The 71458-nt window shown below is 41.1% G+C and overlaps 4 protein-coding genes across 4 annotated transcripts in view; all 4 read right to left on the bottom strand.

Annotated features, from left to right (window-relative positions):
* Positions 1-13338, bottom strand: part of thoc1 (THO complex 1) — a 24628-nt gene extending 11290 nt beyond the window's left edge. Inside the window, exons 1-14 of the mRNA XM_036596330.1 lie at positions 13166-13338; positions 12383-12456; positions 11710-11770; positions 11552-11618; positions 11214-11332; positions 10792-10840; positions 9032-9127; positions 7179-7261; positions 6609-6682; positions 5621-5729; positions 2789-2923; positions 2017-2117; positions 1286-1352; positions 656-706 (exon numbers count right to left, since the gene is read on the bottom strand). Of these exons, the coding sequence (XP_036452223.1) occupies positions 656-706; positions 1286-1352; positions 2017-2117; positions 2789-2923; positions 5621-5729; positions 6609-6682; positions 7179-7261; positions 9032-9127; positions 10792-10840; positions 11214-11332; positions 11552-11618; positions 11710-11770; positions 12383-12456; positions 13166-13213 (1134 nt within the window). The 5' untranslated portion in view covers positions 13214-13338. The remainder of the gene's footprint in view (positions 1-655; positions 707-1285; positions 1353-2016; positions 2118-2788; positions 2924-5620; positions 5730-6608; positions 6683-7178; positions 7262-9031; positions 9128-10791; positions 10841-11213; positions 11333-11551; positions 11619-11709; positions 11771-12382; positions 12457-13165) is intronic.
* An 18036-nt stretch (positions 13339-31374) lies between these two features.
* LOC118825571 (aquaporin-1-like) lies at positions 31375-37609 on the bottom strand. Its single transcript, XM_036596240.1, has 4 exons — positions 36944-37609; positions 35037-35201; positions 34849-34929; positions 31375-32079 (listed from the first exon to the last, which is right to left on the bottom strand). The coding sequence occupies exons 1-4, from the start codon at positions 37304-37306 to the stop codon at positions 31909-31911; spliced, it is 780 nt and encodes a 259-aa protein (XP_036452133.1). The 5' UTR covers positions 37307-37609; the 3' UTR covers positions 31375-31908.
* A 3456-nt stretch (positions 37610-41065) lies between these two features.
* Positions 41066-44610, bottom strand: LOC118825570 (aquaporin-1-like). The gene is made up of 5 exons (XM_036596239.1): positions 44596-44610; positions 43449-43817; positions 42586-42747; positions 42131-42211; positions 41066-41320 (listed from the first exon to the last, which is right to left on the bottom strand). Exons 2-5 carry the CDS (start codon positions 43812-43814, stop codon positions 41135-41137), a joined length of 795 nt encoding a protein of 264 aa, XP_036452132.1. The 5' UTR covers positions 43815-43817; positions 44596-44610; the 3' UTR covers positions 41066-41134.
* A 7802-nt stretch (positions 44611-52412) lies between these two features.
* On the bottom strand, positions 52413-57574 carry LOC118825569 (aquaporin-1-like). The gene is made up of 4 exons (XM_036596238.1): positions 57140-57574; positions 54807-54968; positions 54537-54617; positions 52413-53058 (listed from the first exon to the last, which is right to left on the bottom strand). The coding sequence occupies exons 1-4, from the start codon at positions 57506-57508 to the stop codon at positions 52879-52881; spliced, it is 792 nt and encodes a 263-aa protein (XP_036452131.1). The 5' UTR covers positions 57509-57574; the 3' UTR covers positions 52413-52878.
* Between the last annotated feature and the right edge of the window lie 13884 nt (positions 57575-71458).

Below are 71458 nucleotides of genomic sequence, written 5' to 3'. Positions count from 1 at the left end.
AGCCCCGCCTCCAGATTGGTTGCCTCAGAGTCCAGTGTACTCTGACTGGTCAGCTCGCCCACTCTGTTCTGATAGGTCGACTTCCAGAGCGGTTCCGCCCCTCCGTGTTCCGCCCCTGTCCTGCAGACAGACCCTTCTCTCCTGAGCAGCTGTAAACTCCACTGTGGCTGTTTCTCCAGCGGCACCGGTTCTGCGTATCAGTTTGATCCAGAGTGGATCCTGAAAGTCCGGTCAGCGTCTCTCCACACGGCTACAGCACTGAACACACTCCTCCTCCTCCGGTAGCCGCTGTGTACTGTGTGAGGGTGTGCCGAGCTCTCCGGTAGGCGGGCAGTAAGGACTGTTTTACGAGATGATGTCATCTTGTTACAAATGAAAAGGGCTGGAATTCCAACGAGGCGTTTCAGGCAGCTGAGAAAAGTGGGTTCTGTTCTCTGGAGGGAACGCTGAGCTTTGCAGACTGTTAACATGTACAAAAAGCTACATAACACACTGAAATAAAGAGGAAAAGCATAACAGGCCCCCTTAATAATACCCAAACTTCACATGCTTGACTGTGAAGTAGGGGATGTTTTTCTGAAGCGACAGACTCTTAAAAAACAACGTGTGGCAGAAAAAAGATTTAGAGCAAAATCTCTCTCGGATGAAGACCCACCTCAACCATGGCGGCAAACTTATCACCATCTGGAGGAGTTTCTCTGAGCAACTTAGGAGAAAAACACGACAGAATTAAGTACAAAACACAGGAAACTGAGTCTGTAAACTCAGTAATACAGCACAGGTTTACATGTTAGGATGTATTTGCTAAACCAGAACGAAGTAGCATTATTGAGTGAAAACAGGCTAAAATACGGTGAGCATTTAAAAGTCAAGTTGGGCGTTTTTACATCACGTCTTACGGCTTTACGTATTCAAGTTCTTTAGTGAAGGAAGCGGTTCTCTAAAGAACCACGAACGATTGAAGATCATAACTGTGCATGATTCTGTATCGTGAAAGGGTTTTTCAGATTGATGGAGAAAGTGCTGTAACAACGTCAAGCTTGTAACAGTAGAAGAACCCTTTTGGGTGCTATATAGAACCCTGTTCAAAATACAGCACTCCATCAGTCTGAAGAACCCTTTCATGATGCAAAGAACCATTTAATCATGCAAAGGGTTCTTTGAGTGTTCGTGGTTCTATATAGAAGCCTTGAAGAACCTTCTTTCTGAAGAGTGGTGTAGCTTTAATTTGAGCCCGTCAGGTCAGTGATGTATTTATTTGGGAACCGTATGTAAAGGTACCAACCTGATAGACGAGTTTGGTGGTTTCCTCCATCCAGGCCGTCTGATCGTCATTGAGGACGCAGTTGGAGCTGCGAGACATGAGGAAGAGGAAAAGATCAGCTCAAGAAATCTGGATAAAACAGCCATTTTCTGTACCTAACTATACTTTTTTTAATATCATTATCCTGGTCAGTTCCGCCTCTGCAGCGACCCCCCTCTGGTTCAACTCTGCTATAGGCACGGATGACGCGTCTTTGTACCAAAGTACCACGACAGATCACACTATGCAAATCAGTCAAAGAACGTTAGCGCCCCCTGATGGCGCCCTACTCGTACCGCACTCATAAATATGAAACGCACAGGATTTAACATCAGGTTTTACATCAAGTGGATACATTCTTTGTTTAAATGTTGTGAAATCCGACAATAGAAACTTATTTCTTCAACAAAGTAATGTGACACATGACCACCGGATGGTCGGAAAAATGCAGCAATTCTAAAAAATGTATAATTAGGACAAAAATACTGATAAATGTCAACATTTTGATTATTTAAAACCACAGGTTATGCATTCAGTATAGCCAGGACAGCTGATATAGGACGAAACCTGAGATGCCTTTTTACACAACCCAACACCAATAAACAAACAAACAAACAAACAAACCCAACTCAACGTCATGTTTTGACGCACATATTAGCACAGGACTTTTACTGCAGTCTGCGTTTCTGAACCTGCATTTAATCCAGCCTCACCTTTTGAACTTGACCTGCCCCCTCAGGTACTGGAACAGGATGAGGTACTGCAGCAGGATGTGGCGTCTGAAGTTACTGTCACTCAGCTGAAGATCCATCAGCTAAACAAACAGAGCACGGTTCAGGTGGCAGAGGTCGAAATACCGAAGAATCAAACAAAACAGCCGTTCGTTCACTGGGATAAGACGTAAACAGAGTCGCTCAGAGTGGTTTGGTGTGAAACGCTCTGTTCTAGAGAAACTTACTGAGTCAGAACTGTTCACAGTGGTGGTGATAGGAACCAGACGTCCACCTCTAAAAGCTCCCTCACAGAAAGCGATTTTGGCCTTAACTCCATTCATGGTGGAGGGATACATAACATGCAGGGTGCCGTAAGGCTAAACAGCCCCCAAAGAAAACTGATTATTCCAGATTTTCCACTATTTTCCATCATCAACATTCCATATAGACTCAGAAGACTCGTGTAGGTTCACTGGTGGTTCTGGATAGTAAATAAAATGTCTATATTTGTGCTGTAGTCATGGCGACCCCTGGTTCCTATCACCACCACTGTAAAGACATCTGAACCATTTCACACCAAACCACTCTGAATCTCTCTGTTTACATTTTAAACACTGAGTTATGGAGGAATTTTGAAAATATTATTTAAAAATACAAGGCAAGAAAAACGCAGAACATTGCTGTATTGTATTACTAATATAAGTAAATGTGACGGAGGCTCAAAGCTCGCTCTCTCTCTCTCTGTCCTGAGTGAAGGGTGATCGGCGCGAACCTTCTCGCTGGTGAGGAACTTGGCGAAGTAGACGTGTTCTCCTCCGGCCGTCCTCATCTCCTCCAGCTTCCTCTTAGAGGCCTGAGTGTCATCCAGTTTATAGCTCTTAAACACAGCTAGAGTCTCATCAGAGTACTGCAGAGAGAGAGAGAGAGAGAGAGAGAGAGAGAGAGAGAGAGAGAGAGAGACAGAGAGACAGAGAGACAGAGAGAGAGAGAGAGAGGAATTAGACATTAAGCTCTGATTCAACACCACTTATATTTACAATAAATTACCTTTTTTATGTGTTCATTAATAAATGTTATGTAAGAGTTTTGTATGTGTATAAACTATCAAAACCACATGTGTGTCTGGGTCATTCGACAGAAACGTCCATTTCTGTCCCCTAGCATTGACAGATATATTACACTTCAAAAACATGTTAGGGTTACAATTTATTTATATTTTATAATAAAACAATAAGTTATTTTAACAATTACACCTTCTTGAGCCTCAATTTAGCAACATTGATTTATAAATCAATTATCTAGAACTCCAAGCACCACAGAAGAGCTCGTCCCCACAGTCATGTGTGAAGGCTGAGGCCATATTCTGAAGAAATATGAAGAAAGAACCCCCACATTTTTCTGCAATTTTAACTACAATAATCTGTACATGACTATGAAAATATAAAATTAAATGACAAAGAAAACAAATGTCAAATAAATATAATAAAATATATAATGAAAGTTCCCCAGGAGTCGTGTCACTGGTGTTACTGCGTAACTAAAAATCTCTTATTTTGAAATAAAAGTCACACTGATGACATCACTTGACTTCCTTTTGCTATTTTCTGAGGATCTATGAAGAAAAGCTCATGGTGAGTCCACTGTGTCTTTCAGTTATCAGAGATTTTCTCATTTAGCTCATGATTTCATATGAAGCTTTTAGCTGAAGTCACTGGTGTGACCCACTTTATTCTGAGGTAACTGTGAAAAACAGAATACAAATGGATTAAATTCCACATTACAACATGTGGTTTGATGCTCTGTAGCAGTCATTTTGTAAAATGCATTGTTCATTAAAATGTCTCTGGTGTTTCCTTTACTATGTGTAACACCAATGAGGATCAGTAACACCAGTGACTCATATGGAGAGACAGAAAAGTGGACGTTTCTGTAGAATGACTGTACTGAAAGTTATTTATGGGTTTTAATGATGAGTTTACAGAGCTAAACAGCCTTTTACAGGCTTTGAATACTTGTTGGTATTTCCTGAATATTCTTCCTCAGAATCTCCCTTAAAAACAACTGCTTACTTTTCATAATGAGCCATAATGTTCTGCAGGTCAGAATATCACCAGCAGGCGGCGCGTTGCAGACAGAACCCTCTTGTTTAACAATTTAACGATATACATAAATATACACACACATTAAACCACTTATCTAGTCACCAACAGTAAGAGAATTAGAATTCTTGCTTTATTTATCAGTTTTAGCTTGTTTTATTTGTCTCGTTCACCGTTTGATGGAAAGCGGCAGCGCGAGGCTGAGCTCAGCTCAGTCTTAGTGGAGCTACAGACAGTGGAGCTCAGAGCTGAGGAGCTTTTGGAGCTGCAGTCCCGTCTGAACACGAGGAGGGGAACCTTGGAAGGAGCTCGGCTGCTCATACACAGAGCTTCTGTTTTAATGGCCGCTGCTGATAAAATACTAGAAAGAGAAACGAGTAGAAAGGCTGGACCCGAATATTCGCCTCTCTTATTCGTTTGTTATGTAGGTATTTTTAATTTCGGGATTCAGATTTTTTTTTTTTTTGTTCGTTCTCTAAGTATTGAATGGTTCTATATGGAACCATGAACACTCATAGAACCCTCAGCATGATTAAAAGGACGTTTGCATCGTGAAAGCATTCTTCAGATTGATGGAGAACGTGCTCTGGATGGTTCTATACAGAACCTTTTTGAAAAAGCCTTTTTGGTGCTGTATAGACCCATCTACAGCACATTCTCCATCAATTTGAAGAACCATTTCACCACGCAAAGAACAGTTTAATCATGCAAGGGGTTCTTTGAGAGTCCATGGTACTTCATAGAATCATTTTCTTTACCCAACAACCTTTGAAGAACCATATTTTAAGAGCGAAAACTACTGTAACGTTCGGGGTTCCCTGGAGAAACTCAGACGACCTGAGGTTACGAACACGGCGAGAAACACAGCCCCCTGCTCTACTGCGGAAAAACCCACCAGTCCACCCGCATTCAGACTCTTCAACATAAAAGTCCTGGTAGGAACGAACCTAAAACGGTTACAATGTGGAAATACTGACCATCTCCGCTCGGGCGCCTGACATCCCGCTCTCACAGCAGTGAACGTCACGCTAACGTGGCGCTGGACAGCTTGTATTCCCAGTGTGGCAGCAAACAGCGCCCTGCCGTACTGGACCCTTACTAGGGCTGCGATGTTGCCCTTCGTACCTCGAGTTAGACCACCTTCACAAAGCTCTGGTCAACCTGTGCGTGCACTGCGGCATTACCCTTCCAGCCTACTGCTAAAAGAGGTTAGCGGGCCTGGTAGACGGGGCGAGGCAGTGCTATGAGCGCCACAGTGACCGGCAAGGAAAGCAGCTAGCCTGGAGATTCCTGATGAAGCCGCGGATGTGCTTTCAACACGGGCAGCAGACATGAATCCCCCACGGGGAGAAGATTCGTTGTTGATTACTGCTGACGATCCAGAGCCCAAAAAGGTAATCAGGACAGCCCTGACAAATACCAACCTAACAAACACACTACAGTGTTCAGGGGTGCAGGTGGGGTGCAGGTGGGGTGCAGGTGAGCACAGGTCATCGTATTCCTACCTTAACGAAGGTGATCCAGGAGAACTTATCGTAACACTGCACAGGGTTTCTGAAATAATCCTGCAGCGTCCAGAACTTCCTGTACAGGTTATAGTCTATCGGAATGGAACTAGAAGACAAAACAGGCATTTAATGTCCACTGTTCACTGACCGGACTGTGAAATGTGGAATAAAACAGACATTTTCTGATCCAGGCTCCGCCCACAAATGTGTTCTTTCATAGCTACCGTTGTGAGCTAGCAAAAAACTCCTATTCAGCCTAATGAGAAACTGTAGAACAGACTCAGTTTATATCACAATACCTACATTTAGAGTCGGTTATTCATTCAGCCTAATGAGAAACTGTAGAACAGACTCAGTTTATACCACAATACCTACATTTAGAGTCAGTTATTCATTCAGCCTAATGAGAAACTGTAGAACAGACTCAGTTTATATCACAATACCTACATTTAGAGTCGGTTATTCATTCAGCCTAATGAGAAACTGTAGAACAGACTTAGTTTATATCACAATACCTACATTTAGAGTCGGTTATTCATTCAGCCTAATGAGAAACTGTAGAACAGACTCGGTTTATATCACAATACCTACATTTAGAGTCGGTTATTCATTCAGCCTAATGAGAAACTGTAGAACAGACTCGGTTTATATCACAATACCTACATTTAGAGTCGGTTATTCATTCAGCCTAATGAGAAACTGTAGAACAGACTCAGTTTATATCACAATACCTACATTTAGAGTCGGTTATTCATTCAGCCTAATGAGAAACTCTGAAAGTACTGGGCTGAATGGGAGTTTCTGCCGGGGTTCTGTAAAGCTATTAATCCAGCAACAGCTGCTATGAAAGAAGACATTTGTGGGCAGAGCAGAGACACGTCAACCGGAATGGAACTAGGAGTCCACACATATTTGATGTTAATTATTCATAATTTATGATGCAGTGCTGTGAAAATATAACAAAACATGAGGCAGATTTTCTCACCATGGAGCCGGAGCTTCTTCATCGCCCATTTCTCCTTCCTCCACCTCCATCCCATCCTCCTTCACCTCAGTGCTCTGTGATAAACAGACACAGACACGAACACAGAAAACTTCATCAGTACCAGCATTCGTGAATTCGTTTAATGAAAACAATGAAAAAATTCTTTGTTAATGAAGTGATCACTGATGGCAGAGAGTGTTTCTAACACGGAGGTTCCATTTTGGCAGTGCACCCAGGTATATTTTGACATAATTAATGGAAAACAATAAAAAGTTTGGCCTTTTCTAAATCGATTTGGAAAAAAAAACGAAACTGAACACTCTGACACCACTGTAGCTTTCATTTTAAATGTGTTTAACCCTTTTTTCGCCAGTAATTAGGATTTTTACACTTTAATAAATCACAGAACAAACTAGACGAAGGTCCAGTCCCATTTCTTATTTTCTCCCCTACCCCTTGTTTTTGAGCCTGACCTTGCCCCTAAAAATTCCAGTGTCCTTGGACCCCTGACAAAGGCAGAAGCAGATGTACTTTAGTTTGTGTGCTGGGTGTACAAACGAGAGCAGGTACCTGCTGTCCGAACGTGCTCTCCTGTTCGTTCTTGTTGAACACTGTGATGTTGTCCAGGTTAAACTGACTCTGCAGATTCAAACCTGAAAGAGAAACAGAAAGTCAGACAAAATCAGGCAAAGAGAAAACAGCCATCTTCAGCCAAGGCCCCACACTCACTACAGCTCACGGGTACAGCAGCAAGAAACAGTTACTTCCAGAATCAATTCATCCACTATTTAACCTTTGAAGGCAGACGGGAAAAAAGAAGCCATTTCCACCTTTTCCCCCGTTAATGACTTCTAAATGCTGCTGTTGTATTTATTTGATGTGTAAAGAACGTGAGCTAAAAACCAATTCTGAGAATTTTATTGTTTTTCTCTCAAACTACCATTTCAAACGAGAAAATGCACGAATATAAGTTTTACTCAAAAAATAACCTTCTTAACCAGTTAATTAGTCAATTAATTAACTGAACTGAACCAGTAATTTGACTGAGTGACCCTTATTAGTCCCACAATGGGGAAATTTCACCTCCGCATTTGACCCATCCATGCAGTGAAACACCACATACACACTAGTGAACACACACACTAAGGGACAGTGAGCACACTTGGGCAGCCCTATCCACGGCACCCGGGGAGCAGTTGGGGGTTAGGTGCTCAAGGGCACTTGAGTCACGTACTGTCGGCTCAGGGGATCAAACCAGTGACCTTCTGGTCACAGGGCTGGTTCCCTAACCTCCAGCCCATGATGCCCCTACATATAATATACAAATGTAATATGAAATATAAATAAAAACAAAACTATTTATGCAGCAAGCAGTTTCTTATTTCATAGTGCAGCCACCATAATCTGTATTTTCAGTCGCCGTATTCAGTATTACTGCACCAGAAAAAGGTTCGAGAAGGTTCCACACCAGGGGTCGGCAACAAGGCTCTTTTCCTGCTCTGTTGCGGCTCCACAACAGAATTAGATTTTTAGGTAAAAATAAAATAATCCTCCTTTACAGTAAAGTAAGGCTCGCCTAGCTAGCAGCTAACGAAAAGACAAAGAGAGAGATTTAAGATGAACATCGATAATTTGGAGATGAATGGACTTATTAGTGTTTATAATCAATCCAGCTGGTTTCCTGATATGTTTAATCTGCAAAGAGAAACTGACAAACACTAAAAAGTCGCGAGGCTGAAGTCGCTTCTCATTCGCCAGCTTCTTGTTCGAATTTTCCCGTTCCACCTTAAATGGTGCCTGAGACGCCAGCATGTAACTGCTGCACCATTTAAGGTGAAACAGGAAAGTCCGAACATGAGGCTGGCGAATGAGAAGCGACTTCAGCCTCGTAAAAAATCGAACGTTGGAGAAATTTTTCAGAAACTGTTCTACTTTTGAGGAAAAGTTTCCTGCTGGAGATGCGAGAAAAGCAGCTATAGCTGAGCTAAAGTTTAAGCAGAGCAGAGTAAGTCTGAGTTTTTGTTCACATTTTTTATTCTATACTAGTACATCAGCACATACTGAGACATATTTACAGCCAAGATGGTAAAACATTACTTCTATAAATGGATATAAAATGTGGCTCCCGAGGTGGACTGACTTCTGTTGAAGGAACAAAATGGCTCTTCTTAACTTTTGGGTTGGGACCCCTGTTCTAGACTCTTTTGCGCTGATAACAGAAAATAAGTGAAAACTTCTTTCAAACATTTAATAACTGACTGCTATGTTTGATGTTGTGTACATAGAGTTTATTTAATTTGTAGATGAAAAGAATATTTCTGCAGATTATAATAACTGATCCATTACTGAAAGATCAAATACAGACAGAACCGGCTCTGCGCTTCCCCAGCGTGGCTGCAGTGCAGCTGCCTTTAGGGAGTTACCTGATTTCTCAGACAGGGGGAAGAGCCGGGCGAGGAACAGCTGGATCCTCCCGCAGAACACCGTATTCTGGGATTTAGACAGTCTTCGGAGGAGATCTGAGGAGCAGAACAGGACAAATCAGCCTGCTACACCCTTAAAAAGAGGGTTCTTTAGTATATAGAACCATCGACACTCAAAGAACCCTTTACATGATTAAAGGCTTTTTTTGCATCATGAAAGGTTTCTATGTTGTTATGGTTCTATATAGCACCAAAAAGGGTCCTTTTATTATGTATACTCTTAAAACAAGGGTTCTTTAGTAAAAGGAATGGTTCTATTTATACCCATGAGTTCTATTAAGAACCATTTCATGCTTGAAATGTTCATAGGCATCATGAAAAGGTTCTTCAGATTGATGGAGAATATGCTGTAGATAATTCTACATAGAACCATTTTGAAAATGGTTCCATATACCATCGAAAAAGGTTCTGCTGTTGGTTCGAGGTCAAACTGGCAGCAATACAAGGACTCTTTCTGGCGCTATATAGAACCATTTTCAAAAGGTTCCATACAGAACCATATACAACACATTATTCAATCTGAAGAACCCTTTTACGATGCAAAGAAGCCTTTAATCATGCAAAGGATTCTTTGAGTGTTCATGGCTCTATGCAGAACCGTTCCTTACTAAAGAACCCTAGACTGTTTTTTTTGTTTTTTTTAAGAGTGTACGATGTCAGGCCTGTAGCAACAGAAGAACCCTTTTTGGTACTATACAAATACTTCAAAAAGGTTCTGTGTGTCATCTATACACATCGATATAATCTACTGCACATTCTCCATCAATCTAAAGAACCATTCCTTGATGCACAGAACCCTTTAAATCACGCAAAGGGTTCACTGAGTGTTCATGGTTCTAACAGAACCACTTTCTTTACTAAAGAACCCTGTAGGAGTGCAGTCTTCCAGAAAATGGCAAAGGTTTGGCAAACTGTGTGTCTGAACCATCGTATACTCGACTCAGACTGTGCTGAGATGTTCATTAGTCTCTAAGAGTCTTGATTATGAGGTTTCCGACATCGTCTGACTCGGTTATCTACAAACATGGACCGAATCAGGGTCAGAGTTCAGGCCTCTGCTGTGGTTTTTATCCTTGTTATATACATTTGTCCATTTTCATGGCATACAGTGTCATAAACAACATAATCAAGCGTAACACCAAACACATCCCGGCTGACTGAGTATATTTTGGCCAAATCACAGCTTTAAGGAAGACATTTCACACACACTGATCAGGCATAACATTCTGACCACCGCCTTGTTTCTACGCTCATTGTCCATTTTATCAGCTCCACTTACTATATAGGTGCACTTTGTAGCTCTACAGTTACAGACTGTAGTCCATCTGTTTCTCTGATACTTTGTTAGCCCCCTTTTACCTTGTTCTTCAGTGGTCAGGACCCCCATGGACCCTCACAGAGCAGGTACTATTTGGGTGGTGGATCATTCTCAGCACTGCAGTAACACTGACGTGGTGGTGGTGTGTTAGTGTGTGTTGTGCTGGTCTGAGTGGATCAGACACAGCAGTGCTGCTGGAGTTTGTAACAGTCTGTGACTGTAGAGCTACAAAGTGCACCTATATAGTAAGTGGAGCTGATAAAATGGACAATAAGCGTAGAAACAAGGAGGTGGTCAGAATGTTATGCCTGATCGGTGTATAAACGCTCCTACATGCAGTGTTTGAATTCTAGAGAACATAAACTGATGATGGAGCTCTTACCGTTACACATCCTCAACAGGTAGTTCTTCCCAGCCGAGTAGAAGGAATTCTGTTGAAATGAGAACAAATGAGCATCTTAGTAAAAATACACAACACTGATCAGCCAGTAGAGCAAGTTAACTTGAGATTATTTTCCAAAATTAAAGGTCCAGTTTTGTTATTTTGGGCCAAGAACAGCAGAAAGACCCACTGGAGGTCTGAACGCTGAGTGGGCCAGACTGGGCTCTGTGTTAAAAGGTTACATTTCTCCACTCAAAACTTAACACAGTGATGTGGTGAAGTCAGGCTACAGTCAGAACTGCTGCTGTTACAGTCTGGAAAAACTGAAATTTCAATTTAAACACAAACAATAAGTCTTTCAGCCGTAAACATGCTGATTAGCAACAAGCGTGGTTTTATAAAACAGGCAGTTCTGAACTCACAGATTTCCACGTGGAAACGTTCTCCTCCACAAACGAGAAGATCTTATCACACTGGTCCAGCGGGAGGCAGTCCAGGACATCGCCGAGCAACACGAACGGGGTGGTGGCTGAGCAGATGCCTGCAGAGATTAGGCTGATGATTTAGTATTCATACGAGGAGAAAGATGAAGGAGGACGAACCCTGATCTGAACGTCCTCGGGTCCAGCGGACGCAATAAAGGCCGCTGCAGGTCGTCTACCTTCATTAGGAGAATCTACAGCTAAACAGAGGAAACTCCCAGAGTTCACTGTAAAAGCCTCAGTGAGTCATGCTGTGCTGTGAGCTCTGTGTCTCTCACCCTCAGTGACTCCATCGATGCTGACGTAGATCAGAGAGAGATGATCGTCCACGTCTGCGTGTTTGACCTGTAAGACAGAGGAGCCGTTAGTCCACCGTGTGAGCGGCCTGCAGTGACCCATAGACCGGCCGGTGTGTGATGGATGGAGAGGAACTCACGATCTGCTCCACCAGGACGCCCCGCAGAGCCTGGTCCAGCGTGCTCTTCTTCTCCGTCTCACTGACAAACACACAGAGTTCACATCACCGTGAGAGGGGCATTACAGAGCGGCCCACCGCACGCACGCCGCAGCACAGAGCGGCCCACCGCACGCACGCCGCAACACAGAGCGGCCCACCGTACGCACACCGCATCACAGAGCGGTCCACTGCGATGCAGCTTGTGTGCAGTGAGCGGCTCTGTAATGCGGTGTGTGTGCAGTGAGCGGGGGGTGGGTGTGTGTGTGTGTACAGTGGGCCACACAGCGTGTGTGCAGTGAGCGGCTCTGTGATGCGGCGTGGCACTGCACACACACACACACACACACCGCGTTCCAGAGCCGCTCACTGCACACATACATACCGCATCACAGAGCTGCCCACTGCACACACACCGCATCACAGAGCTGACCATCCACACACTGCATCAGAGCTGCCCACTACACACACACTGCGTCACAGAGCTGACCACATATACACACACAGTACAACGCAGAGTTACCCACTGCGTTACACACACACACACACACACACACACACACACACACACACACATACAGAGAGCATCACAGAGCAGCTCACTGCACACAGAGCTGACCATCCACACAGCCCAACACTAACTCGCAGGACTCACTTTCCGGGGAGGTGGGTGAACACGCTGGTCAGAGGTTTGCAGCTCCTGGACGACAGAGCAGTTTTAGTAGCAGCCTGTAAAAAACAGAACAGGAGAACCAAGAAGGAGCTTCAACGTCTGATTCTCACTCAGACTGACCTGCTCCACCTTAAACAGCAGCACTTACACTCGTCAGAGAGAGAGACAGGCAGAATGGTATACAAATAGAATCACAAACAGACAGGTACACAGATAGACAGACAGACAGATAATTAAATATACGCACTGATATGCAGATAGACAGACAGACAGACAAATATGTAGGTAGATAGACAGACAGACAGACAGAGTCAGACACAAACAGGCAGAGCGATTAACAGCTAATTAAGCACATAAATAAGCTTCTGCTTCTTATTGGAACTCTCCCGGTCCACCTTAAACGGTGCAGCAGGTCCATTCAAACGCCTGGAGGCGCCGACAGGCAGACAGAGTAACTGCGGCTTCTTTTAAGGTGGACCGGGAGAGTTCGCAGGAGAAGCCGGTCTGAGCCTCACAGTGCGGGGCGGGTGTTTACAGCACTGCAGCTAAACGGACAGAAACACAGGAGAAAGACGGAGAAACGGAGGAAACACAGATCAGATCTCAGCCGGTCTGATCTCCTCACAGACACAGAGGAGGATCCACAGACGGCGCCTCCACCCGCCGAGCTCCTCCGCCGCTGGGTCAGGAGTGAAGAGGAGTGAAGAGGAGTAAAGAGGAGTAAAGAGGAGTGAGGAGGAGTGAGGAGGAGTGAAGGCTGTTTACCGTGAACTTCTCTCTGCTCTCCACCAGGTTAAACACGCCCGGAGACATCTTAGCTCCTCCACTCTGCCTGACCGCGCTTCTGCTTCCGGGTCATATCACTGCCCGCCATGAGCCGGACCCACCGGCAGGGGGCGACACACACCATCACAATACATCACAATAACACAGCACACACTCACACACACATAAACACACCATCACAATACATCACAATAACACAACACACACACTCACACACACACACACACACTCACACACACACACACCATCACAATAACACACACACACTCACACACACACATCACAATACATCACAATAACACACACACACTCACACACAGACACAACATCACAATACATCACAATAACACACACACACTCACACACACACACATCACAATACATCCCAGTAACACACTCACACACACACTCACACACACACCATCACAATACATCACAGTAACACAACACACACACTCACACACATCACAATAAAACACACTCACACACATACACTATCACAATAACACAGCACAACACACACACACATTACAATAACACACAACTTCAACAATTTCAATAATAATGCGACACTAGAATCTCAATAAAATAAATAAATGAATAAATAAATAAAGTAGTTTTGCTGGGATAAACAAACAAAATAGTAAATACATCATTAAATATTAAAAAATAATGAAATGCTAGAGGTTAAATAAATAAACAAATAAATAAATGAAATTAGTTTAGTTAATCATTGACATATATTTAGAAATATAACATAAACAACACAATAAATAAATAAATAAATAAATAAATAAATAAATAAATAAATAAAATTTTATTTCCCAAGTAAACAAAAACACAGCTGGGGCAAAAACAAAAATATTTAAAAATACGGTTAATAATGATACATGAGGAGCTAAACAAACATAAATAAACAGTCTAAGTAAAAAAAAAGGAATAAAGATAAAGGTAACAAAATAAATAAATGAATAAACAAATATGATCAATAATAATAAGAATGTAGAAAGGGTTCAAACAACAAACAAACAAACAGATACATACATACATTAAATACAACAACATCAACAACAACAACAATAATAATAATAATAATAATAATAATAATAATAATAACAGTTTTAAATAAGTAAGTTAGGAAGCAAAAACAACCTGCAGGTTTCTTTAATCATTTTTAAACCCTGAAAATGTAATAAGTAGTTTTTATATTTTTGGTGAGGTGTCTCTTTAATGTCTGTGCTGATAAAAGCTTTTGTCCTGAGTCTGAAAGGCTGGAACTTCAGAGCGGAGTGGTCAGATTGCTGACCACATGACAGACATTAGAGCGTCCGATCAGAAACAGACCGTCTTTAAATGGACTGTATGGGAAGCTACTGTGTTTCATTCAACTCAGATCAGGTTTACAGGAATAAACCGTTATTCAAAAAGCAGAGAGACTACAGTCCACTCACTTTAAGACTGTATGTAAATGAGCTCTGTTCTGATTGGCTGCTGTTTATCATGTCCCTATTCACTTTAAGACCGATGTATGCAAATGATCTTTGTTCTGCCTCATTTACTTGACTGATGTACGCAAATAAGCTCTCTTCTGATCGGCTGCCCTCTATCTTTCCTCATTTATGTATGTAAATGAGCTCTGTTTTGATTGGCTGCCCTCTATCATGTCACTGTTCACTTTAAGACTGATGTATGCAAATGAGCTCTCTTCCGATTGGCTGCCCTCTATCTTTCATCATGTAAGTATATAAATGAGCTCTGTTCTGATTGGCTGCCCTCTATCTTTCCTCATTTAACTATATAAATGAGCTCTGTTCTGATTGGCTGCCCTCTATCTTTCCTCATTTAACTATATAAATGAGCTCTGTTCCGATTGGCTGCCCTCTATCTTTCATCATGTAAGTATATAAATGAGCTCTGTTCTGATTGGCTGCCCTCTATCTTTCCTCATTTACTTTAAGACTGATATATGTAAATGAGCTCTCTTCTGAATGGCTGCCCTCTATTTTTCCTCATTTATGTAAGTAAATGAGCTCTGTTTTGATTGCCTGCCCTCAATCATGTCCCTATTCACTTTAAGACTGATGTATGCAAATGAGCTCTGTTCTGATTGGCTGTGTCTCATGAAAAAAAAGCAATCAGGGCTGAAACATATAACTTCAGTGTGAGTGGGCGGGGATAAACACTGTAAGCTGAATAGACATATATATGTAAATTAGTTCGTTATTGACAACCGTGTTTATATGTTACACCAAACTCTTACTTTAAAAACCTGGTCAGGGGCCCTTTAAAGAAAAATGAACCAACAATACAAAATGAATAAATGCTGCTTACATTCTTCACAAAATCAATGTGCTAAACGTTTGTTTTGCTGCTTGTTTTCTACATACAGCACTTTATTTATTTGATCTCCATTCAAAAGGCTATTCAGTAGTTACTCATTTTTCAGGAGGTGTTTCTGAGGAGATGTAAGATAATCCACTTGCATAAGAAAGGAGAAAGTCAAAGGAAAATATGTGAATGAGGAGTTTCCAACACTGGAGTTCAAAACCTAATTAAAAGCTACAGAGAAAATGTGTCTCCTAACAACCACCTGGAAGAGCTGGTAGACCCCAAAACTGCCCCCATCAGATAAACAGCACTTAAAGCTTTCATCTCTGAGAGAGAGGAGAAAATCAAGCTGCTTCAGATCTGAAAACATCCACAGGTGTTTCTGTCCATCCTTCCACTGTGAGAAGACGACTCAGCGCTGTGGGTCTGAAAGGATGTGTAGCTGATCAAGAAGAACCTCACTGAGAAAAGGAGACGGACACAGAAAATCATCAACCAGCTTCTAAGACTGAACTTGAATGGCTTTTTTCACTGCCAATCAAATAAATGAAGGGGGGCTCTGACTTTTGCACAGCGCTGTATATTGATAAGCTTGGGAGGAGATATAAACAAGACAGAATGAGAACACACACACACACACACACACACACACGCACACACACACACTGAGCCCAAATAAACACGAGCTTTATAAATGAAAACACAAGGCCTGTGGCATCTCATTGTAGGTTGCCAGATTTTATAAAAAAACACATTGTGTCTCAACAGTAAACAAGAGTTTGTCCTCATTTCTGCACTCAGCTCACTGTACACTAACACACACACTGACACGATGGAGCTGCTCTCAGCATAACAGACACTCACAGACAGAAACAACACCACTGTTCTGTTCTACTCTATTCAAAGTCAAATCAAGTCAAATTTACTTTGTATAGAGCTAAGTTTTAACATGAACTGTAAATCCTCCAGGTGAGCGAGCCAGGGGCGACAGTGGGAAGGAAAAACTCCTTCAGAGCTGAGGAAGAAACCTTGGGAGGAACCAAGGCTCACATGGGGGGACCCATCCTCCTCTGGTCAAACTACCTACAAAATTATTATACTACTAATATTAATAGTAGTAGTAGTAGTAGTAGGAGATTCTATTCTATTCTATTCTATTCTGTTCTATTCTGTGCTGTAATGTGCTACTGTGCTGATTAGAAACACCTACCCAGTGCGTCCACTAACTGGCCACTTTATTAGAAACACCCACCTTGTCCTTCCACTAACTGGCCACTTTATTAGAAACACCCACCTTGTGCTTCCACTCGCTGGCCACTTTATTAGAAACACCCACCTTGTGCTTCCACTAACTGGCCACTTTATTAGAAACACCTGCCCTGTGCTTCCACTAACTGGCCACTTTATTAGAAACACCCACCTTGTGCTTCCACTAACTGGCCACTTTATTAGAAACACCTGCCCTGTACTTCCACTAACTGGCCACTTTATTGGAAGCACCTGTCTTGTGCTTCCACTAACTGGCCACTTTATTAGAAACACCTGCCCTGTGCTTCCACTAACTGGCCACTTTATTAGAAACACCCACCTTGTGCTTCCACTAACTGGCCACTTTATTAGAAACACCCACCTTGCGCTTCCACTAACTGGCCACTTTATTAGAAACACCTGCCCTGTGCTTCCACTAACTGGCCACTTTATTAGAAACACCCACCTTGTCCTTCCACTAACTGGCCACTTTATTGGAAACACCCGCCTTGTGCTTCCACTAACTGGCCACTTTATTAGAAACACCTACCTTGTGCTTCCACTAACTGGCCACTTTATTAGAAACACCCACCTTGCGCTTCCACTAACTGGCCACTTTATTAGAAACACCTACCTTGTGCTTCCACTAACTGGCCACTTTATTAGAAACACCCATCTTGCGCTTCCACTAACTGCCCACTTTATTAGAAACACCTGCCCTGTGCCTCCACTAACTGGCCCCTGTAAAACGTTTGCTCAGTGCTGTATCCTGTGTACAGTGTGTGTACTGTATGTGTACAGTGTGTGAGTTAACGCGCCGTCAGCGCTAAAAGAGGAAACCGATAGCTGAGTGTCTGGGTGTTGGCCTGTCCAGCGTCGGCGGTCAGTGTGAGGTTCAGAAGCTGTGAAACGCTGCTCGTCTTACGCTCTGAGGAAGTCAGGACAGCTTAAACAAGCACAAATTTGAGTGACACGTCCATTTCACATCCTTCCTCCGCTGAGCTGCGCTGTCCGCGGACAGAACACGGACGGTTTCTAATGTCAGACGTTTCCCTCCAACACGCAGCAGGAACAAAGGACCAGTGAAGGAACCCACATCACAGAGAACCATTTGAGTAAAGATAGTGGTTCTGTATAGAGCCACGAACTTTCAAAGAACCATTTGCATGCTTTAAAGGTTCTTTGCATGGTGAAATGGTTCTTCAGATTGATTGAGAACGTGTTGTATGTGGATCTATGTGGAATCTTTTTGAAAACAGTTCTATGTAGCACCGAAAGGGTTCTGCTACTGTTATGATATCCAGCTTGTTGCAGTAGAAGAACCCTTTTTTGTTGCTATGTGAACCATTTACAACATCAATCTGAAGAACCATTTCACCACGCAAAGAACGTTTTATCATGCAGAGGGTCCTTTGAGTGTGCAAGGTTCTATATAGATTGTCTTTACTAAAGAACCACCTTTTTAAAGAGTGTACCGGTCCATACAGTCCATAATATCAGGGTGTGGCGAACTGGGTTCCTTCTGGGCCGCAGCTCTGCAGAGTTCAGTCTTCTGCCTCATTAAACACACCTGGTTCAAATCATCAGCTAATTAGCAAAGACCGAGTTGGATTCAGAGAACAGGGAGAACCGTAAACTGTGGCCTGGATGGAACCCTTTTTTGGTGCTACAGAGAAGCATTTTCAAAGCGGTTCTTTATAGAACCATATACAGCACGTTCTCCATCCGTCTGAAGAATCGTTTCATTTTCATTTTCATGCAAAGAACCATTTAAGCATGAAGTGGTTCTATATAGAAGTAATGGTTCCCCTTAGTAAAGAGTCCCTTAAAGGGGAACTCCACCAATTTTGCAAAGTTTCTCAATCACTCAATGGTTTAGATGTATACCGAGTGGTTTGGTGTGAAAAGCGAAAAGGTTCAAAATAGACTGAATGGCCGAGTGTTTTTCCCCCAATCCCCAATATAAATTCACACAAGATAACACGGCATAATTGAGACTCCATGATGAATATTATTTGTTGTTATCTGTTCAGTGAATGAGCCGCCTGAGGACCTGATGTGTCAAATGCAATGTGAATTTGAGGGGGAACCGAATTGGATACAACACCGGCGTTAGCTATGCTGAACGGCTCTAGCTACAGGCTGTTACCTGCAAAAGTGCGTCAGCTCAGGCGCATTAATCTCAGTTGAGAATGTGGTTTTGATAGTGGGATTAACAGTTTATACCAAAAATACGTTTCAGGCCAAAACTTCATAGCAAAACTACCACAAAACAGTGTCTCAGGTTTCGAGCAACACATTCATAACCAACTTACTGGGATGTGGCTTTTAGAGCCATTAAGTGCTTCGGACGTCTGGTTCCTAGAACTACAATGGTGAACAGTTCTGACTCGGTAAAGTTCCCTACGAAGACACGTTCCACACCGAGCCACTCCGAATGATCTACATCTAAACCATCCAATGATTAAGCCAAATTATTAAGATTATTAAGATAGATTTTGCAAAATTGGTTCCCCTTTCATTGAAGAACCATCCTTTTTAAGAGTCTAGGCCTGGGTGCTCCTGGGCCTATCCACATCAATCACTGGCCTGTTCAATCATATGAGGGACAAATATTGACTGAGTTCTGCTCAAAATGAGCTAAAATTGTCACTACACTCCTAAAAACGACGGTTCTTCAAGGGTTCTTTAGTAAAGAAAATGGTTCTATATCGAACCATGGGCACTCAAAGAACCCGTAGTATGATTAAAGGGTTCTTTGCATCGTGAAAGGGTGCAGCAGAATGTGCTGTAGATAGTTTTATATAGAACCTTTTTGGTAAGGGTTCTATGTAGTGCCCGAAGGGTTCTACGATGTCAAGCTTATAACAATAGAAGAACATTTTTGGGTGCTATATGGAACCATTTTCAAAAAGGTTCTATATAGAATTAATTTTCTACAGCACGTTCTCCTTCAATCTGAAGACCACTTTCACGATGCAAAGAACCCTTTAATCATGCAAAAATAATGCTTTGAGTTCTATACAGAACCATTTTCTTTACTGTTTGCTTTCCTTTATTATTGTTTATTAGTGACAAAATCGAATTCTCAGTCATTTGTTTTAATGAAATAAACATAACGAAGGTTTAGAGTCGCTAAAAGTAGAAGGATTTTAGTCAAAAGTCCGAGATCAGTTAAAAGTCTGCTCTTTGAACCAGTTCAGTAGAATCATTCATATGGGCTTCTGGCCACTTTTGCTACATAAATCCATACATATGTCATAAATGGACCTTAGAGAAAATCATACAATATAAGAAAGTTCTGGGTCCATTAACGACAGCGCTGGTGTAAAAAGTTCAAAAGATCCGACACGCGAGAAGAACAAAGGATCGCTAAGTGATCGGTTTCTTAGCAACAACACTGAGAGACAGTGCCAACAATCAGCATTGTGGTCAAGACACTGAACACGTATTGATTCTTTGCCAAGATGTGATGCAGATCAGACTCGAAAGTGGATGTGTGTGACCCTCCTGAGACCGATAAGTGGCAAAACATCACACACACACACACACCACACACACACACACACACACACACACACACACACACACACGCCACTCGCTTCCCATCAGAGCTGCTTTTCTCAGGAGGGAGGAAGGTGGACAATAGAGCGCTTCTATAGAGATACGTTCCGCTGCTATAGGATGGCGCTGATTGACGTCAAAGAAAAGAAAGAGTCGTGGAAAGCAGTTAGGACTTTTCCACTCCGTCTATAGTGATCACCACTTTACCCCCAGATCCATAACTGTCAGCTCACAGTTCAGTCACAGTTCAGCTTACCGGCTTATTTATATTAGCGCTACTTTAGAAACTGCAGCTTGTTTTGAAGACTGTAATAAACAATGTTTATCATGTATAATACATTTATATTAATGTTGTACACACAGTTCAGTGCATCAGTTCACTTACATTAGCATTACATCACGAACAAAAGCCTATTGTAATCTAGAATATTAGTTATTTACACTGTCTTTTACTGATTTTATACATTTACTTTACTTCATTTATAACACCTACCTGTGCTTCCACTAACTGGCCACTTTATTAGAAACACCCACCTTGTGCTTCCACTAACTGGCCACTTTATTAGAAACACCTATCTTATACTTCCACTAACTGGCCACTTTATTAGAAACACCTATCTTATACTTCCACTAACTGGCCACTTTATTAGAAACACCTACCTTGTACTTTGACTAGCTGGCCACTTTATTAGAAACACCCACCTTGGACTTCCACTAACTGGCCACTTTATTAGAAACACCTTGTACTTTGACGCCTACCTTATACTTCCACTAACTGCCCACTTTATTAGAAACACCCACCTTGTCCTTCTACTCACTGGCCACTTTATTAGAAACACCCACCTTATACTTCCACTAACTGGCCACTTTATTAGAAACACCCACCTTATACTTCCACTCACTGGCCACTTTATTAGAAACACCTACCTTGTACTTCTATTTACTGGCCACTTTATTAGAAACACCTACCTTGTGCTTCTACTAACTGGCCACTTTATTGGAAACACCTACCTTGTACTTCTACATACTCGCCACTTTATTAGAAACACCTACTTTGTGCTTCTACTAACTGGCCACTTTATTGGAAATACCTACCTTGTACGTGCACTACATAGATGTAGACACATCAAACAAAGAAGCTGAGCAATGGACTGACCACCCCAGAGTCCAGACCTCAACACCACTGAATGGGTTTGATTACTTCAGAAAATCATCAACCAGCTTCTAAGACTGAACTTTGGAGGTGTGTCTGCAGATTCTTTGAGGCACTGAAAGTGAGTCTCCTGAAGAGAATGGAAGCTGGAATGGAGGTAAAGAGTGAATCACTGAACACAGCTGAGATTAGATTTAGCTGCTGAGGATTCTGGGTAATTTTCTGATATCTATCCTGCTGCTGAAAAATGACTGATTACTTAGTGGCTGTTTTGAGTGGAAATTATGCTTTTATGATTATACTTTTTCACAGTACAGTATATTCAGCACCACATTAATCACATAATGCACAGCTGATGAATCAGCAGTGAGCTGTTCTCCATCTGAAAACACTTTGCTGTAAAATCATCTGTTACTGTAAGCATGAATGGAGGAGAGTGGAGTATTTGTGTAATGGACATGTACGAGGTCACTGTGTCACTGTGGTGATTTACGGAATGACAGATTTGGGAAAGCTCAGTCAGTGGACAGTGTGCCTAACTTGTCCCAGCTTCTGTCATGAATGAGTCGAGACTGATGATCTGTAACTGTTGCCTGATTTTACCGTAACTGTAAACTCCTACATGTCACCCAGCATGTATGACGGCCCCTGATGTTGCCTCTGTCCCTCTGTGTCTTCACAACATCTGTCTCCAGCCTTCAGAATCATTTGGGACGATGTTGCTTTGGGCTTTGTTTTTGTTTTAAAAGTAAGAAAAAACAGCAGAAAAGGAATAAAGTGTCTGAATGTTTGGGTGGATTAAAAAATAACGGGCCTCATTCACCAACCGTTCTTAAGAAGAAGTTTCTTCTTAAAACCCACTTACGCAGTTTTAACGAAGATTCTCTTATGTGGGATTTGTTCTTAGGTAAGAACAGAATCTACACACACTCAAGAGCACAAAGGTGAGAACAGTTCTGCGCTTTAAGAACACGTCATGAATCTGATGTAGACTTCTTCTTAGGACCTTTATCAAGAACACACTTAAGAACAAACTTAGGAAGATATTGGAGAATGAGGCCCAGTGCTATTATACATTTTGGCATGTACGGTGTCATGGCATGTAAAGTCTCCTAAAATCTTGTCAACATGTCTAATATTTCACATTTTGTGACGGTTATAAGTACAAAATTATGTAAAATTGTTTGCTTTAAGATTTATTTCTTGAATCCAGCAAAACGATCTGCCAGTGGAATAAGATAAATTCTTAAATCAACTTAAACAAATAAAAACGTCTAGTTCTTGTTCTGGTTCTATAATCTTGATGCAGTATTAGATATTAATATTGATTAGATTTAAAATTATTCAATCTGCAATGACAGGAATCACTGCAGATAGTATCAGTACATAAGAGAATGTATCCGTATAGTGCAGCAGAGAAATACAACATAAACAATAACAAACAGGTTCAAATCGAAATCTGTATTTTGAGCTGGGATGATTAGCAGTTTGGAAAAATCAATGAATCGGGACAAATTTGTGGACAAATATCCAACTTTTTATTATTTATACCCCCAGCTAGCGATGCGCTGATATGGGAATCATGGTCTGAGGATTCTGGGTAATTTTCTGATATTTATCCTGCTGCTGAAAAATGACTGATTACTTAGTGGCTGTTTTGAGTGGAAATTATGCTTTTATGATTATACTTTTTCACAGTACAGTATATTCAGCACCACATTAATCACATAATGCACAGCTGATGAATCAGCAGTGAGCTGTTCTCCATCTGAAAACACTTTGCCGTAAAATCATCTGTTACTGTAAGCATGAATGGAGGAGAGTGGAGTATCTGTGTAATGGACATGTACGAGGTCACTGTGTCACTGTGGTGATTTACGGAATGACAGATTTGGGAAAGCTCAGTCAGTGGACAGTGTGCCTAACTTGTCCCAGCTTCTGTCATGAATGAGTCGAGACTGATGATCTGTAACTGTTGCCTGATTTTACCGTAACTGTAAACTCCTACATGTCACCCAGCATGTATGACGGCCCCTGATGTTGCCTCTGTCCCTCTGTGTCTTCACAACATCTGTCTCCAGCCTTCAGAATCATTTGGGATGATGTTGCTTTGGGCTTTGTTTTTGTTTTAAAAGTAAGAAAAAACAGCAGAAAAGAAATAAAGTGTCTGAATGTTTGGGTGGATTAAAAAATAACGGGCCTCATTCACCAACCGTTCTTAAGAAGAAGTTTCTTCTTAAAACCCACTTACGCAGTTTTAACGAAGATTCTCTTATGTGGGATTTGTTCTTAGGTAAGAACAGAATCTACACACACTCAAGAGCACAAAGGTGAGAACAGTTCTGCGCTTTAAGAACACGTCATGAATCTGATGTAGACTTCTTCTTAGGACCTTTACCAAGAACACACTTAAGAACAAACTTAGGAAGATATTGGAGAATGAGGCCCAGTGCTATTATACATTTTGGCATGTACGGTGTCATGGCATGTAAAGTCTCCTAAAATCTTGTCAACATGTAGGTGTTTATTTCTTTAGAGTTACAAATACAGTAGGATGAATAAAATGCAGATATTTTAGTGCAGTAATACAGTGTCACCTAAACACTCTGTTCTTCTGGAGTTAAACACATCTTCAAAATATTGATATGAAATAACAAATCTACACTGCAAAAAACTGGTATCTTGGCAAGTAAAATGACTTTAAGTCGAGTAGACATATCTCATTTCTCATGTTGAGATTGTTATAAGCTTATTATAAGATTATTTAACTTATTTCTACATATTTTATACTTGTTATAAGTCAATTTATCTCACTGTAGGAAGATACTTTGGCTTCTTTTAAGAACATTTCTAATAACAAGCAAAATGATCTGTCGATATTGATCCGTCATTATCTAATATTTCATCAAGATTAGTGAGTAACCTTTTATTAGTCCCACAACGGGGGAAAATTTCACCTCCGCATTTAACCCATCTGTGCAGTGAAACACCTACATACATACTAGTGAACACACACACTAGGGGGAAGTGAGCACACTTGGTCAGAGTGGTGGGCAGCCCTATCCACAGCGCCCGGGGAGCAGTTGGGGGTTAGGTGTCTTGATCAAGGGCACTTCAGTCACGTACTGTCAGCTCAGGGGATTGAGCTGGTGACCTTCCTGTCACAGGGCTGGTTCCCTAACCTCCAGCCCACGACTGCCCGCCGGTTATAGATTTTTACTTAAGAATTTGTCTCTTATGACATTATTTTATTCTCCATATGAAAAAAAAAACTATATTCCAAATGTATTTACCAAATATATCTCCTCCCCATCTCCTCCCTGTTCCTCACCCGCCCCAGCACAGCTATGAGGGGGTCTGGCCTTCTAGCTCCAGGCAGAAGCTGCTCTGAACTCCAGCCCAAGTTCTCAGAGTTCTCCCCCTCCCTCAATCAGTCTTCCCTCATACTACCACCACCATGTTGAAGGCATGGTCTGAACTCACAAACTCATAGTTATACCTGTATCAACCACATAAAAATTAATAAAAACTATTTAAAAAATAACAAATCAGCAACGATTGGTTCTCTTAAAGATAGATTTCTATAAAATAGGGAGGTTTTACATTGTGTAAAGGTGAACTACACAAGAGGAGACTTATCTGGAAACTTTTATGAATCAATTGTAAAAATTTATAGCAGGGGAACGTCATGGCTTCCGCTATGTGAACAAGCCTTCATTAGTAATCTGACCTACATTTGACTGAATTTTATTGAAAACTGATGAATTTGTTCCAGCAGATACGCCACATCTGGGTGCTTGGACCCCTCTGCAATGCTGAAAAACAATCACACTAGAGTTACCATTTACAGCAAAGTGTCAGAAGATCAGACAGCAAACACACACAGCACTAATGAAGGCTGAACTGTGTGATATCGGTCACGGCCTGTATGTGCGGAATCTGACCCAGCTGTAAGGCGGCGCTCTATTGTCCAAGTGTATCTCACTAGATAAACGTATCGCTGAGTTATCTTCATAGAGTAGCACACTCACGTATTATCTGTTCTCCACTACCTGACCAAGGCTTATCAATGGCCTCCTTAACCCTCTTGGTTTTTGGATTGTGCATATAACATGATCCTCATCTGTTTCATATCAAAATGCTGTTTTCTTCATCACTACTTTCCAAAAACGCAGCAGCAGCTTCAGCAGCTGTAAACTCTCTGCAGGCCATTTCACATGAGTCTCCGATGTGGACTGAATGAAGAATGAAGGGTTTCCGGCGTGACGGTCAGTCCTTAGTGATTTCCTGAGTGTCCATTGGTCAGTTTCACACAGAATGTAGACGGACACACGATACCTCCAGCGCTAGGAGGGCGAAGGCTAGCACGGGCTTCCTCTGAGACCTGTAAAGCACCACCGCATCTTTTCAAACTGCCGCTCATGCAACATCATTGCACAGCTGGAGGAAAAGCGCCAACCGCCAGATCTGTTACGTCAGCTAACAGACGTCTGCGCTGACTAGCATCTCGTTGAGTGATGGGGGGAGAAGGGGGGGTCATCCTACCCACCCAGAGAGAGCGAGGCCAATTGTGCTCTCTGGGACTCTCGGCCACGGACGGCTGCAGCATCACCAGGGATCGAACTCGGGATCTCCTGATGACAGAGCCAACGCTTAGACAAACACAACGTCATTTGACAGCTGAACGCGTTTGGAGGAGAACAGTAACCGCCAGTTCTGTTACGTCAGCTAACAGACGCCTGCGCTGCCTAGCATCGTGCTGAGTGATCGGGGAAAATGGGAGGCTGTCCTACAAACCCAGAGAGACCGAGGCTAACTGTGCTCTGTTGGACTCCCGGCCACGGACGGCTGTGATCAGGGATCGACTTTGAGATCTCCTGATGATAAGCGGACGTTCAGACGGCTCTGCCACTCAGGAGCCCGTTCTGTTCATTTTAATAGCTCACAGTGAGTCGTACTGTGTCCTACACTGTGCTGCCACATTTTGTAGAGGGTTTATTGTTTTCTCGCTTTCTTGGAAAGCCCAAGATCATCACAGTAATCAACTGAACTTAGAACAAACGCAGAAAAGGCCGAACTTCAGCAACATTTCTCAAGTGATAGAATTTGACTTTAGTTCAATGATTTAACTGAGGAATAAAGTAGAGATCAGAGTCTAAAAATGAAAAGGGCCCAATTTCTCACAGGTCATTTGGGATTTAGGTCCAAGTGAATATCTTGTTTTCTCCAAACAATTTTGCGACATTGTCACCGTGTCTCCTCCCTCTGGGGACACTCCATTTGGACCTGCCCACGTTTTGCATTGGTTCACTCCGGCTCTGTTCTTTACACTTAAGAGCTCTGGGTTGTTGTTTCCCTTGTTTGGTATTTTCCTGTCTGATCCCTGCTTTGATTTCTGGATTTCTGATTATGGATTTGCCTCTGATGTTGCCTGCCTGGTTTTTGACCCCTGCCTGTGATGACTATGAGATTTGAATTGCCCCTAATAAAGCCTGCCTGCACACCCAAATCATTACAGACACGCACTGAGAAGACAGTTCAATTCCTCACATCCGGTGTCTGAATGGCTTAATTATAGGGTTTATAAAACAGAGATTAGTATCACATCTACAACTGTATATTAGATAAATCTTATTCTACATTAGAAATAACATTTAAGTGGGAATGGGGACTGAACCAGCTTGGATTCCACCCTATATGGGATCGGACGTGGTCTAACCTGTTTGTTATCTGCAAAACTCACCTTATTTTTATTTTATTTGGTGTGACAGTGTCTATATTTGTACTTGTATAGACTGTGATCTTGACTGTACCTCTTCATGCTTGTCTGCACTGAACAGGAATGTAAGTTACATAACACAAAGTAGATGATAAAAAAGACATGGACTGAGAAATAACTGACACATTATTTATTATCAGAGCTTTGACCTTCAGAAGGAAAGGGAATTGCATATCATTAGCATAGCTATGAAAATTTCTCAAATTTCCTGATCACGTTTCCTGGAGGAAGCATGCCTAGTGAGAAAATCAGCGGCCCTAAAATGGAACCTTGTGGAACGCCAATGGAAACACTAACATTTTTAAATGGATGTCAATGCCTGTTTACTCAAATATGACTTAAACCATTCAAAAGCTGGGCCAGAGAGCACTTTTCAATTTGGTCATTTAGGATCTTGTGATCAACTGTAGCAAACGCTGTAATGACTTCTAGTAAGACAAAAATGGATGGTTTATGTGAATCAGTTAACCTTCAAGTCATTGAACACAGACCAGTGCTAAACTACAGCTGGAGAGAAAACCTGACTGGCATTTCTTTTGTAAATTGTCAGATAGCAGGTTTGCATGTAATTCTTTAAAAACAACTTTCTTTAACGAAATGATCTTTTTCCATTGGCTTCCAACAAGCGTTATTTCTTGAATCGAATAAAATCGTCTGCCAGTGGAGTAAGATAATTTCCCTACACCCTTAAAAAGGGGGTTCTTCCAAGGTTCTTCAGTAAAGGTAATGGTTACATATGAAACCATGACAACAAGATCCATTTGACTGCATAAACGGTTCTTTGCATGGTTGAATGTTTCTTCTCGATGATGGGAGACCTCTTGCATTTGATTATTCATAGAACCTTTTAAAAAGATTCTACATGGCACCAAAAAGGGCTCTGCTATTGTTACAGAATACTTTTTAATGCTATATAGAACTATTTTTGCTAAGACATGAAAACATGACTCAAATAGAAATATGGTGAATAAACGTATATTATTCCTAAAGCATCTTAAAATGAGAAGTATTACATAACTATTTAGGGTTTGTGGGTGAGTTCCTCTTCTTCTGAGCCCATTATAGTAGGTCATTACGCTCTGAGGAGGCTAAACTGGCCATTGTAGTTTCATTGCTATGACGGTCTGCCTTGTAGTGGATGAGGATGAGGCTATTCACCCACTGGCCAAGTTCCCGGAGCTCTTCCAGTTCAGCTTTGACACTACAAAAAGGTACGGAACTGCCAGTGGGGTCACTGGGGTGGTACCCTTAAGGGCACATCTACAGTACCTTTAGTTAGAGACCATGTACGTGTTAACTTCATATACTCAGGCTTTTTATTTATTTATTTTTTCTATTTTCAAATGTTATATTATGAAAAATCTATTATAAACCTATTATATTATGAAAATGGACCTCACGTCTATTGTTTGTACCTTGGGGGGACTCAAATGTACCTGTATAGTACATTTTTCACTATTGTAGATGAATTGAGTAGATTTAAGATACTTTTACTTGCCCTTTTTTCAGTGTTAATGACTGAGATATAACGTAAACGTTAATTGGCACTATAAAATCTCGTTGGTGTACGCAGGATGTAGCTGCTCCAGTAGTTGCTGTTTACTGCTTAACTCGTTATGTATTGCACTTACATAACAATCCATCAGAGTGTGTGTGTGTGTGTGTGTGTGTGTGTTGGGGGGAGAGACTGGGGGGGGCCTGAAATAATAGTATGTTAACAACTCTGTGTGTACAATATCTGTGTCCATACCAAACAGGAAGTAAAATCCTTCTGCCAAGAACTGACTTTTTCCCACCTTGTTTTTGTTTGATATCTTCCACGGAGCCGGCGGTCAGGTCATACAGCTGGCCAGTGGCCAGATTTTGTACAATGGGGAGTGATTGTGACATGCAATGTCCTTGCAGTGAAACAAAGCTGAAATGTAGCTCCAGACAGCAGTGGAGTTGAACATGCACTGTCATTCAAAAGCTTAAAATCAATGTTTTGAATGATTAGGAAACCTGTTTGGTTGTAATTACAAGTATAGATTGTTATAAAATATTATTATAATATACATTATGATGCTGAGACTCTACACAGGTTTCAGATTAATCCTGTAAAGCTGTAGAATATCTAGAATGAAGATCTAATCAAATTAATATCAGAATGAAGTTCTAACAAAATTGACATCCAGAATGAAGCTTTAATAAAATTAACATCCAGAATGAAGCTTTAATAAAATTAACATCCAGAATGAAATTCTAATAAAATTAACATCCAGAATGAAGTTCTAATAAAATTAACATCCAGAATGAGGTTCTAATAAAATTAACATCCAGAATGAAGTTCTAATGAAATTAACATCCAGAATGAAGTTCTAATGAAATTAACGTCCAGAATGAAGTTCTAATAAAATTAACATCCAGAATGAGGTTCTAATAAATTAACATCCACAATGAAGTTGTAATAAAATTAACATCCAGAATGAGTTCTAATAAAATTAACATCAGAATGAAGTTCTAATAAAATTAACGTCCAGAATGAAGTTCTAATAAAACTAACATCCAGAATGAAGTTCTAATAAAATTAATATTAGAATGAAGTTCTAATAAAATTAACATCCACAATGAAGTTCTAATAAAAACTAACACATCCAGAATGAAGTTCTGTAACTAGAAAAGTCTAATATCCAGAATGAAGTTCTAATAAAATTAACATCCACAATGAAGTTCTAATAAAACTAACATCCACAATGAAGTTGTAATAAAATTAACATCCACAATGAAGTTCTAATAAAATTAACTTCCAGAACGAAGTTCTAATAAAATTAACATCGACAATGAAGTTCTAATAAAATTAGAACTTCAAAATGTTTGTTTGTGTGTACTGTGTAAGCACTGTTAAAAGACCCATATCCTACATTTGTCATTTTATTGTTTTCCCCCAAGGTCCACTGTATGTGACTTTACATACCAAAAAATGTCAATTCAATTTGGATGTATTACAATATTTGTGTGGTTTTATGAACCAAAAACAAATTAATTTTTCTACATGACCATTTTCCAGGCGCTGTAAGTCAATTGAATGGAAAAATCTATAAAATGCAGTCCACTTAACAGAAAATAAAAATAATTTAAAAACATTATGTACTTTATTTATCCTACAAAGATCAAATCTGTCATGTTGCTGCCTAACTTGTTCAAAGCAAGGCCAGGTATACCCAGTAAGTCCTGAGACTTGAACCTATAACCTTCTAGTTGCTAGTCCACCTGTCCTCCAACCAGGTATACCCAGAAAGTCCTGGAATTTGGACCTACAACCTCCTGGTTGCTGGTTCGCCTCTCTTTTAACAAGGTTTATCCAGTAAGTCCTGGGATTTCGAACCCACAACCTTGGTTCACCTCTACTACTGCTATGGCACAACAAGTTAGTCCTGGGATTTGGACCAAACCTTTGGTTGCTGGTTCACCTCTTCTCCAACCAAGTATACCCAGCAAGTCCTGGGATTTGAACCTACAACCTTCTGGTTGGTGGTTCCAGTTGCTGGTCCACTTATCCTCCCACCAGGTATACCCAGCAAGTCCTGGGATTTGGATCCACAACCTTCTGTTTTGTACAATGTTTCCGTTATGTTTTGTGGATTTAAACCCACAATGTTCCGGTTGCTGGTTCTCCTACCACAAGGCTACCAGCCACTCTTCTATGTGTATTTTTAAAACACGTGAATCCTTTTGGCAGTTACCCAGGTCACCCATATGGTAATTTCAACCATGGTTATATTATTTTCCTACAAACAAACCTGATTAGGCTTAAATATGGTAAGTTTTGCAAGCTAACAAAGAAAACACTGAAATGGTTGAACATCACAAACTTTTGAAGAGCGGTGCATATTAGGCCGTCCCAGTCAGAGAGAAAACCGTTAGACCAAGTGCTGTGTGGCAGCTGAAAGCTGAGACTTGAGGCAGCACTTTTTACAGTCGGCTAACACTTTTCTCAGGCGTCGCTCACACAAAATACAGTGATAAAACTAAAGCCATCATCCCCTCAGCTATGACCACTGAGCTACTGTCACAGTTTTACAGCATCTCTGGTACACTGGTGAAATCATACAGCAGAGTATTCTATCGATATTTTAAAATGAATTTCATATTTAATGAAGCTTACATGAAAGGTAAGATATACATACATTTTCAAAGATACATACTACACATGCAGAATGAACCTAAATCAAACATTCACATATACAACATACAAGCTGCCGTATAAAGGAAATGTTTCAGCCAAAAATGCAGTCCAACATGTTTGGTGTCTAAAATTTGGTTCTTTACCTTTAGTGGTTGAGCTACGAGGCTAATGTGGCTAACAAGTAACGGAAGCTTATACCCCACCAATTAAAAAAACAGTAATATCAATTACTACTACTCAAAAACAGTGTTTATCTAAGTAATATTTATTGTATAGAAACGCTTCATTAAATTGCTTTGGAATCAAATTCAACTCAACAACTCGATTAGTTCACAAGCTTCCATTACATAACTTATCCTCATAGCTCCATCAAACACGTCTCAGCCAATCAGCATTTGGGGTGGGGGAAACTGTGTAAGTTTGGTTATGAAAGATCAAACTAACGTTTTAATGTTGGGTTTACATTATCGGGGTCTGGTGCGGCGTTACTGTCTGGGCCACTGGGACGTCCCCTGGCCGGAATCAGTCGTCTCCACTTCTGTGTAGCCTTTCAGGGCTCTGGCACGCTTGTTGTAGGGCTCACTATGGGGCTGCAATGCAAAGTCATACAGCAGAGCAGCAACCACACCCGCCAGCATGGGTCCCACCCAGTACACCTAAACAAACATACATATACACACATACACATAATACAACATGCATGCAAAGTCATTCTGCACTGACTCAACATTTCCCAACAAACATATTCTAAAAAGAAAGTGAATGGAGAGAATATTCTCAATGCAGAATTTTAGTGTTTGGAAAATTATGGCATGTGGTAGTGAATGATGGTGTTTATTGTAGAAGATGATGGTGTTCGGTGGTGAATGATGGTGTTTATTGTAGAAGATGATGGTGTTCGGTGGTGAATGATGGTGTTTATTGAAGAATGTTGGTGTTTGGTGGTGAATGATGGTGTTTATTGAAGAATGTTGGTGTTTGGTGGTGAATGATGGTGTTTATTGAAGAATGTTGGTGTTTGGTGGTGAATGATGGTGTTTATTGAAGAATGTTGGTGTTTGGTGGTGAATGATGGTGTTTATTGAAGAATGTTGGTGTTTGGTGGTGAATGATGGTGTTTATTGGTAAATGACGGTGTTTGGTGGTGAATGATGGTGTTTATTGGTAAATGACGGTGTTTGGTGGTGAATGATGGTGTTTATTGAAGAATGTTGGTGTTTGGTGGTGAATGATGGTGTTTATTGAAGAATGTTGGTGTTTGGTGGTGAATGATGGTGTTTATTGGTAAATGACGGTGTTTGGTGGTGAATGATGGTGTTTATTGGTAAATGACGGTGTTTGGTGGTGAATGATGGTGTTTATTGGAAAATGATGGCATTTGGTGGTGAATGATGGTGTTTATTGGAAAATGATGGCATTTGGTGGTGAATGATGGTGTTGAATAATGTTGGTGTTTATTGGACAATTATAGTGTTTGGTGGTAATTATGGTGTTTATTGAAGAATCTTGGTGTATGGTGGTGAATGATGGTGTGTGTTGGAAAATGTTGGTGTTTGGTGGTGAATGATGGTGTTTATTGGAAAATTATAGTGTTTGGCAGTGAATGATGGTGTTTATTGGAAAACAATGGTGTTTGGAGGTGAATGATGGTGCTTATTGGAGAATGACGGTGTTTGTTTTATTGGAAACTGATGGTGTTTGGTGGTAAATTATGGTGTTTATTGGAGAATGTTAGTGTTTGATGGATCATGGCGGTGGTCGTTGATGAATTTGTTGGAGAATGATGGTATTTGGTGGAGCATGGCGGTGTTTGGTAATGAATTTGTTGGAGAATGATGGTATTTGGTGGAGCATGGCTGTGTTTGGTAATGAATTTGTTGGAGAATGAATGCGTTTGGTGGAGCATGGTGGTGTTTGGTGATGAATTTGTTCGAGAATGATGGTGTTTTGTGCAGCATGGTGGTGTTTGGTGATGAATTTGTTGGAGAATGATGGTGTTTGGTGGAGCATGGTGGTGTTTGGTGATGAATTTGTTGGAGAACGATGGTGTTTGGTGGAGCATGGTGGTGTTTGGTGATGAATTTGTTGGAGAACGATGGTGTTTGGTGGAGCATGGTGGTGTTTGGTGATGAATTTGTTGGAGAACGATGGTGTTTGGTGGAGCATGGCGGTGTTTGGTGATGAATTTGTTGGAGAACGATGGTGTTTGGTGGAGCATGGTGGTGTTTGGTGATGAATTTTTTGGAGAATGCTAGTGTTTGGTGAAGAATTATCATGGTGGTGTTTGGTGATGAATTTGTTGGAGAACGCTGGTGTTTGGTGGAGCTTGGTGGTGTTTGGTAATGAATTTGTTGGAGAATGATGGTGTTTGGTGCAGCATGGTGGTGTTTGGTGATGAATTTGTTGGAGAACGATGGTATTTGGTGGAGCTTGGTGGTGTTTGGTAATGAATTTGTTGGAGAATGATGGTATTTGGTGGAGCATGGCTGTGTTTGGTAATGAATTTGTTGGAGAATGAATGCGTTTGGTGGAGCATGGTGGTGTTTGGTGATGAATTTGTTCGAGAATGATGGTGTTTTGTGCAGCATGGTGGTGTTTGGTGATGAATTTGTTGGAGAATGATGGTGTTTGGTGGAGCATGGTGGTGTTTGGTGATGAATTTGTTGGAGAACGATGGTGTTTGGTGGAGCATGGTGGTGTTTGGTGATGAATTTGTTGGAGAACGATGGTGTTTGGTGGAGCATGGTGGTGTTTGGTGATGAATTTGTTGGAGAACGATGGTGTTTGGTGGAGCATGGCGGTGTTTGGTGATGAATTTGTTGGAGAACGATGGTGTTTGGTGGAGCATGGTGGTGTTTGGTGATGAATTTTTTGGAGAATGCTAGTGTTTGGTGAAGAATTATCATGGTGGTGTTTGGTGATGAATTTGTTGGAGAACGCTGGTGTTTGGTGGAGCTTGGTGGTGTTTGGTAATGAATTTGTTGGAGAATGATGGTGTTTGGTGCAGCATGGTGGTGTTTGGTGATGAATTTGTTGGAGAACGATGGTATTTGGTGGAGCTTGGTGGTGTTTGGTGATGAATTTGTTGGAGAATGATGGTGTTTGGTGCAGCATGGTGGTGTTTGGTGATGAATTTGTTGGAGAATGATGGTGTTTGGTGGAGCTTGGTGGTGTTTGGTGATGAATTTGTTGGAGAACGATGGTATTTGGTGGAGCTTGGTGGTGTTTGGTGATGAATTTGTTGGAGAATGATGGTGTTTGGTGAAGAATTATCATGTTTGAGGATGGTGGTGTTTGTGGGTTGAAGGCAGTGTTTGCTGGAGAATGACGCTGTCATTATGATTCTTAGCTAACATAGACGTAATTTACTGGTGCTAAACTCTGGCTAAGTAAACTGAAGTGCGAGTATGAAAGAGCTGACTTACCCAATGGTTGTCAAAATACTCTGTGATGGCAGCAGGTCCAAATGAGCGTGCAGGGTTAATACCACAGCCCGTGTAACTGATCTGCAGAGGAGAGGTTGAAGATGAAGAAAGTCAAAATAAGAAACAAAGTGCTATTTCAATCTCAGTGGACATTTCATATATATATGAGTACAGTGCATCACTCTTACCGCAGCCAGGTGCCCCAAACCCACGGACAGTCCAATAGCGAGGGGTGCAGATCCAGTCACGTCGGTTCGGCGCTTGTCTGTTGTGGCGAGGACACACAGCACCAACTGGAAGGTTGCCAGAAACTCAATTCCTAAACCCTGCACTGGAGTCAGATCATCAGCCAGCTGTGAGAGAAAGCAGAGACGTTATTAACCTTCACTGTAAAGTAAGTAATAAGAATTCAGGCATCATTCAGTTGCCACAGTGGGTCCCTGTCTTTGTCTTGCTGTAGCACACTTAATAAGACCTTTAGTACTTTAACAGTCTCTGTGTTGAAATCAGGAACCCTTTACACTGTAAAGCTGGGAACCACAAGAGAACCTGTAGCATGTTTGAGATCTTTCTATGTAGGTTAGCATGAAAAGTCTCATTGAATCACAGCAATGGCGCCCAGTCTTGGTTCTAGAGTAACCCTGACATGCATATTTTTGTATCTGGGTCGTTCTCCGTTTGGAGGGGAAACCATGTCACAAAGGTTGCAGGGCTTAAGAAGATGCTTAAAATATCAGGCACAGCTCCAAAAGCCAGTATGTACATCTACACAGTTGACCTAAGACTAAATAACACTTTTCCTTTATGATTCTCTGATTTTTCTCTTTTTATCCTGTTTCATATTCGCTCTGCGTCTGTAAAACAGCTCGTCACAAAACCCATTTTCAACACTTGAGAAATATATAAACAGTATTTTTTAGGGGTTCAACTCAGGAATTTGTATGAAACAGATTGATGTTTACTTTTTATATGATTAATGTTATACTACATTTGAAAAATATGTATTTTATTCAAAAAATTCATTTGTCACAGTGATTTTGGTCACTGGTGTTATCAGGACTCTTGACACTGTATTTTCAGCTCTATTAAACTGCTTCTTTGGGTCGAGGCTCATCAGAGAGGAAGCATCTCAAGGCATGAGAAGGCGAGTCACACTCGCTCACTATATTTCTCATTAATTTATTAATAATTTTGTTCATCAGGCAGCTCATAACTTATGTGTCACCGGTGTTTTGTGCTTTAATGGCTGGGTAATTAAAAATGTCAAAATAATGTCATATATTATTTTATTACTGATTTTAAATCCACAAGGTCACCTGACGGTCAATAAGGCAGCCAATTTACAGAATCCTCAGTTTTAACCAGAATGTCACTGGAGTCACCGTCACTGGAGTTACACCATATTCATACAACACCAGTACCTGTAAAATATGTTTGAATTAAGCTCCTTTCTGCATAGATGATAATAGGAGATGTTAATGGACGTATTAAGATTATTTAGCTTTGGGATGAAAGAAATTTTAAAAAAATATATCCACCTGAATTCCCACTCCAAATGGAGAACGACCCATCTTCCCTGTTCAAACACAACAGATCCAATTAATCAGGCAAATAATGAGCCCTTCCTTAGTTGGATCAGCTGTGTTAGGGCAGGGAAACCCCTAAAATGTGCAGGACATGTTTAAGACTTGGTAACACTGCAGTAGTTTCAGGTTCTTGTCAAGTTTCTATGAAAATTCCCATTGAATTACAACATTTGCTCAGAAATCCTGGATTATAACTAATCAGGTGCTAAAAAACGTCCTTTCTGAATGGGATCAGACATGTTAGAACTATAAAATGTCCAGGACCTCCAGAACCAAGTTCCCAACTGAGATCCTAACTAAGTTCTTGTCAAGTTTCCGTTGGATTACAGCAGTGGTTCCCAATCCTGGTCCTGGACAATGTCTGTCCTGCTCACTTGAGTGTCTTTCCTGCTCTAATTTATTCAACTAATCATTTAACAAGTTAATTAGTGAGCCTTTCACTGTAAATCCAGGACCAGATTGAGAACCATAAAATCAAGTCACAAACATAGCCGACTGAAGCAACTCACACTGTTGACTCCGAGTGTTGTTTCTCCTGGGGTCAGCTTGGACATGATACCACTGGCCAGGATTGCGCCTAGCATCTGCGCTACGATGTAGAGAGCAGCCTTCAGCGCGCTGATCTGGCAGCTGACCACCATGCCCAGGGTCACGGCCGGGTTCAGGTGCGCTCCGCTGATGTGACCCAAACTCTGAGCTAGCGTGGCGATGGCCAAACCAAAGGCCAAGGCCACTTTCACCTCCTGGTCCGGGTTATCGTTGTTCTTGTTGCCTACAGCGGACGCCAGGCCTATAAAGATGAAGAGGGTCATTCCAACAAACTCGGCAAGCACAGCCCGCCAAAACGTGCCGGACTTGAACTCCTGAACCATGATGAGTTTTTACTGTTCTACGCAGCCCTCGTTACTGACCAGCAGTGCCAGCTAAGCAGACACTTATAAACCAGTGGAGGGAGGTGGGAGGCTAACAGGAAGCTAGTTTTAGCAAGGCAGCCACAAGCCTGGAAGGAGACAACAGCCGTTAAACTTTTCAGGGTCAGAGTCAACTCTAGAAGAAGTGTTTTGGGGCCTACAGTTGGTTTAGTTTACAGTTTTATCAGTGACAATTTAGACAAATGTCAGAAAATGTGCGCAGCATCATAGTTAGCAACTAGCTAATTTCTGTCTACAGTAGCCTACTTGGGCAAGTAGACATAAAAATAATACAAAATACACACTAAACACAATACAAGTACAGATATAAGTGTAAGATACAATAAAATCTCAATCACATTTGGAACTTTTAAGATATTTGGAATTTGGTCCAGGTCTAAATTCTTTAAAACTTTAAAACACGAGTACAAGATAATGAAAACTTTTTTGCTGCCCTCATGTTGGTGCAACAAGAAAACAACAAAATGTGTCATCCGATTTACATTAATATGATGGGAAAGCTAAGCCTTGACCCAGCTAGCACACTAAAAGGGACATTTATGCCTAAAATTTGATATGTCATAAACTTTTCATAGCACTTCTGTTGGAGCAAAACCATCTCCAAAGTGGTAACGTTACAGGAGACGGAAAAAACACTCCACCGATTTGTCAAAAATTCTGCATAATTAAATGGCTAAATGTAAACAAAGTCATTCATTTGGTGCAAAATACTTAATTCTATAGAAACTTACCGAGTCAGAACTGTTCACAGTGGTGGTGATAGGGAACCAGACGTCCACCTCTAAAAGCTCCCTCACAGAAAGTTACTACATGAAATGGTTATGAATTCACTGTCTGATGTTAGTTTTGAGATGAAGTTTTGGCCCAAAACATATTTTAATCAATTTATTTTAATCTGTTCATGGTGGAGGGATAGATTAAGGGTGTTCCATGGCAAAACAGTTCCCAAGGAAATCTCTTTTTTTTCAGATATACCACTATTGTACCATCACCAACATTACATTAAAAACCTCAGAAGACTTGAGTACGTTGGTGGTTTTGGATATTGAGTATTGTGTGTTGAAGACATCAGGATCCCTGGTTCCTATCACCACCACTGTAAAGACATCTGAGTCAGCAAGTTTCTCTACAAATGAACCATTTTGCTTCAAACGACCCTGAATGACATTGTTTACATTTCAATCACTGAATTATGCAGACTGGTGGAATTCCCCCTTAATGTACATCAAAGGAACCAGATTTTTTTCCCCAAGTAAATTTGGGCCGTTTCTTTTGGTCCATTCATCATGAAGTTTATACCCAATGTAATGGACAAGTATTTTCAAATTATGTCAAAAACTGAAAAAAATGACAAAAATGGAGATACAAGGTTTTGTGCTACTAGCAGCGATGTTGTTTTTCACGCCTCATTGGTTTGACAGAATTCAAAATGTTGTATTCTTTTTGTTTTTACCCATTAATGCTCTCTCACTACAATACCCGGCATGCATTACACAAAGAAAATGCATCAGATCATTGGGAATCCATGTGGTGTCAACCAGTGCTTACTGCTAGCCTAGCTACTAATCTGTAGGCCAACAAATACAACCAAGCCAGCGTTAGTGTAACTTCTCAGTTATGGATTCCATCTTTCTTCATCCCAAATTGTATCCAGGGTCAGGTTTCTCACCCTTTCAGTCAGAAACAATAAGCCAAACTGAGGGGAGATGTCTAGACAGCCAGATAACGTGGCTACCTTTAGCTTTAAGCTTGTGGTCCTCTTCATTTGGCAAGTCATTTCTGTCGTTTGAGTAATTCACTCTCTCCAGGGAGGATCTGAAGACAGTTACCACAGATATACAACTGCAATTAGCAGTAACTTGCTGTATTCGCCATATAGCAAAAAATCCACCCCAAAGTAGCTGTACTTTCAAACGTTCCTCCCACTTTCAAGATACCTCATCAGAGGGGGGGTGCTACTGTTTACACCTCATAATCTCACTCTAGATACATATGCAGCACCACTGTAGGAGGTGAGTGGACATGCTTACAATAAATATAATGATGGTTAATCTTTTCATTTTGGCCAGAGAGTCCCTCTTAGGTCCTGTTGTCCTCGTCTGGTCACACCAGACTGTCGCCTCACTGTTTTCATGCGGGTGGCGCAAAAATAAGGCCAGTACAGGCAGTTTTGATGTGATGTGGTTTTGGAGGGATATATTATATGTATATTTCAGTAGGCAGTTAATATTACCTGGTTCAGTAGTTTGTTTTTTGTGATGAGTGACGAGACATTTCGCGGGTTCAGACCGCGCCTTCAGCGTACGGTGAAGGCAGATTTTACTCCCTTTCAGTGCGACTGCTGCTTGAGGCCATAGTGTCTCATTCCGCCGTTCAAAGTGTTGCTAACAGACACCCTCTGTTTGCCCTCAGGCACTTACCCAAAACTCTTTTGCCCATAACCAGTCCCAGTATTAGGTTTATTGACAGCTGCCAGACCAACACTGGACATGATATTCAGCCGAGAGACGAAATTCATTTGTTTAACTTGTCATCGAGCTGCATTATGCTTGTGTAGACCGGACACTGTAGATATGCAAATCAGCTTATTAGGGAAAAAAAGAAAAGTACAATAATTTTTAATGGCTATGGTACATTGACAGCCTATATTACACGATTCTGTCCCAAATCCATGCTTTTGAGGTCTCTTATACTATATATCCACATGTTGACTTCACTTATGTGTAGACTTTGAGGGGAACCTCCATTATGCCTACTAAACATGGATAATGGACAAGGCCCCAAGCACAGTGTTACGCTATGCCTCTTATAGTGAATTTGGTTTTCCTGGTCCTCAGTAGTTAAAGAGGCACAAGGCAGGCGTATTAGCACAAGTGAGAAATGGGCAACACTTTAATTCCAGAGAAAAACCTCAAAAACCACTGGACCAAGTGTAACTTCAAGATTGGCTTATACAGCACTGTGTGAGGCCTTCATATATGTAACTTTGCGTCCGAGTACAAATGATTCATTTTAGGAGATTTGAAGACATCGGATAAGAATCCATCTGCATAAGGAGGAAGTTAAAAGGAAAGACGTTTCCAAAACTGGAGTTCAAAAACTGACTAAAAGCAACAGAAAACGTGGCTCCTAACAACCACCTGGAAGACCTGGTAGACCCCAAAACTGCCCCCATCAGATAAACAGCACTTAAAGCTTTCATCTCTGAGAGAGAGGAGAAAATCAAGCTGCTTCAGATCTGAAAACATCCACAGGTGTTTCTGTCCATCCTTCCACTGTGAGAAGACGACTCAGCGCTGTGGGTCTGAAAGGATGTGTAGCTGATGAAAGAAGAACCTCACTGAGAAAAGGAGACGGACACATCAAACAAAGAAGCTGAACGATGGACTGACCACCCCAGAGTCCAGACCTCAACACCACTGAATGTGTTTGATTACTTCAGAAAATGATCAACTAGCTAAGACTGAAGCAATAGGGACACAACTGGACCAACATTCAAATCTTGACAAACACCCTTTACCATTTATTTCAGTAAATAGGCAACACAGTCTTTTCTGACTGAGGTCATCCTGGGTCTGCAAGCTGTGTGTTAAGTGAAGGATCAGAGCTGGAGCCGACGTTTTTGCACATCATATATCGAGATTCAAAAGAAAACTGCAGGTCTTGGTCAAAACTGCAAGCGGTTTATTTGTACTGGCAAGGAACCAACAAGACAACTTATTTTAGAGCCAATATACATCAACTGAATCGAGATATGAAGTGACCATTTTACTGTTTCTCCGATTGCTCTCCACCAGCTCCCTCTAGCAGTGGTTCCGTTTCTCCATCCAGCCCTTCCACACCATGACACCAGACCTTCAGCCGTCCAGCAAAGTCAGAACCCCTTGGACACAGCAGGAAGTCGTAGAGGAGCGCAGCCACAACACCACCACACAGTGGTCCAGCCCAGAACACCTGAACAAACGAATAATGTCAGGGTCAAATATCTACCAATGGGCTAGTTTAACAAAGCTTTGCTCCTGATCTGTACAGGTTAACAGCGGTCAACATGTGCACATGGTCATTGACACGCTAGCCATGCCAGTTGAAGCTAGTCAATTTAAATTATGGCATAGTTTACAGATACCACTAAAAAACAGGGACTCAAATGTGGCTATGAAGTGCTAACATGACCCTTTACATACTGACCATGAGCCAGAAGCTCTAGCATTAGGTAGAAAATGGTTGTTTTTGTAATACTGCTAGTTATAGTAGCCTTTAAATGCCACAGTTGAACAAACCTAATAAAAAGAATGACAAGGAAAGCCACAATGAAGTTTTATTCTGCACTGCATGTTTTTTGGGATCAATTTTTAGCAATTTAGCCTTAAACATTAGCAGTGTAGGCTCAAAAAATAAATAAATAAATAAATAAATAAATAAATAAATAAAGCTATGCTAACTGAAGACACCTGGCAAATACTCATGGCAGCAGAACACCACCAACACCAACACCGTGTTAAGATTAGTTAGTTGTCCTGACCATCATAGAAAGCCCTTTCCAGATGGACAATATTGAACCCGTTGTATACGTACTGACCAGACCACCTCACTCCAGCACAGCTGGGCGATTTCTTTCTTCATAACAACTTACTCAACCAAGTAGTTACTAGGCTTAGTAGGACTGTTTGAGCAGGGAAGTCAGCAAACTGTTCAGGACTGACTGTCTAGAACCATAATTGAGGACTTAATGTTATACATCAAAAGTATGAAAATTCATCTTACCCAGTGATTTTCAAACTCCACAGTGACCAAAGCTGGACCAAAAGATCGGGCCGGGTTGATTCCACACCCGGTGTAGCTAATCTGTTGGGGGTAGTTTAAACAGTTCAGGAACAGATATGGGTGTTTACTGGAGCATCAAGTATTCTCATTTCTATTTGGACAAGCAGCATTCTCAAAGCAAAAGGTTCCAAAACAATAGTTCTTGGCTTGTACAGTTCTAGGAAGGAACAAATCTGGTGTAAAACTTTACTTTATTTGGTGTAAACTTTACTTTACACTGTTATAAAAAAGGTTCTTCACCCTTACAACTCCTTCACAAAAAGCATTTCTTTAAAAATAACCATCTACTGAGAGGTACTTTAAGGTAGTTCTTCAAACCAGTCTTAAGGAACCCTCATAAGATCCAGCGTAAAGAAACGCGAATACATGAACGTAAGAATTGCGTGACCCCTTACACCTGCAAGATGTCCCAGACCCACGGAGAGTCCAACTGCAAACGGTGCAGAACCAACGATGTCAGTTCTCCTTTTATCCATAGTTGCTAGGACGCACAGGACCATTTGGAGAGTGAGGAGAAACTCTATTCCAAAGCCTTGTCCTGGGCTGACTCCATTCAGCTAGAGAACAAATGAAGGCAGCAACGTAGTTAGCATGCTAACGACAGGGGGTTTGGTAATCTGAAAACAACTCTCGCTCTGCAGAGGAGCTCCACAAAAGAGAAGGCTTTTTTTTTTTAAAGTGCTTGAAAGTTAGTCTGTTCATTTTCAGTAGAGCATAAAGGTGAAGTAAGGCCACTTATTTTTTACTTTTGAGCATTTTCAAACAGTTGCACTGAAGTATGTCCTTTACTCCAGTCCACCATAGCGCTTCACATGAAGTGGCTAATTGCTCTTTGTGGGTTTAATTTCATTCAGTTGTGTTGGTTCAGTTCCTACACTGCTTTATAACTGCTCACACCTCTGACTTTGAGCTTCAGCATTTTTGTTAACCAAATTGATCAAAAAGGAGAAGAATGGGGTCTTAAAAACCTCTTTTCCTGCACTTATAGATGCTAGAGGCTAGCTAGACCAACTCAAATTCCACAGGGAGCTCCTAGACCTCAAGTTGTATTTTGCTATGCGAACATGAGCCAGTCAATGAACTATTAATAGAACCAGCTTTAATACAACACCAAACCAGCAGAACATTAGACAGCTACAACTACAATGTTTACATGCTAGTAATGCTAATACTCCTAGCACAGCTCAGGCTACTCTGACCAACTCTACAACTACAAACACTTCTCAAAATAAGTGTTCCAGATTTTTAACCAACTCACCTTGTTCAATCCAAGTGACTCGACAGCTGCTGGCCTCACTCCCAGAACGATGCCGCTAGCTAGCACCGCACCAAGTATCTGGGCTAACATGTACCACACTGCCCTACAAACGCTGACCTGGCAGCTGACCACCATGCCCAGGGTCACAGCAGGGTTCAGGTGGGCTCCGCTAATGTGGCCCAAACTCTGAGACAGGATAACAATGGCCAGCCCAAAAGCCAAGGCCACTTTCACTTCCTGGTCCGGGTAGCTGCTGTTTCCATTCCCGATCGCAGCGGAGATGCCGATGAAAACGAACATGGTCGTTCCAAAGAGCTCCGCGAGAACAGCCCTCCAGAAACAGAGAGTCTTTAACTCCCTCACCATGGTCTAAAAGAGCCACCAACAGAACCCGGCAAACAGGCAGAAAAGGTTCAGGTTAGCTAGAATGCTAAAACAGCTACTGCTTGCCAAACATCTTACCAAGCGCTTTCCAAAAGATACACACGTGTCTTTGCCACTAATTCTTAATAGGGCTCTCAGCCTGATTGGCTGATGAAATGGGATGGTGGCCATTTGGAGGGTAATTAGGTGCCGTAGTTAAAGAGGCTTTATTGCAGGGGTGCACAACTCCGGTCCTGGGGGGGGGCTGGTGTCCAGCACAGTTTGGAGGTTTCCCAGCTCAAACACACCCACTTAACTTGGTAGTTAACAGAAAAATGTAATCAGGTGTGTTGGAGCAGGTAAATCACCAAACTGTGCCAGACACCGGACCTCCAGGGCCGTATTTGTGCAACCTTGCCTTATTGGTTCCTTTAGGTTTTGTTGACCATTTAGGTCAGGAGTGTCCAGTCTTATCCATATAGGGCTGGTGTGGCTGCAGGTTTTCATTCCAACAAAGCAGGAGGTCACGTGATGAAATGTTTGAAGACTAAGACCAATTGATTAAGGTGAGTTCCGGCTCGTTTGGAGTGAAAACCTGCAGCCACACTGGCTCTTTATGGATAAGATTGGACACCCCTGATTTAGGCACAGGTTCCTTCTTCTTATGGGAGGCTTTGCAGATAGCAGGGTGATCTTGATCTGTTACTAGTTTTTCATCTGAATCCTTATTTTGGTGGAAGTTGAAATTTCATTGTCAACATTTTGTTGACCAGTGGAGATCTACCTTCCTCCAGGTTTCACCTCCAACCGCAGTCTTCCACACCTCATTTCAGCTAAGCAAGAACTTATTGCCAATAATAGGATGGATCAGGTGGGGTTGATTAGGCTTAGAGCTAAAGTCCACAGGAAGGTCGATCTCCAAGGGCAGGGCTGGTGACCACTGTGCTAGATTAACGTTAAATTATCAATACAGGTCGGTGGCAAAATCCCCCTTCCTTCAAGGCTGTTCTTATTAGCTATGTTCACTAGCAAAACTGAACTACTTAACTATCATTTATTGGGCTGAGAAATGTGCCTGTCTGCTTTGAAATAAGAGAAAGAAAAACGTTCCTGGCGTTATGCTTCTTGTACAACTGGTTAAGCTTGATTTCTTTCTTTTATTTTTTTTACAGCACCTGGTGAGGAAGGAGATCTGAGCCAGTTTGAGTCAGTTTGAGTTACTGACGGTTTGAATTCGTGATTATTTTTTTTGTTCCTTTTAAAACATTTTCTTGTTATCTTGTTCTTCAATGAATCAGAATAGAGTCTAATAGAAAGTTTTGCTTGTTTTAGGCCAGGCGGCTTTTTAAGAAGTGATCCCAGCTGTAGATAAAGCAGGGCTGTGTTTTACTGCAGTAACAGGATTTTCTAATAAAACTTTCAGTATTTTAAAAATAATAATTCAAAGTGAGTTGAAGTTAAATTTAAAGCTTTAACATTGATTTTAACATTGACTCAATGACTGCTGTCTGGGCTGCTGACTTTTCACTGTTTAAAGACGGTACTACTCCTGTTAATCAAATTCTTGCATGCAGGCCTACAGAATGAAGCCTTGTGAAACGCTGATGTGTTTGAAATTTTTCTGTCGAAAAAATTGAGTTTTTGATTCATTTGACCCCCACCTCTCTAGTGACATCTACTGGCCATAGGTGGTTGTCTGGTCTATAGTATGTCTTTCCATTTTTCTACTAATTTTCATAAAAAAGTGAATAAAAACAACTAAGATCTTAATTTCTAACATTAATCACAAGGTAGGATATAAATATATATATATATATATATATAGTATAATATTTTTATGTAAGAACATGATTATTCTCCCACCATGATGGGGCTAAGATGACTTATTGCTTATCACCTCCTCAGCCTTTGAAGTGATGTTATGAATATCATTTGTTGCTCTCCGTCATCATAAAAGACTGTGTTTGAACTGCTTATAAACAACCTAGGAATCTGTAGGTGAGCCTTTCTGGGATCTGAGATTAGATGACTGACTAAGCCAAATATGTCAATCACCGGCGGACGTTGCAGGGGTTGCATTTTCACGAAACAGGACTTCTCAGTAAGCTGAATAGTGTATGCCAAATATTTTCAGACTAACTCAGAAATCCTGCTTTGTGAAATATCTTCTAGGTTACAGTGACACATTCTGAAGCCTCATTTCTCTCTGATCATGTGACATTTGCATTTGAACCACACCTTGAATGAGTGTTTTGAAACATCTGTGATTGAAAAGCTTGACGTAGTGTTGGTAATTAATATGCAACCCCATTTCCAAAGAAGTTGGGATGCCGTGCAGAATGTAAATAAAAATAGAATGCAATGATGAGCAAATCATGTAGACCATTTTTAAATGAAAATACTACAAAGACAACATATCAAATGTTGAAACTGAGAAATTTTATTGTTTTTTGAACATATATGCCCATTTTGAATTTGATGCCAATGACACGTTCCAAAAAAGTTGGGACGGGGGCCTGTTTACCACTGTGTGTCATCACCTCTTCCTTTAACAACACTCTGTAAGTGTTTGGGAACTGAGAAAACTCTGCTGTAGTTTAGAAAGTGAAATGTTTTCTGTTCTTGTTTGATACAGGATTTCAGCTGCTCAACAGTTCAGGGGCTCATTTGTCATATTTTTCATTTCATAACTCTCCAAATGTTTTCAGTGGTGACGGATCTGGACTGCAGGCAGGCCAGTTTAGCACACAGACTTTTTTAAAACGGAGCATTGCTGTTGTAATACATGCAGAATGTGGTTTGACACTGTATTACTGAAATAATCAAGGCCTTCCCTGAAAAAAGACGTCGTCTGGATGGCAGCATATGTTGACAAAACATGAATATATAATTCAGCATTAATGGTGCCTCCACAGATGTGCACATCACCCATACCATATGCACTAATGCCCCCTATACCATCATGAATACTTGCTTTTGAACTGTGCACTGATAACAAGCTGAGTGGTCTTTAGCCTGGAGGACACAGTGTCCATGATTTCCAAAAAGAATATCAAATGTTGATTCATCGGACCACAGGACACTTTTCTACTCCGACTCAGTCCATTTTACATGCTCAGGCCCAGAGAAGGTGGAAGCATTTCTGGATCCTGTTTATGTATGCTTTGTTCTTTGCATTTTAGAGTTTTAACCTGCATTTGTGGATGCAGTGATGAACTGTTGTCACAGACAGTGGTTTTCAGAAGTGTTTCTGAGCCCATGCAGTGATTTCCACTACAGAGTCATGTCTGTTTTTAATGCAGTGCTGCCTGAGGACCCAAAGATCACAAATACTGGTTTTTGGCCTTGTTCCTTACAAACAGAGATTTCTCCAGATTCTCTGAATCTTTTAATGATATTATGTAACGTAGATGATGAAAAACACAAGTTCTTTTCTATTTTATGTTGAGAAATGTAATTTTTGAATTGTGGCACTATTTGCTCATGCAGTCTTTCACAGAGTGGTGAACCCCTCCTCATCTTTACTTCTGAAAGACTCCGCCTCTCTGAGATGCTTTTTTATACCCAATCACATTACTGACCTGTTGCCAATTAAACACTAGGTGTTTTTTTTCAGCATTACACAATTTTACCAGTCTTTTGTTGCCCCCGTCCCAACTTTTTTGAAATGTGTTGTTGGCATTAAATTCAAAATGGGCATATATTTTTCAATAAATGATAAAATTTCTCAGTTTCAACATTTGATATGTTGTCTTTGTACTATTTTCAATGAAATATAGTGTTTAAATAATTTGCACATCATTGCATTTTGTTTTTATTTACATTCCGCACAGTGCCCCAACTTTTTTGGAAATGGGGTTGCCCCTTTGGTACCCCCTTTTTTTTAGGTGTTTTGATCACCCAAAAGAGTTTTTAGAGAGTATTATCTTTTGGTTTGTCAAGCTCTGCCATCACTGCATAAACTTGCACCCCCACATACTACAGTCTGTAATTGTAGAAATACAAAGTGCACCTATATAGTAAGTGGAGCTGATAAAATGGACAATGAGTGTAGAAACAAGGAGGTGGTCATAATGTTATGCCTGATCGGTGTAAATCATACTTCCCCACATATATCACACTTACCATCATGTTTACCCACTAAGTGACTATTCCACTGATTTTTCAAATAATTTGCATAATTATGTTGTTAAGATGCAAATAATTTAATAATAACAAATAAGAGTTGTTTTGGTTGTCTTTAGTTGAAATGACAACATCACCATCAGACAGGAAGTCTGTACAATAGATTCATCCACATGCTTAACATTTGGCAAGGTGTTCCTATCATCAAATGCTGCTCTTTTTATTTCTCCAGAAAGGCCTCTGCTGAGTTATACCAAAGAGCTACATTTTTACTTCATCAGTCCACAGCATTTGTTTTCAAAAAACTATTGACTTATTTATATGTTTTGCAAGCTTCAGACATTGATGAGGTTACAGGTAAGGTTGGTGACTCTTGCAGGTCCTTAGCTGTTATGTGGGGGTTTTGCTTTGCCTTTCTGCCCAGCATACAAGCAGTTCTTCATGACAGTTTACTTGGTCTTTCAGATCTTACTTGACTTCCACTGTTCCCCCTTCACTGTCACTTCCTAATGATATTTTGGATAGTGGAAATTGTGAGCTGGAAGTGTGAAGTCTTTTTATAGCCTTCTCTTGCTTTGTGGGCATCAATTAGCTTCATTTTCAGATCCTTTGCCAGCTGCTGAGAGGTGTCCGTGATTGTCAGAGAATTGGTACATTCTGGAATTCTCATCAGCTGATACTTCTTAATGACCATTTTTGACCTGCTCAACCCGCCCTAATGAGTCAACTAAGGGCTAACAAGCTAATTAAGTTCTGAAATGTGATATATAGAAGGGTGTCCAAACATTTGCACATGCCATAATTACTATTAAGTTCATCCAATATGAAGTAACAGTACATTAATGTTTGGGTCATTCTACATAAACATCCATTTTTGTGTCCCTAGCGTTTACAGATACATTACACTTAAAAAACATGTTAGGGTGTACAATTTCTTTACATTTTAAAATAAAACAATAAGTTATTTTAACAAATACACCTTCTTGAGCCTCAATTTAGCAACATTGTTTTTTAAATCAATTATCTAGAACTCCAAGCACCACTGACATGCTCGTCCCCACAGTCATGTGTGAAGGCTGAGGCCATATTTTGAAGAAAAAAACATGTTTTTCTGCTATTTAACTACAATAATCTATACATGACTATGAAACGTGAATTAAGTTACAAAGAAAACAAATGTCAAATAAATATTATAAAATATATAATGAAAGTTCCCCAGGAGTCGTGTCACTGGTGTTACTGCGTAACAAAAAATCTCTTATTTTGAAATAAAAGTCACACTGATGACATCACTCGACTTCCTTTTACCTGTTTTCTGAGGATCTATGAAGAAAAGCACATGGTGAGTCCACTGTGTCTTTCAGTTATCAGAGATTTTCTCATTTAGCTCATGATTTCATATGAAGCTTTTAGCTGAAGTCACTGGTGTGACCGACTTTATTCTGAGGTAGCTGTGAAAAAATAGAATACAAATGGATTAAATTACATATTTTAGTGGATTTTCCATGATTGACATGTGGTTTGATGCTCTGTAGCAGCCATTTGAAAAAATGCATTTTTCATTAAAATGTCTCTGGTGTTTCTTATGTGTAACACCAATGAGGATCGGTAACACCAGTGACTCCTATGGAGAGATAGAAAAGTGGACATTTTTGTAGAATGACCCATTTGCAGGAAAGTGTGCAGGCATGCCCAAATTGCCCAAACCTTAACACAATACAAGAATGCAGCCATATTAAACTCTCATATAGCTGTTGTTACTTGGTAACGTGATTAATAGCAGCACCATGCAGAGCTCCCTCCTGGCTGATTTATGCATTGTGGTATTCTGTACCTCGCCCCAGATAGCACAGGCTAATGTTTTTCATTTTGACGGACCATTAAACTTGACAGAGCAGTGAGGCGTTTGACACAGTCCTTTTTCTGGAAATAGCCTGTGTGGACAGCGGCCAATCTCCAGTAGACTAGCTTATGTGGTTTTTTGGCACCGTATGACAGACTGTTATCTATGAACATGGACTGAAAGCTACATTAGCATAGCTTCGTACAGTAGTAGTCTGAATTTAGTCCATGTTTATAGATACCAGTCTGTCATACAGTGTCAGAAACCATATAGTGAAGTCTATTGGAGATACTGAACGACTCCACACAGTTTGAGGAGAGTAAGTGATGATTTAGGCCTGTGGTTAGCGCCATGCTAATTAGCGTCCATGACTTGTTAGCTATATTAGCCTCATGGCTCCAGTGCAAAACTAAAAAAGAAATCAGATACCAAACAGGTCGTTTGCCTCATTACTGTTGGAATAAAGATGAATAATCCCTTTTTGGAGCTACAGCTGACTTTCAGTTAGACTGTTTCAACAGTTCTGGACATTAAACCTTTCTAGGAACAGAGAGAAGGAGCTACATTCCCCTGGTGAACACCAGCAGGCTAGGACGCTTTAAAACAAATGTGCAGTCAGTGGAAAGACAGGAATTCATCTGCTCAGGCCCATTAAGGCCTCGTATGCCTGTGACGTTTTAAAACAGAGTGCTGCTGGCTTTATTGCAGAGTTTAAGGTGATCTTATGGGCACAAAGCCATCTGTTCCACTGGCAGGGAATGCCATCTCATCCTAGCAATGAGTTAGCAGTATGCTAATAGTGTATTCTACAAAGATGCAGATGAAACAACACAGCAAACTTACAGCAAAAAAGACTTTACCCTCATATTCTAAATGTCATTGATCGGCCAAGATATGTTGTGTCTGAAACTTGCTTCTTTAGTTTTACACTGGAGCTATGAGGCTAATATCGCTAATGAAGGTTGCTAGTCACTAGCTTAGCATCACGTTAACTGCAAAAAAAGAAAAAAAAGGTGGAAACCACACTAGGGGTCATTCCACCTGATGTTGTCTAGGATCAGATCACCTCATGGATTTCCATGAAAAACAATCAAGCAAAAACTTTTATAAAAAAAAGGTATAGTTTCAATTAAAAAACAAAATTGAAAGTTGAAAAGTTACGTATTTTGAAAGTTTGCCCTGGCACGTTAAATAATAAATAATAATTCATGCAATTATTTAGCCTATTCTTCAGGAACTCAGCTTTACATAAATCCATAAACAAAACAATGTAAAGACAAACATGCAGATATACATATAAAGTATGTCAGCTGAAGGTTTAGTAACGTTTAGTAAGATTAAAGACCTACATGAGCTGGCAGCTAGCAGCTAGCATGCTAGCCATCATATTTGCTATCAAAACTACTTGCTATGTAAGATTTTCAGCTTGTCTCTTTCATTTAAACATGCTTTTTGATGTTAGTGCTTTGTTCTGTCCATCAGACTGGAGGTTTTTCGATAATGAAAGGCTCATTTGAAACCATATTGAATCTGACGCCACTTCAAGCTATGGGAGGACAACGTTACAGTAATGACTACTCATAACGGTCTTTTTGTTGTGCCTATTTCAATCACGTTTGTTTGTGTTTTTGTCCCGCTTCTCTGGAGCAAATGAATACTAAATAAAAGTGGCCCAAGTACTGAACCCTGTGGAACACCATCAGTGATAGCGGATACAGCTGAATCTCATTAACTGCTCTTGATCGCTCATTTAAGACTGGAACCAGGATGCGACCACACCTCATGTATTTTGTTATAGTTCAGTTAACAGAATGGCTGGATGGAGCTGAAACATAGACTGTGTAAAAAAAAACATCATTCAACACCAGTTCATAACGTAAAACTGAGCACAGAAGCTTTTGCTTGAATTTATGCATGGAAAAGAAAGACGAGGCCTGCCAGACTCTAGATAAACTGACATTTCATAACCCAACAGCAAGTTTATGTGAGATAACTTAACAGCCTTGGACGTCAAACATGTCTTGGCTGATTAGCTACATTGAGGTAAATGGAAAATTTGTGTACATTTTTGTGGCCTCTTGAAGCCTCTTTTTTCCTTTTTGGCCTGCATGCCTTTTCACACAGTGATAATCTGATAGTATCCTGAGCTGGACGGAAGACTGGCTATTCAAGTGCAGCTTCCACTGTCCTTCCATTAATCTGTCCTGTGTTTCCTTAGAGCTTCCCTTTCTCAAAGTTAGGCTGTCTTTGAGGAATGTCTCTATCACTGAACTTCCACTGTTGCAGTTGTTCTGGACGTGTTTGGCATTTTCCTTTGTGTACAAGCAGTTAATGAGCAGGAACTGTTACATCAGCACTAAGTATGCAAAGCGTGGGATTGAGAGCTACTGCTTTACTAACGTGGTAACGCATGTTGAGCAAAGTGGGTGTGATTTGCTGGACTTTTCTCCCCAGGGGTTTACTGAACTTACATGACTCAAGTGCTGATTGTAAAGTAATGTGACTCAGCTTACTGATTCGAAAACATCAGTTTATAAGAAGTAATGTAATATTAGCTAATATGTTAATATGAGCTACGTAATAATTGCCAATGTAAGCAAAAATCTTTTTGTTTAAAAAAGAACCTACTAAACTTTAGTGTTTGTAACATCAGGCACTTTATTAACTTACAAAAGTGAAGGAAAGAAATGTATAGTGCACACGTTATACAATACAAAATGAAATGCAATCATTTACATAGAACTGTTTACAAAACAAGAGACTAACTAAAATACTGATACTTTCACTCAGAAAACGGAAAAAAAACCATACAAAAGTTTTAACAACAATTCAGAAAATAGAGGTACATACTTCATATTTACTACGCAGGAGTTCAAACAGAAGAAAGGTGAGCTGACACCAAACTTCCATTGAACAGCTACAACAGAGGCCTCTCGGTTTGCATTGACAAAACTTTTTTTTTTTTCTAGTTTTTCTCTATTTTGGATTGAATTGGGAAAAATATATATAACGCTACTCTCCCTCAGTTGGAGGGAACGAAGTATTTACAGGTGTTTTAAGGCCTTTCGGAGTTTGATACACTAAGTAACAGGATTCGTTTCATTTTGACGTCATCTCTACAGCCGGGGGGTCGTCGGTTCCGTTGACGTCGTAGTCGGTAGGAGGTCCGGTCACCAGCACCCGAATGCGATCGGGGAAGTCGTCCATTTTGGGGTACAGCAGGAAGTCGTAGATCAGCGCGGCGACCACGCCCCCACACATTGGCCCCACCCAGTAGACCTGCGGGAGTAGGCTCAGTATTAGCATTAAGCTAACAGCTAACACAGGAAGGAAAAAAACACTAGGACTAGTTTCCATGTGTAAAGTTTAGTCTTAGACTAAATCGCAGTGCCCAGTAGTTATTAACTACTGAAGAGCTATTTTAGCTTAGCCTTGTGTTATATATTAGCCTGGGCTCAAGTGCGTAATTAGCCGAGCGCTACGTTAAATGCTAACAGCTAAAACGTTAAGCAAAAATAAATGAATTAATGGAAAATTTACAATTTTGCAATACAAATGGATTAAACTTAGTCTTGGACTAAACTGCCATGTCCAGTGGTTATTCTTTATTCAGAGTCAAGCTAAGTGCAAGCTTAATCTTAATCTTGATCTGGGAACATTTCCTACATTTTTCTTGCGTGACAATACATTTTACATGTTAAAAGGGTCAAAGTATAATTTTTAAAATGTATTTTTTGCAATATTTTGAAATACATTTTACATGAACAAAGTAGAGCTTATAATTGAATCGATTTTAGGTTTACATATTTCAGTAATGCATTCTGCATGCTAATAAAATAGAGTACATAATTTTATAAAATTTAAAACATATTATCAACCTCTCAATGTCTATTATTTTACATGCTAAAAAATAAAAAAGTATTTTTTTTTTAAATGGACTTCTTTGCAATATTTTGCATGCTAAAATACAGTTAATAAAAAAAAATAAAACATTCAAAAATAATAAAAAATAAATTACAGTTAATAATATAGTTTTTTCAGCCTTATAATACATTTCACCTAAAATAACACAGCTACTAATTGAACATGTTTAAGTTTTACAATAATAATACGTTCCATATGCTAACATGATAAAATGCAGTTAATAATTTTGTAAATAGAACAAATCTTCGAAATTCGTAATACGTTCCATACACCACTAAAAATACTACTTAAAATGATTTATTAGATGAAGTGTGGGATTTTTTTTTTGTTGTAATTCACTTGTTACTGTGCCTTTAACACTGATATATGTAAATGAGCTCTGCTCTGATTGGCTGAGTCTCGTTTAGAAAGCAGTGCAGACTGAAACACTCCTTATAAGTTCTGCCTTGAGTGGGCGGAGCTAAACTGCTGTAGGCTGAATAGGTGGATATATATGTTAATGTTGGTTTTTGTGACCTCACAGAATTGGAAATCAGCTTAGTTTGGAGAGAACAGTATGTTTTAAAACTTTAACAGTGTTTAAAAAACTCTAAAATAAACTTTTATGCTAGAAAACTGAGGAAAGTGTGGGTTTACGTGATACGGGCCCTTTAAAGAACCAGCAGCGTCAGAGACATTTGGCTCAGAAAACAGATCAATTTGGACCTTTTATCCTTGATTTATTGCCTGGTTAGTTGAAACAATATACCTGTCATTGAATAACTTACTGTGGGTCTATCATGAGATCCTGAATGGTTTATGATTAACATGATGTTTCAAGAAGCGCTTCTTACCCACTGATTGGTGAAGTCGTTGAGGATCACGGCGGGCCCGAAGGACCGAGCGGGGTTAATCCCACATCCGGTGAAGCTGATCTGTACAGAGAGAGGGAAGGAGAGTGATAACTGTTAAATGGGTGGTCTTATATTCCATATTAATGAGGCGGGGTATGAAAACAAGCCTAATTTACATAACTGCACACTGCACTGTATCAACCACGCTGTTATTTACATCATAACATGTTTAACTTTGATGAATGGTGGGGCTGGAAGGAGATTACTCACGGCTGTCAGATGACCCAGACACACGGAGAGGCCAATGGCCAGGGGGGCGGAGCCCATCACGTCCCGCCTTCTTTTATCTGTGGTTGCCAGGACGCACAGGACGAGCTGGAAGGTGGCCAGAAGCTCCACGCCAATGCCCTGAGCAGGAGTGATGTTGTTGAGCTGAGAAGAAAGAAAGATAAAAAAAATTTGAGTAAAATTTTAAAACGTTTTTTCAACTTCACAGTACATTTTACATGGTAAAAAGAGAAAAAAGTGATTATTTTTAAAATATATTTTATGCAATATTTTGAAATGTACTTTACATGAAAAAATGTAAACATTTTCAAGCTTTATAATTTTTCAGTAATGCATTCCGCAGGCTAAAAAGTGGAATAAATAATTTAATAAAAAATTAAAACATTATATCAACCTATATATATATATTTTAAATGCTAAAATTGATTTTGCATGCTAAAAATACAGTTAATAATATACTGAATTTTTTGTTCAGCCTTTTGATACATTTTACCTGAAATAATACAGCTAATAATTCAATATGTTAAAAAAATAATACAGCTAATAATTCACTACGCTTAAGTTCTACAACAATGATACATTCCACATGCCAACATCATAAAATGCATTTAATAATGTGAGAAGTTAAATAAAACCTCTTAATACACTCTATATGCCACTAAAAATGCTACTTAAAATTAAATAATTATTAGATTTTTTTAATGCTAATATGAATGAAAAATGGTGTGGCAGCCTCTTAATAACATATGCAACATTTATGTAACAGCATAGATGGTAAACATTAAGTTATGTTTTTGAGCCTGCAGATATTTTATAATAGGCTGAAGGTAAAAGGTGACCAAAGGTGATTTAGTTGTATAACAGCGCAAATAAAAGTTCATTTGGCTGTTGACCCTTGAATAGCCCAAACGTGCGCAGCGTCCTGCTGTACGTACGGCCTTAAAATAGCAGCGTCGGTAGCTTCACCTCTCAAACTGCCCTGCAAACACAAAGATCATTGTCCTGGAGTGTCTGTCAACGCGCAGAAGGGCGGGGCCAGTGGACCATAATCAGTGAGGTAAGCAGTGCTTCTGAAGGAGGAAGATAAGTTTATCACCCGGTGGTCAGGAGACACCCGTCCACTTCCAGCACTGAGGCCTTCACCTCTATCAGCACTGCTCTACAAAACACCAGAGCTGGGCTCACGCCTACTGAGCAGCAGATCATCTGGATCAGCTTCTTCAGAGATGCTCTGCAGATAAAGCTTTCCTGCCTCTGTCTCGGTTCTCACTCACATTGTGTGAGTATTTCACGATGAACGGACCAATAATCTCATTACATTAATGCGCAATAAAGTCGCCTATAAAGCTCATTTCAGAGATAAGAGCTTCTCTTACAGCGGCGACACTACAGGGTGCATTTTGGGAGCTTTTTAAGAGCATCGAGCTGATTTTACATGCTTTATTTTGCTTCCCGACTTCCCTAATGACAGCTAAAGCCCCTGGGCAGGAAGCCTGCGGCCAGCAGACAAGATAACATCACCATCAGCTGCAGCAAAAACGCTCTGCACACTTCTGTTCACTCTGAATTACATTGGTCAGGTTAAGCTGGACACTTCACTGGTTCTCAGTCTGATCCGCTGCACTCGTCTGTCTTTTATCTGCTCTAAACGCACCTGACTGGACTCTCAAACACTTCATGAGATGAACAAAGTGGAGAACATATAATATCATGTCTACAGAAGCCTAGAACCTAATGGAGCTCTTACTGTGGAAGTTATTGTGTCAGACCAGCACCTAACATCACCGTAAAGCACCGTATCAAAACATTACAGAGCAGCAGCAGCATTACAGAGCATTACAGTTTAGGTCAGTTTTGCTTCAGCTTTGGTCAGTTGTAGTTTTGCACGACACTCTTGGTCAGTCTTTCATCCTCAGTTTGGGCAGTTTTTGGTCACTTATTGCATGAAGGTCCAGGCTGCAGGACTTTCAGGTCTGTTTTAAATCAGTTATAATCTGTTTTTTGGTCAGTTTTTAGTAACTCACAACATTGAGTCCCAGACATGCTACAGTTTTGGCTAGTTTTTGGTCAGCTTTTTGTCAGTTTATGTCAGGTTGTGTTGAGTACTGGTCAGTTTTGGGTCCGTTTCTGGTAAATCACCACTTTAAGCCCCAGACAGATTTTTATTTTTACAGTTTTGGGTCAGTCCTGGTCAGCTTTTGACCAGTTTTTGATCAGTTTTGGTCAGTTCTGGTCAGCTGTTGATCTGTTTTGGTCAGTTCTTGATGAGTTTTGGTAAGTTTTTGATCAGTTCTAGTCAGTTTTTGATTACTCACCGCGTTGAGCCCCAGTGCAGAGGTGTTTTCAGGCCGGACTCCGTAGACGATGCCGCTGGCCACAGCAGCGCCCAGCATTTGGGCCAGGATGTAGAATACGCCCCTCAGGAGGCTGATCTGGCAGCTGACCAGCATGCCCAGGGTGACAGCAGGGTTCAGGTGGGCTCCGCTGATGTGACCCAGACTCTGAGCCAGTGTGGCGATGGCCAGGCCAAAGGTCAGGGCCACCTTCACCTCCTGGTCCGGGTTAGCGTTGTTGGGGTTGCCGATGGCGGCGCCGATGCTGAGGAAGATGAAGAGGGTCATCCCCACCAGCTCGGCCAGGACGGCCCGCCAGAAGGCTTTACTCTTCAGCTCCTTCATAGCCATGAGGACGATAGTGTGAGTGATGGTGGTGGAGGTGGATGTGCAGATACAGTCCCTCTGCCAAAAAGCCTGCATTTATAGGAGCAGTCCAGATAATGAAGGAGGAGGAGGGGCTTCACTGAGAGAGAGAGGGAGAGAGGGAGGGAGGGAGAGAGAGAGAGAGGAGGGAGGGAGAGAGGGAGGGAGGGAGGGAGGGAGGGAAGGGCAGAGTGAGTGTTGGTGTGAAATCCTGAAGGCCTTTGTTTTTATTTGTGTCCACAGTTTCCCTCTCACTCTCAGCTTCACCCCTCATCTCTCTCCAGTGCTCTCCTCTTTAAATATTGTGCTTTTACTGAAGTGACTGACCAACCTGGACTATTTTACTGACATCCAGAGTTCATACAGACTTTATTTAGAGCTTTAAAAGCCTTAGAAACTCACCTTATGGCTTTTGAGGTCATGCATTGTCACTACAGAGCAGTTTTCAGAATGAAGGTGTTCATAACTAGAAGAAAAGTTGCCTTTTTTAAATTGTCCCCTCTAAATTGATCCTAAAAAGTGATCAAAATGAAAATAAAGGCTTTATAGACTCACCCTGCGGTCATATATTGTCACAGTCGAAGAATACACACTACTACGCAAAAGTTATTCATTATATAGCATCAGCAAAAAAGCACAAAACATATCGCTGCTTCTCCAAAATGGTGACTTTACAGGAGAAGGAAAAAACATACTCACTTTTAATGTAAGTCAATGGAACCAGACTTTGTTCCAAGTCATTCTGAGCCATTTCTTTTGGTCCATTCGTCATGAAATGTACATGTAACGCAAAGGGCAAAAGGTATTTTCACATCACATCAAAAACTAAAAAATGACAAAGATGAAGATACAAGGTTTTACGAGATATCAGCTGTGTGAGTCAGTGAGTCACTCTTCATCTTTATTCCAGCCTCCATTCTTTTCAGGAGACTCACTTTCAGTTCCTCAAAGAATCTGCAGACACACCTCCAAAGTTCAGTCTTAGAAGCTGGTTGATCATTTTCTGAAGTAATCAAACACATTCAGTGGTGTTGAGGTCTGGACTCTGGGGTGGTCAGTCCATCGTTCAGCTCCTTTGTTTGATGTGTCCGTCTCCTTTTCTCAGTGAGGTTCTTCTTGACAGCTACACATCCTTTCAGACCCACAGCGCTGAGTCGTCTTCTCACAGTGGAAGGATGGACAGAAACACCTGTGGATGTTTTCAGATCTGAAGCAGCTTGATTTTCTCCTCTCTCTCAGAGATGAAAGTGCTGTTTATCTGATGGGGGCAGTTTTGGGGTCTACCAGGTCTTCCAGGTGCTTAATTATGCAAGTGGATGATCTTATATCCCCTCACAAATATCACCTAAAAATGGTTGTAATTGGATGTTTGGACTGGAAATGAAAGAAATGAAGGGTGGTCTCTGACTTTGCACAGTTCTGTAGGTCTTCAGGATTAATCTGGAGGATTATCAGTCTGATTGCTGGCGAAATTTGCAGATGATGTTGATACAGGAGTCTGAAAACATGACCAAAGGTGCACCCTACTTGGACCTGTTTATCCACACTGAGAAACCTGTTACATTTTACCTTGTGTTTAGTTTGTGCCCCTCTGTCCCTCAGCTGTCATTATTAATACAGTATTAAACATTATCATGATTGACTGAATGGCATCCTGTTGTGTTGCTGCAGCTCTGCTGTCAGTGCATTCAGTAATGCGTTCTGCATGCTAAAAAGTAGATTAGATTATTATATAAAGCTTTAAAACATTTTGTCAATTTTAAATGGTAAAAAATAAAAAAAATATTTTTTAAAACAGATTTTTTTGCAGTAGTTTGCATGCTAAAAACACGGTTGATAATAAAGAATAAAATAAAAAAAATAATAAATAAAATAATAAATAAAAATACACTTAATAAAAACACAGTTAATAACATATTTTACAGTCAATGTTACTTTTTCAGCCTTTTAATACCTAAAATAAAAAAGCTAATAATTTAATATGTTTAACTTTGCAATAATAATAACACATTCCATATGCTAACATGATGAAGTGCAGTTAATAATGTCATAAAAGGAAATCTATCAACCCCTAAGTACGTTCTATATGCCACTAAAAATGCTGCTTAAAAGGATTATATAGGACTAAACACATTACTGCGCACTCGTCTACAGTAGCACAGCAGTGACTCAGAACGCTCAGGCGGTTCTCAGGAGCAGGGAGTCGTTACGCTTTCAGTTCAGTGTGAATAACAGCGGAGCTGCCCGTCAGCCTTCACTGACCTCACTGTGGCACTATGTTTAGACAGTGTTGCAGAAAATCTTTTGGAGGATCTAAAAACTGACCCAGCTGAACTCATCTCAACAGTTACACACATGCGCTCTCTCTCTCTCTCTCTCTCGCTCTCGCTCTCTCTCTCTCTCTCTCTCTCTCTCTCTCAGTTCTCTTTTCTTCTCTTTTACTTCCTCTCTCTCTCTCTCTCTCTCTCTCTGGCAGCATGGCTAATTAATTCAGATTCTGAAACGGTGTTGTTGTTTCCTTCCTGGACAGTGAGAGTGGACAGCTTCTATTTGCGCAGCTCTACTTGACAGAAGCACTCACCACCCCGCAGCCCAGAGCATGGCAGCACAAGAACACCTGTACACATCTGTAAACTAACAGCAACGGCTTAATTACAGATTTCAGTTTCTGCTACGGCGAGTGCGGCTGCTGATCTTCATCCTAGATCCACTTAGCCCCTCATAACTCCTAAGAGCTACTCCTCCCAGCTCTGGTAGCTCCACTTAGCTCCTAATATCTCCTCCTAGCTCCAAATAGCGCCACTTAGCTCCTAATATCTCCTCCTAGCTCCAAATAGCGCCACTTAGCTCCTAATATCTCATCCTAGCTCCTCTTAGCTCCTAATAGTTCCACCTAGCTCCTAATATCTCCTCTTAGCTCCTCTTAGCTCCTAATAGCTCCACTTAGCTCCTAATATCTCATCCTAGCTCCTCTTAGCTCCTAATAGCTCCACCTAGCTCCTAATATCTCCTCTTAACTCCTCTTAGCTCCTAATAGCTCCACTTAGCTCCTAATATCTCATCCTAGCTCCTCTTAGCTCCTAATAGCTCCACCTAGCTCCTAATATCTCCTCTTAGCTCCTCTTAGCTCCTTATAGCTCCACTTAGCTCATAATATCTCCTCCTAGCTCCTAATAGCTCCACTTAGCTCCTAATATCTCATCCTAGCTCCTCTTAGCTCCTAATAGCTCCACCTAGCTCCTAATATCTCCTCCTAGCTCCTTCTAGCTCCACTTAGCTGCTAATATCTCCTCCTAGCCTCTCTTAGCTCCTTCTAGCTCCACCTAGCTCCTAATATCTCCTCCTAGCTCCTCTTAGCTCCTAATAGCTCCACTTAGCTCCTAATATCTCCTCCTAGCCTCTCTTAGCTCCTAATAGCTCCACCTAGCTCCTAATATCTCCTCCTAGCTCCTAATAGTTCCACTTAGCTCCTAATATCTCCTCCTAGCCCCTCTTAGCTCCTCATAACTTCAATTAGCTCCTAATATCTCCTCCTAGCCCCTCTTAGCTACTAATAACTTCACTTAGCTCCTAATATCTCCTCCTAGCTCATCTTAGCTCCTAATAGCTCCACTTAGCTCCTAAAATCTCCTCCTAGCTCCTCTTAGCTCCTAATAGCTCCTCTTAGCTCCCAATATCTCCTCCTAGCCCCTCTTAGCTACTATAATAGCTCCACTTAGCTCCTAATATCTCATTCTAGCTCCTCTTGGCTCCTAATAGCTACTCCTCCCAGCTGTAGTAGCTCCACTTAGCTGCTGATATCTCCTCCTAGCCTCTCTTAGCTCCCAATAACTTCACTTAGCTCCTAATATCTCATCCTTAGCCCTCTTTGCTCCTGATTGCTCCACTCAGCTCCCAATATCTTATCCTTGCTCCTCTTAGCTCCTAATAGCTAGTTCTCCCAGCACTAGTAGCTCTACCTAGCTCCTAATATCTCTTCCTAGCTCCTCTTAGCTCCTAATATCTACTCCTCGCTCCTCTTAGCTCTTAATAGCTACTCCTCCTAGCTCTATTAGCTCCACTTAGCTTCTAATAGCTCCTTTCTCCTCTTAGCTCCTAATCTTTATTTCTCTTAGCTCCTAATAGCTTCTTTTAGCACCTTGTAGCTCCTCATAGTTCTTTGTAGCTCCTTGTAGCTCTTCATAGCTCCTCTTAGTTCCTAATGGCTACTCCTCCTAGGTCTAGTAGCTCCATTTAGCTCCTTATAGCTCCTCATTGGCCCTTGTAGCTGCTCATAGCTCTGTGTAGCTCCTTGTAGCTCTTCATATCTCCTCCTAGTAGCTCCACTTAGCTCCTAACTGTTACTAATTTGTGGTCTTTAAATACTTTTTCCTGTCTCTTGCATGACGAATATGTTTGCAAATATATTTCTGTATGCTTGTGAATACATACTCTTCTGATGAACTGGACGTATATTAACTGATAAAAACAAAAGTATCTGAAGACTTTTTTCCCATATGAGGTAATTATATTGTGTTTCATTTTGCCTCCATTATGGTAATGTGGTTAAAACCTGCACCTGGTTGGTGTGAAGCGGTTCAGATGTCTTTACAGTGGTGGTGATAGGAACCAGGGGTCGCCATGACTACAACACAAATATAGACATTTTATTTACTATCCAGAACCACCAGTGAACCGACACGAGTCTTCTCAGTTGTATATGGAATGTTAATGATGGTAAAATAGTGGAAAATCTGAAAAAATACATTTTATTTGGGCGCTATTTTGCCTCACAACACCCTGCATGTATCCCATTGAATGAATTTATACATTACAAAGTATACATTTTAGACCAAAAGTCCAAAATTATCATGAAACAGCTTCTGTCAGAAAGACTCAGAAGGCAAGACTGAATCCCCTGATGGGATTTTACAAGTTGAAAGTTAACAATTCAATAGAAATGAAAGAGTCTTTGGTGTAGGCCCAGGTCTTGGAGCATCAAGTACCTCACTGATACTGCTGAATAGAGACAGCAGAGGCGGAGTCTACTCCCGGACAGCCAGACAGGAGCCCAACTGGTGATGGTGGGGAGGAAGGAGGGGAACGTCCAAATTTAGGCACCTGAAAGCGGCAGAATAGGTCTATAAGCCGAGTCATTTTAAAGACAGGTGTACGCCTGTGATTGATCAGGAGTAATGAATGAATGAATGACGTAGCATCAGAACCTTCAGAGTCACAATTAGACTCTAATTAGATTCTAATTACAGTAACACGATACATGTACAGACTTATAGTTATTATTCCCCAGATAGTCACTACCCTAAAACAGTAAAAGTATGCCACACCCTTTATAAACTCAGTCCACCTGAAATTATCTATTATTGAAAACAATACATCTTATTAAAGTATTGAATGATAATCATATCTGTATCCATCAGTGTACCACCATCAGTGCAATGGAACTGTAATAAAAAATGTGGGGTTTTTTTTGTGTTTATATAATCCAAATTATTAGGCCTATTCTCATACATTTCCCACAGTTTATCTGAAACACCTACCTTGTATTTCCACTCACTGGCTACAGGTGGCCTTCCTGTTGTTCAGGCTCACGAAAAGTGTCATTTCTGCCCTGTTCTAAATAAAGGAGCATTTCAAGCAGAAATTATAGCTTCTCCTGACTCTTCCTTTTCCTGACTGCATGACACCACATTGGTGTCAGAAGTGGGATCTTGCTGCCAAGCTGGAAGAGTGGGAGATCAACAAATTCAATGGTGGACAGCAAAGAAGAAGAAGAGAGGCTGGCAAAAGAGAGCGGCAGCTGCCAGCAGCATCCAGCTGGGGCATGGCAAAGCAGAGCCTACTACGGTACACCAGGAAGGAGCCTGGGAGCCATACTCAGCGCATGTGCAGATGGTCGCCCAACACTGGCTGGATGATGGTGGACACCGCACTTCAACTGTGTTTGTCCCTTGGAGGGAAAAGCACTCAAAGTGCTCATGGACTTGCCAGCAGAACGGCATGGTGACCTCATGGCGCTGACCACAGCTCTCCAGTGGCAGTTTGGACAGATGCCGGTGGTGCTGTCTGTCAGGAAGGACTGAGGAAAAAGGGAGAGCCTCCAAGCAGCTGCCACTGAAGCTGAAACAGCGGAGCTCATCCTCAATGATGGGGCTTCGAAGTGAGTAACACAGTGCCAAGCGAAAGAGGCAGGGGGCGGCGTACGAAATGGCCCCGGGCGAGCGAAGGCAACATAGATGGTGCGTTGTCTTTGTGGAAATATGGAACCTCACCCTCACTAATGCCACAAGCCTAAGCCAGGAAAAAATAAAAATGGGCAGCCCTGTGAGAGAGTAGCCTTTAGCATCATGGTAACCGTTGTCACTGGCTTAGAGTGCAGCGTTTGCTCACATGCTCATTTCATAGGTTCAGCAATCTCCCCTGTGCTTCCCCACGCCGCAAGAGGTATGCCAGAATGCTGGGAGGCTACCACCATCCAGCTCGGTTCCGTGACTGGCAGCCAATTTGACGTGAGGTCTGAGCCGAGTGCATGAATTCTGGCTTGCACCCATACAGGAAGCATGTACACTTGGTTCAGACTTCCTGGTGGCAACTGGAGCCGTGCTCAACCTCCCGAAGGTTAAGCAAAGTCTGGAGAGGAAGTGGGGAGTGGCAGAGTCAAGGTGGAGGGTCGAGGCTCCTTGGCAGCAAGGCTTTCGTCCCCCGTCAGGGAACCATTGGCATTAGGGGAGCTGACCATGCAGGGCTAGGGCCTTTGGACGGAACTCCAGGGACAGGTGGGTGGATTCTTGAAGGGCCTTGGTTGATGCACACTAGTAGCATTTCTACTGGTGTCGATGGCGCAACGGACAACAGAGGCAACGGATGGTGCGGAGAAGAGGTCTGCACAAGGTGGGTTCACCTGCGGGTCCTTTGCGACCTGTGAAATAATTGATGGGCATTCATTTTGGGAGCTCCCAAGTGGCACAACCGTCTAAGCGTTGGCCCTGTCATCAGGAGGCAGTTGGCGCTTTCCTCAGAGCCCGTTCAGCTGTCTAAAGACGTTGTGTGAGCGGCAGTTCAAAAAGATGCGGTGGTGCTTCACAGGTCTCGGAGGAAGCCTGTGCTAGCCTTCGCCCTCCTAGCGCTGGTGGTATCGTGTGATTGGGGGAGGCCTAACTAGTAGGTGGAATTGGATATGACTGAATTGGGGAAAAAAGATTCATTTTGAGGCACCACGGCCATTGTGGGTAAGCAGATTGGGGACTTGTGGAGACGGTCACTATGGCAGGCTGAGTAGAGCAGACTTGGACGATTATTGACTGCTTGTAGAAGCAAACAGGCAAGGAAGAAATGAGCTGCTGTGGAGAAAAACATGCTAGTAATCACAAGCAGCAAAACACGTGAAGCTACAGAACGTCCAGTAAATAACTTACGAACACAGTCTGATTCTTTTGTCTCCGGTGTCGTGGCAGCTTCAGCACCTGTTTGGCTTTACTATAAGACCTGCAGACTTCTTATAGAGTCATTAGGTAATAATGTGATGCTGACACAGATAAAAATACACCACAATAGTGTTAGTAGCGAAGCCAAGGTGCCGTGCTGTTTATTGTTGTTTTTTTGCTCGGCTGTGGCGCTGCCCGCTTATCAGTCGACAGTGACGTCATGTTATGTGACGCTCATTGTTTGGTGCCATACGCAAGTTCACAAGGCTTTGTTTAACCTAAAAATACGCAAAATATTTACTTCTATTTTGCAGCATTGAAATGTTGATCAGTGCTGCTGGGTGTGTGGAGGTACGATGAGTCTGGAGGCTGTGGGCACCGTGTGCGGTGGAAGCGACCAAAAGGAGAAAATCAATAATACAGTTTTAGATACAGGCCTCTCTCTCTCTCTCTCTCTCTCTCTCTCTCTCTCTCTCTGTGTGTCTCTCTCTCATCTCTATTTTCTTTCCCCTTTTCTCTCTGTCATCTCTGTTTTCTCTCTTTCTTTTCTCTGTTTCTCTCTTTCTTCTCTCCCCTTCTCTCTCTGTCTTCTCTGTTTTCTCTCCCCTTTTCTCTGTCTTCTCTTTTTTCTCTCTTTCTTTTCTCTGTTTCTCTTTCTTTTCTCTCCTTTTCTCTCTGTCTTCTCTGTTTTCTTTCTTTTCTCTGTTTTCTTTCTTTTCTCTGTTTTTCTTCTCTCTCCTTTTCTCTCGTTCTTTTCTGTTTCTCTATTTTCTCTCTTTCTCTTCTGTTTCTCTCTTTCTTCTCTCTCCTTTTCTCTCTGTCTTCTGTTTTCTCTCTTTCTTTTCTCTGTTTCTCTTTCTTCTCTCTCCTTTTCTCTGCTTTCTTTTCTCTGTTTCTTTCTTCTCTCCCCTTTTCTCACTGTCTTTTGTTTTCTCTCTATCTTTTCTCTCTCCTTTTCTCTGTCTTCTCTATTTTCTCTTTCTTTTCTCTATCTCTCTCTTCCTCCTCTCCCCTTTTCTCTTTCTTCTCTATTTTCTCTCTCTTCTTTGTCTCTCTTTTCCTCTCTCTTTTTTCTCTCTCCTTTTTTCTGTCTTCTCTATTTTGTCTCTTTCTTTTCTCTGTCTCTCTCTTCCTCCTCTCCCCTTTTCTCTTTCTTCTCTATTTTCTCTCTTTTCTTTGTCTCTCTCTTCCTCTGTTTCTTCTCTCTCCTTTTCTCTGTCTTCTCTACTTTCTCTCTTTCTTTTCTCTGTCTCTCTCTTCCTCCTCTCCCGTTTTCTCTTTCTTCTCTATTTTCTCTTTTGTTTTCTCTGTCTCTCTTCTTCTCTCTTTCTTTTCTCTCCTTTTTTTCCCTGCCTTCTCTATTTTCTCTTTCTTTTCTGTTTCTCTCCCTTTTCTTTTCTCTGTCTCTCTTCGTCTCCTTTTTCTCTCTTCTTTTCTATTTTTTCTCTATTTTCTCTCTTTCTTTTCTGTTTCTCTCTTTTCTTTTCTTCTTTCTATTTTCTTCCCTATCTCTGTCTCTCTCATGTTTCCTTTCCCTCTGTTCCTCCCTATTTTCCATCTTTCTGTCTCTTTCTCTTTCATCTCTCTGTCTCTTCTTCTGTCCCTGTTTCCTTTTATTCTCTCATCTTTCTTCTCTCTCTCCTTTCTTCTGTTTCCTTTTCTTTCTCTCTCTTGTACTGTCAGTTTCTGCTTGTCTCTTTGATCCCTCTATCTCTCTCACCTCTTTTTTCTCTCTGTCTGTCTATTGTATTTTCTCTCTCTTATCTTCTCTTTGTCTCTCTGCCTCTTATCTCTCCCCCTCTCTCTCTTTATCTCTGTCGTTCGATAAGATTGATTGATAAGAGTCAGAGCTGTACTCCTTTCACTGTTATTGATTACAGCATTATTAATAGACTTACCACAGGATTCAGCTGATGTTCCGCTGCGTTGGGGAGATCTTCTGAGACTCGGCCTCCTGAGGAAGATGATTAACTGACTGTGTTGAACGTGTCTGTGGAGCTTTTCTATTAAAATCTCACCAGATTACAAAATACATAAGGCCCTCAGAGCCCTGGAGGCCGGACGGACATGAACTCAGAACAGACTGTAAATGATTTTACCCACGAAACAAAGCATGACAGCGTCATCTATTAACGCTCATCGATCGTTTAACCTAAATTCATTCTCCGGGTGGACTTCTGGGGGGGCCTCATACGGAAATCTCATATATAGACTTTTATAAGTGGGACTTGTATTTTGTAATATACGTACATATGTTGTGTATGTATATGAAAGTATCAAATAATGGGCATATATATGCATAATATATGTGGTTGAATACATCCAAACATCAGTTATAAGTGTCAATATTATCTGCTTTTGATTATTACAGTTTTGAAATGTGCCTATGGAGCAATATTTAAAATTTGTTGAATGATTTCATTGCACATCTTTAGTGTTTAGTTATATAGTTGTACAAAGAAGATACATAAAAGGCTGGTAGTGGTTCCATAATGGTGTGGTGTGTGTTCTCACGGCATGGGTTGACCTAAACAAGTCATTGACCAGTGACTGCAACGTTCCACTGCTTGGTGACCATTTGCAGCCCTTCATGGACTTCATGTACCCCACAACGATGGGATGTTTCAGCAGGATAATGCACCGTGCCATCTGGCCCAAGTTGGTTCAAGGAGCATTCTGGAGAGTTCCAACGAATGGTGTGGCCTGCATGTTCGCCCAGTTGAGCATTTGGTGGAGAGGTCTATTTGCAACCGAGATCCTGCACCTACACGTCTTCTGTCCACTCGTGGAATCGATGCCACGTTGAGTTGCTGCATTTCGCTTTTGGCTTGTCAACATTTACTTCAACTGCAAGTATTAGCAAAGACAGCTTAATTAAAACATGAAATAAATATTATTATCGATTATTGAAGAACATCAAATAAATAAACTGTACTCACTGAAGTCCCTGTAGTTACTGAATAATAAGGCTTTGTATGTAATAAGCGTTTTTTAAGGTTTAAAATAGAGTTATAGCGCGCTGGTGTTGGGCAGCTCGGCTGTATCTTCTACGTCTACTAAGCTAAATAGCTAAATATCAACGGTATTCACCTCCAACTTTCAGCACTCTGGAAAGTTCTCTCCAAACTGGTACTGGATGGGTCGTACAGATCTTTCTTTTTGTCCGCTTCATGGAAGAGTTTCTCGTCTTCAATTCTAAGGTAGAATAGAGCAACATGATGTCTCGCAAACAGAAACGTGCATCCGTGAAAAACAGTGCCTCGCAGCGCTCCGCATCGCGCTCTGCTGCTCTTTATTGATTATTATGTGGCTGGTGATCGATTGCTTGATTGCTGGTTGAGAGTCTTGGGGTTAATGCAGTACAAAGTAACGCATTACAGTGATGTGATTACTTATTACTCAACACATTACAGTTTAAATTCCTGTCATCACATCGCAGTTACTGACTTAATAAGACACTTGTTAATGGTGTCTCTTGTGTCCAACTTCAACCGAGCGAACATATCGCTGCTGTCGGAACAAAACCTCGTATCTCCATCGTTTTTCAGTTTTTGACATAATTTGAAAATACCTGTTGCCTTTGACATTGTGTTTAAATTTCATGAAGAATGGACCAACAGAAATGGCCAAAATATACTTGGAAAGACGTCTGGTTCCATTGACTTACATTAAAAGTAAAGTGGGTTTTTTTTCCTTCTGCTGTAAAGTTAACGTTTTGGAGACATGAGGTTTTGTTCCGGCAACAGCGATATATTTGCGATTCGTATATAATTTGTGCCTGTTCTTGTATGTAAGACCCCTTTAGTTTTTTTTTCTTCTCTCGAATGGGGGGTGTCTGGGGCCCCCTTAGCAGTGGTGAGCACAGATTTTGGCGAGGGCGGGGGGGCTGAGGTGTTTCAATAGCACATTTTATTTATTTATTCTGCGCTACATTAAAAAAAGCTTTAAATTTACTTGGTGTGTTACAAACATGTCCATTGGCTTAACATTAATGAAATATGTTACATCAACATAATTACTGTGTGTAAGTACCTAATTCACTTCAATTAAGCGGATGTGACCTATGTCATTTAAATCATGCTAATCCAGCCATCCATCATCTAAACCGCTTATCCTTCTGGGTCGCGGTGGGGTGCTGGAGCCTATCCCAGCTGTCATTGGGCGGAAGGCAGGATACATTCATGTCGCTGTTTTAACCATTTTGTTGGAATATGAAGGCCAAACAGCAGAGCAATAATATCAGGATTTTAGGTGATTCTCTGAGCCGAATTACTCACTGATGCTGACGTCACAGCTCGATGTTAGTGGCAGGTCTGCTGAATGTCCTGATATGGGGATCATGTTTGTGCCCTAAACCGTTCCGAAGTTATGAAGGCTAGAAGTGACCCACCGTTTGAGTCCTACTATAAAACACCTACGCCGTAAATCGCTCAGACTACATATTTGTTGCTTAACTATAGTTTCCACTTTAGATTCTACCTCTACCACCACATGCTCTGTACTTACTGTCTATGCACCTACTGTCTTTGTGTTTTTGTCTATTGCCGTTATACAGTTGTTTATTTCTGTTTTTTAATCACTGCACTGAAGTAGCCTGACAGTATGTTGTTATACTGTACAATACTGTACTGTACAATACTGTACTATAATGACGATAAAGTTAATGTCACAAATGACCCCCTCCTGGGCCATCTTGGCTAGGCCATGTGCTTCTCTTGTCTTTTCTTGCTCTGCCCTGGCTTCACCCGCTCCTCCATTCCTCACACCTGCTCATTCTGGGTACATTTAGGCCCAATCCCATTTCACCCCTCGCCCCTACCACTTAGAACTTGGCCCTCTGTTTTGTGCGTTCACGTCTAGGGGTAGGGTGTCACGATTCTTGTTGAGATAGAGGGGGAGGGTGAAGTGTTGGGGCTACATGACCCTCCAAACGGAGGTTTTTCAGAGACTCCAAACAGAGTGATATGAGAAAAAAAGAAAAACCGGCAAAATGGAGAACAAGAGACCAAAGAAACCCACAAATGTGAGAATTTTCTATGTTAAAAAATTACAATAACCATCTTATTATCTTAGTTTAATGTTGTTTCAGTGTATTTTGGTCGTTTTCTTCATAACAAGCATAAAAAATCGCTAATAGCATGCTAATGTCTCGGTAGCTAGCCAGCTAACTTTCCCGTTCCACCTTAAATAGTCCAGCAGTTCTACTAATGTAACTACTGCACCATTTAAGGTGGAACTGGAAAATTTTAACAAGAATCTGGTGAATATCTGACTTCAGCTTCATGTCACTGAAGAATTAGGGGTGGGTGATAATAAATAATTGCCCCCCTCTTTGAAGTCATATGATCCCTAAATGTAACTAAAGCCCAGCAGTGAGGAGCTGAACTTTACCCTCCTCTGCTGTCACTGCAGACTGGCAGGGTCGCCTACAGAGCAGCGCTGGTAGCTGTTAATGAAGTGATGCTCTTTTTATTTGAGGGTCCCATTTCAGAGGGAAGATTTCAACCACTACCCTGTAACTCAGTTCCAAGGGTGACACTCGAAAACAAGGGGTAGGCGTGAAAAGAAGAAAATGGGACTGGGCCTTAGACTCATATATTTACTCCTTTGTTTGGTTCAGTTGTTTGCGAAGTCCTGTTTTGTATACCTGAGTTCCTATTTGGTTTTCCTTCGTTTTATTTCTGTATTTTGATCCCTGCTTCTCTTTCTGTTTTTTGACTATAGATACGCCTGCTTGTGTTGTGAGCCCTGCCTGTACGAACTTTGAGTATTGGACAGCTCCAAATAAAGCCACTTCGCGCTTGCAACCGGCCCCCATGCCTGCAATTTTACAGTAAAATTGAATTGATATTAATGACATACTTCATGAATCCTCTCTAAAAATGCTCCTAAAGCTGACCGTGCATAAACACTGTGTGATGATAGCAGGGAGCTTACCCAGAGAGCACTAACACTAACTTATAAAGCCATGAAGCTTTGGCAGGTTTTTGACAGATGACAACCTTGAGGGCCTTCTGGGTTATCAGAGAAAGCCTAATGGTTTTGGGGAGCTAAAAACACATGTAAGCTCTGCAAGTAGTACAGTATAGTACAGTAGTTCATGCTTCATTATTACGTTTTGGATGAAAACTAAAGGGTTAAATCCTTAAAAAGTCCAGTGCAAAACTGGCCAATCAAATTTTTTCTCCACGGTACCTAGGTAGGCATAGGTAAGTGAGCTCTCCTGTTGGTTAGGACTTCAGGAGCTGAGGAGAAGTCCTAACGCATTGGATTAACCATCATAGTTACGAAGAAGAACCAACCAATGGGTGAAACCAATTGCATGATCGATAGAATCCTATAGGGATGCTAGCAGCAGTTAGCAATATTGCTGAGGTGGGTTTTATCCTCACATTCTAATACTACTACTACTACTAATACTAATACTACTAATTATTATAATAAATACTAATAATATTTTACTTATGTAGCACTTTTCATGCCTGTGGCAGCTCAGGTTTGACAGTTATGGCCT

The sequence above is a fragment of the Colossoma macropomum genome, unplaced genomic scaffold (assembly GCF_904425465.1).
Source record: "Colossoma macropomum unplaced genomic scaffold, Colossoma_macropomum, whole genome shotgun sequence".
Lineage (NCBI taxonomy): Eukaryota > Metazoa > Chordata > Actinopteri > Characiformes > Serrasalmidae > Colossoma > Colossoma macropomum.
The sequence above is the reverse complement of the archived record's forward strand: the minus strand, read 5'-3'. Positions and strand labels throughout refer to the sequence as shown.

Excerpts from the sequence above, each read along its gene's own strand:
- LOC118825570 (XM_036596239.1), bottom strand. The coding sequence starts at position 43,814 with ATGGTGAGGGAGTTAAAGACTCTCTGTTTCTGGAGGGCTGTTCTCGCG. Across the intron at positions 42,748-43,448 it reads AGTCACTTGGATTGAACAAG|CTGAATGGAGTCAGCCCAGG; the intron begins GTGAGTTGGTTA and ends TTTGTTCTCTAG. Across the intron at positions 41,321-42,130 it reads TGGAGTTTGAAAATCACTGG|GTGTTCTGGGCTGGACCACT; the intron begins GTAAGATGAATT and ends TCGTTTGTTCAG.
- LOC118825571 (XM_036596240.1), bottom strand. The coding sequence starts at position 37,306 with ATGGTTCAGGAGTTCAAGTCCGGCACGTTTTGGCGGGCTGTGCTTGCC. Across the intron at positions 34,930-35,036 it reads GTTTGGGGCACCTGGCTGCG|ATCAGTTACACGGGCTGTGG; the intron begins GTAAGAGTGATG and ends TCTCCTCTGCAG. Across the intron at positions 32,080-34,848 it reads AGTATTTTGACAACCATTGG|GTGTACTGGGTGGGACCCAT; the intron begins GTAAGTCAGCTC and ends ATGTTTGTTTAG.
- LOC118825569 (XM_036596238.1), bottom strand. The coding sequence starts at position 57,508 with ATGGCTATGAAGGAGCTGAAGAGTAAAGCCTTCTGGCGGGCCGTCCTG. Across the intron at positions 54,618-54,806 it reads GTCTGGGTCATCTGACAGCC|ATCAGCTTCACCGGATGTGG; the intron begins GTGAGTAATCTC and ends CTCTCTGTACAG. Across the intron at positions 53,059-54,536 it reads ACGACTTCACCAATCAGTGG|GTCTACTGGGTGGGGCCAAT; the intron begins GTAAGAAGCGCT and ends CTACTCCCGCAG.